Source organism: Astatotilapia calliptera, chromosome 16 (assembly GCF_964374335.1).
Source record: "Astatotilapia calliptera chromosome 16, fAstCal68.1, whole genome shotgun sequence".
Classification (NCBI taxonomy): Eukaryota; Metazoa; Chordata; class Actinopteri; order Cichliformes; family Cichlidae; genus Astatotilapia; species Astatotilapia calliptera.
The window spans coordinates 6,861,198-6,933,286 of record NC_137437.1 but is presented as its reverse complement, the minus strand read 5'-3'; the positions used below and the strand labels follow the sequence as shown (position 1 = coordinate 6,933,286).

Genomic DNA, 72,089 nt, shown 5'->3' with positions numbered 1-72,089 from the left:
CAACAACTTATTCGAACAAGGAACAACGCTTTCAAATCCGGGGACCAGGAGGCATACAGTGCTGCCAGGGCCAACCTGAGAAGAGGCATCAAGACTGCCAAGCAGCAGCACAGGAGGCGTATCGAGGCCAGGTTTGAGAACAACACAAACCCAAGGCAGGTCTGGGAGGGCATCAGGGCTATCACGGACTACAAAAGAAGAACACCATCACCCTCAGCCGACAGTTCTACTCTGGCTGAGGATCTAAATCTCTTTTATGCCCGTTTTGACAGGGAGAACACCGACCCTGTCCTGTCCCCTCTCCCCTCAACCGACCCTGCTCCAGTCCTGAGCACTCATGAGCTGAGGCGGGCCAGATGGAGTGCTGGGCCGGGTACTAAAAGACTGTGCTGCGGACCTGGCGGATGTCTTCACCTCTATATATAACACCTCGTTGTCCTGTTCACTGGTACCATCCTGTTTCAAAGCAGCAACCATCGTTCCCATCCCAAAACAGTCAAATGTCACATGTCTGAACGATTTCAGACCTGTGGCACTCACCCCCATTCCCGCCAAATGCCTGGAGAGACTGGTCATTAAACACATCAGAGCTGCTTTTCCACCATCCCTGGACTCGCACCAGTTTGCATACAGGGAGAACCGGTCAACCGAGGATGCGATCGCCACAGTGCTGCACACATTACTGAAGCACTTGGAACACAGGAACACCTATGCACGGCTCCTCTTTGTAGACTACAGCTCGGCTTTTAATACCATCCGGCCATACAAACTCCGTCCCAAACTCCACCAACTGGGACTTAACTCCTCTCTGTGCAACTGGATTGTGGACTTCCTCACTAACCGTAGACAGAGTGTCAGAGTGGGTAAGAACACCTCTTCCACCCTTGTGGTCAACACCGGTGCCCCTCAGGGGTGTGTTCTGAGCCCTCTGCTATACACTCTCTTCACCCATGACTGTATTTCCTCCTGCGCGTCCAATCTCATTGTTAAGTTTGCAGATGACACTACAGTGCTCGGACTTATATCCAACAATGATGAGACAAACTATAGGACAGAGGTGCAACAACTAGAGTCATGGTGCCACAACAATAACTTGGTCTTAAACACCAAAAAGACCAAGGAGATCATTGTAGATTTCCGGAAGAGGGGTCATAACAACCATCTGCCTCTCTTCATTGGCAGTGAGGCGGTGGAGAGGGTGAGCAGTTTTAAATTCTTGGGGGTAACTGTGACCGAGGACCTGTCCTGGGGCAACCATATCACCTCAGTTGTACGGAAGGCCCAACAGCGCCTCTACTACCTGAGGAGACTGCGGAGCGCACACATTCCCAGATCTCTGATGTTGAACTTCTACAACTGTGCCATCAGCAGCGTTCTGACGTATGGATTTCTAGTGTGGTTCCCCAGCTGCACCAAGGCCGATCAGCAAGCACTCCAGCGGGTGGTGAAAGAAGCTGGCAGAATTATTGGAACAAGTCTGCCAGAGATCAGTAATATCTTCCCCACTCGCTGTCTGAGGAGGGTGCACAGTATCCTGCGGGACCAACATCACCCTGCGCGCCACCTTTTCCATCTGCTGCCCTCAGGGAGAAGGTACAGGTCTATACAGGCCAGAACATCCAGACTGGCCAACAGCCTGTATCCACAGGCTGTGAGGCTCCTGAACTCTCTGCCCCCCTCTCACGGACAATAACCATATTCAACTTCTTAATAGCAATGAACTGGTCTGCATTGGTGCATCATATCTTTATTCTCTTCCCCCTCCTGCCCCCCCCCCCCTCTTTCTTAAATAGATAACTATCATATCTGATATCATATCTCACAGTACAATAATATTGAATGGGTTGCATTGTTGTATTTTGTCATGTTTCTCAGGTCTTTGTCTGAATTTCTACGAACATTATTGCTAAGGATTGTCTTATTGCATTGGAGTCACACTGGGTTAAATATGTACACTTGGGTTTTAAGGGCTATTTATTATTTTCTTCTTTTTTTGGGGGTTGTATGGAAGCCCAAAACGCAATTTCATTGTTCTTGACAATGACAATAAATAAATAAATACTAAATACTAAATACTTGTTTAATGAAAGTGAAACAAGATCAATATATTTATTTAACACTAGGAAGGCCCAGAGCCCAGCCATTTGGCTTTTCTACCTTTAAAACCCGGAGAGCAGCCAAATGGCTGGTAGGCTTTTAGCTAAGCTTTAGCTTCAGGCAAGTGGAAGCTAAATTGGCTAGTCATTCATATGTAAATTGGGTTGTTACCTGGGAATTCTGGAGGGAGGGGAGTGGGGGTGTGTGGATGAGGGGGTGGGGGAGCTGCTAAAAGCGGTGAGCTTCCTTTTGTTTCATCTTGATGCATTCTCAATCATCCAGGGAAACAAATCTCCAAAAGTCACCAACTTGGAGTGTTTCAGTTTGCCATCTTAGGGAGAAATCAACACACATGGGTGTATGTCCTTTGTTGCTGAGATTTATTGATAAAAACAGTACAAAAAATCAACCATTTGTACACATTTTTACAAATAATTATAAAAAGTGAGTGAGTACATTTCAACATTTTCAGCAATCACTCACAATCCTGGCACTGCCATGGTATCTGTAGTCTGCATTTACCACATGTGTATCTGTTGCAGTGAACACATCGCACAGTGGCATGATTGTTCTTGCAATTGTGTTTGACCTGACACATGGCTCTTTTTCCAGGGCTCGGTGTGGAGGGTTGTGTCAAAGGCAACTGTTCTTTTCTTGCCTTCTTCGCAGCTACATGAGAGTGAGCTAACTCCCTTGCAAGCTCCACCAGGAAGTCCACCCGTCTTTCCTTCGTCCCGGAGCATGCTTGATACAGCACATGTGCATTCAGTGCTGCCATGTCAATCATGTTATAAAACACGGCAACTGGCCAGCGCCGTGTTCCTCTGCGGACAGTGTACTCCCGAACCATCTGGTCCATCACATCCACGCCACACTTTGTTTTGTTGTAAAGGGTGACAGTGTTTGGCTTCCTTTTGGTAGTGTTATCAGTCTGAACCACGCCGTGCATGCTGCTAAGAATATAGACTGTCTTCTTCCGTTTGGCCGCATACGCCGTCAGCGTGGCAGCAGAGGTTGAAAACACCTAAGAAATAAGATAAATTGTTATTTCCATAGCACTTTTACACACAATGAAACACATAAACATAGAACCAGAAAAGACCTGCAACATACCTGAGTGGTGAATTCATTGCGATCTGTCTGTCTAGTGGATTGAGGAATTTCCCTGCGAATCTTGTTGACTGTGCCGAGGATGGTGGTTTTCCGTCTAAGAAGTTTTTGCGCAAGTGAAAGCGATGTGAAAAAATTGTCCGTGGTAACATTTCTGCCCTTGTCTAGGAATGGTTCCATCAGCCTCATTACTACATTTTCAGAAAGTCTCTCCCCAGTGGGACGACTGGGGTCCTTGCCAAGATATGGGAAGACATTGCAAATGTACTTGGATTTTAGGTCGCAAGCCACCCAAAACTTGATCCCAAACTTGTCCGGCTTACTTGCAATATACTGCAGGAAACTGCACCGAGTCTTTGATGGGAAAAGCTGTTCATCAACGGTGATATGTAGACCAGGGTTGTAGCACGTGATGCAGTTGGTGACAAATGATCCCCACAAACTGGAAATTGCAGCGAACTTATCAGTCTTTGCTCGATCACTGCGGGTGGACTTGTCATCAAAGCGTAGGTGTTGCATGATTTCTTTGAAGCGGTTTCGTGCCATAGTTCCAATTATCTGTGGGTTTCCCAGGTTTGCTGACCAGCAGTCATTTAGAGATGGAACCCTGGTAACCCCCCGCAAGATGACAATTGCAATAAATGCCATTAGTTCAGGGAGGTCCATGAACCAATGAACATGCTCCGTTTGCTGTGCATGTTGAACAGTCCATTCTTGAATGCTACGAAGCATGTCAAGAGTGATGAAACACAGGAAGCTCCGAAGGCGACTCGTGATATTTCTCCTGGCCTTAGCCGTTGGCTCTCCATCTGCAGCGTACGCTTCTATTGGGGTGAAAGGGAGACAGGTCCCCACCTGTTCTTCACGCCACACTGTGCCATCTTTCGCTGTCTCAGTCCCCAAACAAGCTCTCTTTTTAGGTGCAGAAGCAGTCTCCTCATCTGCAGTGTGAACAAATTCAAATTGTGAGCAATGGGAAGGTCCAGTATCTCCTCCTCTGTATCAGAATAATGTCTGAAATATCTTACTTACAAACTACATCCACTTACTTATTTGAAATGAAATAGGAAATAACATGAAATGCAACTAACCGGAAGACTGATCAGACAGCTCTGAGTCCGAATCCGGCTGAACTTGTAGGTCTTCTCCATCCGAGTCACAAGGGTCGACTTCCCTCAGGATCATTTCCAAGGCCTGCTGAGTGGTGAGTCTTCTCTGCATTTTCTTTCCTTGGAGAGGAGGTCCGTACACCACAGAATTCTTCAGGGCAATGAAGGATTAGGCTAAGTGTAGTGAGATTGTATCATATATATAGGGCTTGGCTTCCTGATCAATGCTCCACTACCAAAAGGAAGCCAAGCCCTGCCACCCTTTACAACAAAACAAGGTGTGATCACATTGATGCCACAATGGACGACTGATCAATGCTCCACTACCAAAAGGAAGCCAAGCCCTGCCACCCTTTACAACAAAACAAGGTGTGATCACATTGATGCCACAATGGACGACTGATCAATGCTCCACTACCAAAAGGAAGCCAAGCCCTGCCACCCTTTACAACAAAACAAGGTGTGATCACATTGATGCCACAATGGACGACTGATCAATGCTCCACTACCAAAAGGAAGCCAAGCCCTGCCACCCTTTACAACAAAACAAGGTGTGATCACATTGATGCCACAATGGACGACTGATCAATGCTCCACTACCTTTTTTTTTTTTTTTTTACTTTGATTTTTATTAGGTTATTTTATCATTGTGGACATACAGTAAAGAAAATAACAAACAGACATACAAATGGGTCTATAATTCTTGCAGTATTCTTTGTTTTTTCCTTCTTTGGGTAAGATTGTTATAATAGCTTCTCCCCATGATGGTGGAGCTATTCCCTGATTCAGAGTCCAGTTGAAGCAAGATAGAAGAAGTGGCTTGAGTTCTTCTTTGAAAACTTTGTAACTTTGTAGGTGTGATCACATTGATGCCACAATGGACGACTGATCAATGCTCCACTACCAAAAGGAAGCCAAGCCCTGCCACCCTTTACAACAAAACAAGGTGTGATCACATTGATGCCACAATGGACGACTGATCAATGCTCCACTACCAAAAGGAAGCCAAGCCCTGCCACCCTTTACAACAAAACAAGGTGTGATCACATTGATGCCACAATGGACGACTGATCAATGCTCCACTACCAAAAGGAAGCCAAGCCCTGCCACCCTTTACAACAAAACAAGGTGTGATCACATTGATGCCACAATGGACGACTGATCAATGCTCCACTACCTTTTTTTTTTTTTTTTTACTTTGATTTTTATTAGGTTATTTTATCATTGTGGACATACAGTAAAGAAAATAACAAACAGACATACAAATGGGTCTATAATTCTTGCAGTATTCTTTGTTTTTTCCTTCTTTGGGTAAGATTGTTATAATAGCTTCTCCCCATGATGGTGGAGCTATTCCCTGATTCAGAGTCCAGTTGAAGCAAGATAGAAGAAGTGGCTTGAGTTCTTCTTTGAAAACTTTGTAACTTTGTAGGTGTGATCACATTGATGCCACAATGGACGACTGATCAATGCTCCACTACCAAAAGGAAGCCAAGCCCTGCCACCCTTTACAACAAAACAAGGTGTGATCACATTGATGCCACAATGGACGACTGATCAATGCTCCACTACCAAAAGGAAGCCAAGCCCTGCCACCCTTTACAACAAAACAAGGTGTGATCACATTGATGCCACAATGGACGACTGATCAATGCTCCACTACCAAAAGGAAGCCAAGCCCTGCCACCCTTTACAACAAAACAAGGTGTGATCACATTGATGCCACAATGGACGACTGATCAATGCTCCACTACCTTTTTTTTTTTTTTTTTACTTTGATTTTTATTAGGTTATTTTATCATTGTGGACATACAGTAAAGAAAATAACAAACAGACATACAAATGGGTCTATAATTCTTGCAGTATTCTTTGTTTTTTCCTTCTTTGGGTAAGATTGTTATAATAGCTTCTCCCCATGATGGTGGAGCTATTCCCTGATTCAGAGTCCAGTTGAAGCAAGATAGAAGAAGTGGCTTGAGTTCTTCTTTGAAAACTTTGTAACTTTGTAGGTGTGATCACATTGATGCCACAATGGACGACTGATCAATGCTCCACTACCAAAAGGAAGCCAAGCCCTGCCACCCTTTACAACAAAACAAGGTGTGATCACATTGATGCCACAATGGACGACTGATCAATGCTCCACTACCAAAAGGAAGCCAAGCCCTGCCACCCTTTACAACAAAACAAGGTGTGATCACATTGATGCCACAATGGACGACTGATCAATGCTCCACTACCAAAAGGAAGCCAAGCCCTGCCACCCTTTACAACAAAACAAGGTGTGATCACATTGATGCCACAATGGACGACTGATCAATGCTCCACTACCAAAAGGAAGCCAAGCCCTGCCACCCTTTACAACAAAACAAGGTGTGATCACAGGGCTTGGCTTCCTTTTGGTAGTGGACAATTGATCAGGAAGCCAAGCCAAGGTAAATGCAGACTACAGATACCATGGCAGTGCCAGGATTGTGAGTGATTGCTGAAAATGTTGAAATGTACTCACTCACTTTTTATAATTATTTGTAAAAATGTGTACAAATGGTTGATTTTTTGTACTGTTTTTATCAATAAATCTCAGCAACAAAGGACATACACCCATGTGTGTTGATTTCTCCCTAAGATGGCAAACTGAAACACTCCAAGTTGGTGACTTTTGGAGATTTGTTTCCCTGGATGATTGAGAATGCATCAAGATGAAACAAAAGGAAGCTCACCGCTTTTAGCAGCTCCCCCACCCCCTCATCCACACACCCCCACTCCCCTCCCTCCAGAATTCCCAGGTAACAACCCAATTTACATATGAATGACTAGCCAATTTAGCTTCCACTTGCCTGAAGCTAAAGCTTAGCTAAAAGCCTACCAGCCATTTGGCTGCTCTCCGGGTTTTAAAGGTAGAAAGGTAGAAGCCTGGGCCTTCCTAGTGTTAAACAACAGAAAAAGGGACACAAATTTATATATTTGTTCTGGTTAAACAAGGGTTAAGTTTCTCCGAGGGTTGATGAGCTCTGATGAGAGCCTATTGTTATACTCTGCGGTGTCTGTGGCATCGGTGCTCTCATCGCATGCGATGGAGTAAAAATCAAAAGCACAGCTTTATCAGACAGTTGCAGTTATATGTTGGCTAACGAGTCTTCAATCCGTCGCACAACTGGATTTCTGGACATGCTGACGTTGTTGAAGTCCTGCACTTTTTCCGGGCACATTATTTCCGTGACTTTAACGAGGCCGTGTTTTATGAGGTCTCCATCTGAAAAAGGCTTGCCATGTCTTGCGATGGGTTGGGTGACCTCATAGCTGGCTATTGTAGCCTTTTCCTGGACAACCGCGGGCCAAGTTTGGACACCCCTCATCTACAACCTACAATTTCTTTGCCACCTCCATTCACCTTGCTAAGTTTAGTCTTTTTAATGTTAGACCACTTGATAATATAACTTATTTTTAAATTATTTAAATGAATAAACTCTGGAGAGGACTGCCTAGTTGGTGAACTATGCCCTCCCTTTATGATTGTTTTAATTGTCCCAGAGAAAGTGGCCAGGGTGAATTTTTGGCTGTGGCATTTATCAAATGTTCACTTTTTAAGATTGATGAAGTATGTATCTCTGAGGTTCTGGTTTTTGAACTAAAATGTGAAAAAGCTACTGTATGTACAGTTATGTAACAATCTATGTAAAAAATCTGTTATCCATGGGATAATAAAGGTTTATTCTATTCTATTCTATTCTATTCTACTATATTAGATATTTTTTATCAGGAAGGCCCAGATGGGTTGCCCACTGCCAAAGGGTGAGTCCCAGAGGACCAGAGGCAACAGGCAGTCAACACTGCTGGAGACTGGCTTTCCTAGCAGTTTCTTCATGGTTATTTGTTCGTGGGATTCCCAGGTACATCCAACTACATTTTTCCAGTACAAATTACATTCCGATGTTATTACTGTCAATGACTCAGGGGTTTCAGGCATATGTAGAACACGAGTGGGGACAGCGCATCTCCTTGGTAAATCCCGCACTTGATGGCGACTTGTGCTATAGGCTTGAAGTTCGCCACATCCCCATCAAATTTCTGATTCAGGCTCTTAGTGTCCTTTTTATCTTGTACAAATCTATGCGTTCCAAGATCTGTGTGTGGGGCATCGAGTCATAGGCTTTCTTGTCAATCCAGGTGATGCATAAGTTGCTGAGCCTGGTCTTGTAGTATTGGGTACCTTGTACCAGTAGCTGGTGTGTTGTTTCTCTGGAATTCCTGCTTATTCCCTTCTGTGTATTGAGCCATATGTCTGTTCATCTTAGCAGGGTCATGTGGTGTGGCGACCTCTCCCTCATGGTGGTGACCTCATGTGCTGCCAGACGATCATGGACTCTAGTTAGCTTCTTTAGCGTTTTAAGCACTATTTTCCTAAATCCAGCAACACACACTGTGTCAGTTTGTGAGAGCTGGGCTCCATCATGTAAATTAGCCTCTATAAATGAAGTGTTTCATGTCCACTTTAAAGGCCTGTGGTATGTAGCCCATATTTAAGACTGAGGTATACTTTAAGGTAGGACCTCTCTGAGCAGTACTGTTGGAATGGGGTCTATTAGCTGTAGTGATAGATGTACTGTGGTGTTACCAAGTGATAGCAACTCCAGGAAGAAGGAACATGAGAAGCTTTAGAAGTACCAAGGGCTGAGAGAGGAACGTGAGAAGATGTGGAGGGTGAAAGAAACAGTGTTTCACATAGTAATTTTAGGACTTGGGGTAGTGAAGGACATCCCAGATCTCTGTCCAGAAAAGTGCAGTCCAAATAACAGCAAGGATGCTGCACAGGACCCTTAAGCTCCTCAAGCTTATATTAGTAAATATATTAGACACCAGAGAACTTTGACTTCGGTTAACTTAACTACTAATAATGTAGGTATAGTTGTCTGTTGTTTACAAACCCTCAGATACAATGATATACTGGCTGCCATGAAGAGGACCAGATGATGGGGGAAAAAACTCACACACAAAAAAGAAAAGAAAAAACCACAACAAACTTCATTTGTTGTCATTTTCCAGTGCTCTGAATATATTTCTTTTAAGGATACTGTTGCGAGATCGATCAACTTTAGACCAGACAACAAACTACGGAGGCTCCGGAAAAGTGCAATCAAACGATGAGTTTTATTATCACAGGAGAACAACCAACCGTCAGCATATGGATTGTTTTGCTCTGACAAGAATACATTGGGTTCTGGTTTTATAGGACAAAATATCACACCTACGTCAATACAGTTCAAAAATACATGGTGACAGACGGGCAAAAGTTCAATTCGTGCAGACAAGGGTACATCACGTACATATAACCTTACACCGACATATAACTTCTCCTTTCTACATTACTTGCCTTTTAAGGTAATAACTTCAGGTCTTAGCATCTCTGAGAGCTAATAATGGACCCTCGTCATTAATTACTAAGTAGAGTACTTTAGCAGCCAGTCTCAAACTGAAGTAGAAGACGCTTAGGCCTTCACTCAAACCTGCTACTAGATTAATATGTGTATTGTAAGCATGCATGCAATTAACCTGCTATGTTCTCATCTCCCCTCAGCATGTATCATCTGGACACTCTCACCAGTGAAGCTTAAAACCTTCTAGAATGGAACATCAACTCTAACCAAGCACATTTATGCATTGTGTATAAAATGAACTCAACCTATAAAAATAGAAAGGTCAATGTGAAGACAGACATATTCAATGCAATATAAACCCTGTAGGAAATATTACTGATAAATGATACTGTGAAACATGTTATTAATACATTCTTCATAAGGCAGATTATATGGTAGCAATAAAAGAATCTCTGAATCCCAACATTACAAAGGTTCAACAATCTCACCAGCAGCACATCTTAACATAAACACCATTCCTTTGCCACAAAAAAGTCTTGGGTTGCTTTTGCACTTTGCTGTAGGTGATGTGTGAAGTTTTAAGGTAACACTAAAGTACTTCTAGAAAGAAACTGTATTAATACCAAAATAAAGCCAATTTCAGGAAAAAACAATGGTGAAAACACACTGTATTACAAGCATGTTGTTAGCTAGAAATTCTACACCCATGTGCTACTCTTATGTTTTATTAATTTGTCACTCTACAGTCTGATAACATGGCAAAAGAATACTTACATATACAAGGGGAAGGTTTCATTTAACAGCAGGATCCAAATCTGCATTATTATCAACAGCTATGTTTCTTTTTTTCTTTCTCTTTTTTTTTCTTTTTTTTTTCCTGTCCCGTTTGGTTCTTTTGCCATCAGAATTATTGTCTAAAGGCAAAGAAAGATGCCCAACGGATTTACTTTACCAAATGGACCATCCCAGCCTTGCCGTAATGGTCCATTTGATTCACCTTTTATTGTTTATTTTATTTTATTTTACTTGTTAAGTATGGGACAGACTTGACCGGGGAAAAGAAAAGGGACAATGAAAGAGGGAAAGAAAAACAGCAGGGAAGAGGGACGGGGATAAAGGGCAAAAAACAATAAAATAAGCAGACAAAAAATACATAGATCAATCACCTGGATCACCTGTTGAGAAAGAAAAAAGAGAAAATAAGCAGAAGAAAAAAAAAAGAGCAACATAATAAACAACATCACGATGATCTATGGGAATGTAACAGTAAATACTAAATATTAAACATTATTGTGCAGCACGTAAGATCGACAGCGCACAGTGTGCTTTGAAGTAGGAGCCAAAAAGGGTGTAGTTTGTATGTGTGATCACCCGTGTGTACACTTGTGAGCATGAGCGTGGTTGTTTTTAAAAGGTTCCTTCATGTAATGATCTGCTAGAGGGTGTGGGGAGCCACAGCCCCATCCTCCAGGGCATGAAGCAGGTATGGAGGAGATCAAGACTCCAGACATCCAGAGGCCCCCAGAACACAAGAGACCAAGGAAGACCAACAGAGGGGCAGCCGCGCCACTGTCCCAGAAAGAGCTGAGGAGAGTCCCGGATGAGGGTCACTCAGTATCCGCGGAGCAGAGGCCAGGGGGGATTGCAGTGACGCGCCCGTGAGCTCCGCCGGCAGCCAGCTGCATGTGCTACTCTTATATTTTTTATTATGTTTGACTAATTTGTCACTCTACAGTCTGATAACATGGCAAAAGAATACTTACATATACAAGGGGAAGGTTTCATTTAACAGCAGGACCCAAATCTGCATTATTATCAACAGCTATGTTTCTTTTCCTATCAGTGCCCACTTGAAGAGCTGCCTTCATTTTCTTTTTGTCTTTACTTTTTTCTATTGCAGATGATTTTGAAAAGTCTGTCAACATGTAGCTATAAATGTGACTGTTAGTGTAGAAGTCCTCACCAATTTATAAAAGAGGAGTTCATCACATCAATAAAATGTTGATTCTCACACAAAGTGAGAGATTGTTAAATAAATAAGTAAAAGTAAAATTGTTAAGTACAAAGAGATATAAATCAATATTTATAACTGAAGAATGCAATGGTTTTTAGATTTCATTGGACTGTCTTGAACAAAGTGGACATTGGCTGGGTGGCCAAGCCAGGAATGCATAGATAATCAAGCGTCTAAAACACTGTGCTGCCGAGCAGAATTTCAACAAGTTAGCATCTTGTCAGGACCATACTGTTTGTTAGTTAGAAGCATACCACTGCAACAGGCCAGACTTATTATTATTAGCCAAACCTGAAGCAGCTAACTTCAGTTTGGTTTCACCTCTAGGTTCAATTGAGGAACCATCCTGCATTGTCTGAAATGTCCAACTCAGGATGCAGCTAGGATAGATGTTTTCACTGTGAAAGAGAGGACATTTTTACCCATTTGTGAACATTTTCATCATGCATTCTAGATTAATTTAGTTACTGGTCTATTAAAAAACAAATTATCATGGTCCAGGTGAGTGCTGGGTTTTTACACAATGCTGGGATCCCCCTTCGGCAGAGACTCCAATCAGCCTTCACACCTGACTGCAATCAAGTCACCGGTATTTAAGTCCAGCATTCACAACAGACCTCTGCCAGATCTATACCTAACTCATTTTAGTGCTAGGCCGTCAAGCTCTCGTTAAATCCTTTAATGTTTTGTGGTTTTGCTCATGCAGTTGGATAGTGTAGTGGTAAGATTACACACCTTCGGAAAGGGAATCGCATGTTCGATTTCCACCCAGTATAAGGGTCCTGGCTAGACCTCCCATGCTAAAACCAAGCCCTGGAATGGCACGGCTACGTCTGCAGCTCAGACACAAATATTTTACTACATGTTGTACTTTTTATGTGACAAATAAAATTTGAATTTGATTTTTGATTTCATAGTATTTTCTCTCTGCCGTAGTTACCCACTTGGTCATCATGCTTTACAGCTATACTCACAACAATACTGAACAATACTCACCTCTGTTTGGACGCTGGTTTTCTGCTATCAGGTCAGACTCCCTTCATTGTGGCGCTCCACCTGCCTGCCTCCCTGCCAGCCTGTTGGATCACGTACATTCTGGACTCTCTCTGGATCACTGCTCACCCAGACCCCTTGGACTCCCTCCTCCCATAACGTCTTCACCTGCAACTTGTAAGCCATTACAACATCGTTTAACCAACTGGCCGTGATTCACTGGATTTCCACCCAGGATCCGTTCATGGACTTTTTGAATCTAGCCAAAGTTCATAGTTTAGGTTTCACGTTTCATAGTTTTGTCTCATAGTTCATAGTTCTCAACCTCACAGTTCATAGTTCATAGCCTTCAGAATTTCTTGCAAAATTACTATTCATTGTTATCAAATTAGTCACTGTAAATAAATGTATCCACGTCAATCTTTCCTCCGTCTGTGTCTGCACTTGAGTTCACACACAAAGCCTGGCCTTTTCGTCGTAACACACTCCATGTTTTCAAGCTTACACTCTTGTGCTTTTTTTTTCTGAGGTAGTTCTGGCATAGCTTGGACTTGGACTGTTTCGGGTCATTATCTTGCTATAGGATGAATCCCTGACCAACTTGGTGCATACCAGAGGGGATTGCATTGTGCTGCAGAATGCTGTGGTAGCCGTTTTGGTTCAGGGTGCCTTTCACTCTCTATAAGTCACCAACCACGAACAAAACAGCTCCAAATCATCACACTTCCTCCTCTATGTTTGGCAGTTGATGGTACACACTCTGGAACCATCCTTTCACTGACCCAATGGCATACAAAGACTTTGCATAATGAACAGAAGATTTAAAATTTTGATTACTCAGTCCAAAATACACTCTTCCAGCCTTCAGTTGTCACCACAAGGATATACAGCAATGACATCGGAATTTTGTTCGGACTGGATAAGTGTAGTTGGATGATAATGAAGCGAGGGAACGTAGTCAGAACTGAGGGGATGGAACTACCAGAAGGCAACATTGCAAACACTGAAGACAGCTACAAGTACCTGGAGATCCCACAGGCAAATGGGAACCATGAAGAGGCTGCTAGAAAAGCTGCAACCACCAAGTACATGCAGAGGGTCAGGCAAGTCCTGAGGAGTCAGTTGAATGGTAAGAACAAGATCTGGGCTATCAATACGTACGCCCTGCCCTTGATCAGGTACCCTGCTGGCATAATAAGTTGGCCAAAGGTGGAGATAGAAGCCAGTGACATCATGACCAGGAGACTCTGACCATGCATGGAGGGTTTCACCCCAAATCCAGCACCCTGAGGCTGTATGCTAAGCGAAAGGAAGGAGGTTGGGGACTGGTGTGTCAGCACAACAGTCCAGGATGAGGCAGCAAACATTGAAGAATACATCAGGAAGATGGCCCCAACCAACCACATGCTCAGTGAATACCTCGGGCAGCAGAAACCTGAGAAAGAGGAGGCACCATCATAGAGGGACAATAGGATAGAGGAAGTGGCTGACATCCAGAAATCCAACCAGTGGCTGGACAAAGCTGGACTAAAAGACAGCACAGAGGCACTAATCATAGCAGCACAGGAACAAGCTCTGAGCACAAGACTGATAGAGGCTGGGGTCTATCACACCGGGAAAGACCCCATGTGCAGGCTGTGTAAAGATGCCCCTAAGCAATCCAGCACATAACAGCAATGTGTACGATGCTAGCAGGCAGGGCATACGTGGAACACCATAACCAAGTGGTTGGCATGGTATACAGAAACATCTGTGCCGAATATGGCCTTGAAGTCCCAAGGTCAAAATGGGAGATGCCCCCTGGGGTGGTGGAGAACGACCGAGCTAAGTTCCTGTGGGACTTCAACATACAGACGGACAAAATGGTGGTGGCTAACCAGCCGGACATAGTGGTAGTTGTCAGGTTTATATTGTTGATTGTCATTTATGCTTAGAAATATTTAACCATATATGCTTAGAGGTGAGGGGATTGTGTAGTGATAGGATGTGTGATCCTTAGTAGTCTGCAAAGACTTTGTGTGCATTCCAGAGTGTTCTGGCATGCACACTCACATCTTAGGGTCATGGGAAGAGGTCGTCTCTTCTCTTGCTGATATATGGTATAGCAAACTCATTTATATCTGTTTTAGTATAAGTGTCTTTTGTTTAGCTGGACTGCTGGACTTATAGACCAGCAAGTTTAGGGAAGTCGTTTATGGGGTCACATCCCCCCCCCCCCCCCACGCACACACACATACATACCTACACACACACACACAGACGGTACTCTTTGTTCACATGTGAACCTATGTTAATGAGCCTATGCATATTCACGTAACCTTAATAAAAGAGCAGTGTTACGAGGGAGCAGAAAAGAGCAACTGGGGTCAAGCGAAGGAACAGCGTTTGTCCAGTTGGTCTTCCTCGTATACGAGAAACATAAAGGACTTTGCCTGCTTGTGTCTTGCTTTACCGTGTAGTAGAATCATCTGAACATTCCAGCAAATAGGTTTATGCTACAAACCTATCAGTGGTAGACAAGTAGAAGAAAACGGCCATAGTGATCGATGTAGCAGTTCCAAATGACGGCAACATCATGAAGAAGGAACACAAGGAACTTGAGAATTACTAAGGGCTCAGAGTAGAGCTGGAGAAGATGTGGAGGGTGAAGGTAACAGTGTCTGTATATATATATATATATATATATATATATATATATATATATATATATATATATATATATATATATATATATGCTTTATTTATAGGCTATAGATAAAACAATGTATGAAAAGTTGGACATTTGTAATGCATTTGTAATGCATAAGCTTGTCCTTGTTTTTTTAAAGTTTTTTTAATTATTATTATTTTATGATGATTATTATTATTATTTAGTATGGTAGTTATCCAAGTTTTATTTTACACTGAAAATGTACACAATGCATAAGACCACACCACCTAAAATGGAAACCAAATAAAAACTCCTGATGAAATAAGATATGAACCCGAGTGCAAAAAAGCCAGGATACATTTAACAATAAAATCTTGCTACCTTATTAAAATTCTATACTAGATTAATAGAAGTTGGCTGATCATTGTCATTGTTAGCTGCAACTTATGATCCATTAGCTCTAACTACTAAATCCTCAAGTAAAAGAGGCTGAACAATGATGTAACCGACTTTCACAGTTCAGCTCCCTCAAGGTTGAAGCAAACCAATAAAACTCTTCTTCAGTCCACATACATATGATTCACTATAAGCATTTGATTGATGAGTGTACTTGTATTTGAAGTTCTGATATCTTTAAAAGAATAATACCTAACACAGGTTGCATTTTAGTGCAATTTTGATTTTATGTCGTCATATAAACTGGTTATGCTGCTATATTTGTTTTGTAGTATTTTTATTTTTTTAATTCATGGATGAGGAGTTAAATACCACATATGTAACTCTAGATGGATACATTGAAGTTAACAAGTACAGATATGTTTATTTTTGTATTATCTTTACATTATACATTATAATAATATGCAGTAATTCTACCATCGTGTATGTGATCTGGATTCATAAAAACCTTCATGAGCCTATGTACATTTTCATTGCAGCTTTGCTACTTAACTGTCTCCTTTACAGCACAAATATTTATCCAAAACTTCTGATTGACTTTTTATATGAAAAACAAGTCATAACATATTCAGCCTGTCTCTTTCAGTTTTTTATGTTTTACACTTTAGGCAGTTCAGAGTTCTTTCTCTTGGCAGCCATGGCTTATGACAGATATGTGGCTATTTGTAAACCTCTTGAATATCCAACTATCATGAACAAAACCACTGTGATCATTTTCCTGGTCGTATCTTGGCTTATACCTGCTGTTCATATTGCAATCCAAGCAATAGCGAGTGCTGAAGCAACATTGTGTAACTTTAATTTAAAGGGAATATTTTGTAACAATGCAGTTTACACTCTTCACTGTCAAAGATCAAGATTAATTACCGTCTTTGGTGTGGTTGCATTACTAGATCTTGTAATACTTCCTATGATCTTCATAGTTTTCACATACACAACAATATTTATTGTTTCTTATCAAAGTTGTAAAGAAATTAGGAAGAAAGCTGCAGAGACCTGTTTACCCCATCTGTTAGTTTTAATCAGTATTTCCTGTTTAAGTATCTATGATGTAGGCATAGCTCGAGTGGAATCAGATTTTCCAAAAGTTGCTCGATTACTAATGACATTACAATTATTGCTCTATCATCCATTGTTTAATCCATTCATTTATGGGCTCAAAATGAAGGAAATTTCTAAACAGTTAAAAAGATTATTTTGTCATGCCACAATCATTACGTGTATTAATGCTAATGTGCCTTAATTGTTATGTAATCAGTTTGCTGAAGTTACTCAAAACGTTTTTCATTCAACATAATCAAAAAGTAAAACATAAAAATGTCATTTTTACTCATTTAATGAAAAATGTATGCAGTTGTTTTAACATAAACATATTCATTCTGCCATAGGTAAAATGATAGGTAATTAAATCAATTTTCAAATTAATGTCTTTAAACTTTTATATTTCTTCATTTTTACATTATTGCTAATTCTTATTTACGATATGCTAGTGGAACATGGGTGGGTTCAGAATCTTCCCCATAATATCAAATATGGTATCAAGAATTTCCCTGGTTAATATGTATCAAGTTTGAAATTGTAGTATTATAACAACCCAATTAGTCATCATAGCTGTTATTTTATCAGACCGATTACCTTACCGTAATTATCTTAGAGATTCATATGATATTTTAATGTGTAGAGAGAGATAATGAAAATTTATTTTTCCTTAGTGTATTGATCACCTGTTCTGACAATAACACATATATAACAGGCTTATTTGAACCATAGTGGGACAGAGACTCATCACAGCAAGACCACCCTAGAACATAATAATCTGCAAAACATATCCCTCTTTGGGTATGACTGTTATTGCTTTACTGCTTTCAAGGAGTAGATGCTGTGTATGTTCTGTCACGGTTCTGGGTCAGTTTGACCCAGTATTTTGAGTTGTTATGTTTTTGGTGTGTTTTTGCATTTTGGATTCTTTTCTTATTATGATGATAATGATGATTATGACTCTATGTTTCGGTTATTCTTGTTTAGGGATTAGTTCGTAGGTTTTTGTGTTCTCATGTTTATTGCAGGTTTAGTTCAGTGTCTAGTCTGTCTCTCTGTGTCGTGTCTGCGTGTTTGTTTAGTGGTGTTTTGTTTCCTGTTTTACTCTGAAGGTTCATGTTCCCGTCTTATGTCAGTGTTTCTAGCTTTGTTCCTCCTGTCTCATTAGGTCTTATTCCTCCCAGCTGTGTTCCCCTTCTGTCTCTAATTCCTTGATGACTGCCTCAGTGTATTTAAGCCCAGTGTGTCTTTGTGTCAGTGTCAGATCGTCTGTTATCCTCACCTCGTATTTTCGTAGTTTCCCTTATTGTGACACTGTGTTTCATAGCCTGCTTAGTTACTCTGTGTTTATAGTTTTGTCCATAGTTCCTTCACAGAGTGTCTTAGCCTTTTTAGTTTACACAGTGTTCTCTGTCTTCTTAGTTTTCCCAGTTTCAGTGTTCCCTAGTGTTTTTGTTATGCCTTCAGCCACAATAAAGGCTTGCCTTATTTTGGAAACCTAGTTCTGTCTCCACTGTGTCTGCTCTTGGGTCTACCTCATTCTTCACACCGGCGCGCCCCGCCATGACATGTTCCAAGGAAGAACCGAGGTCATAAACCATCAACACTTTATATGGAAATGATAAGTTGTGCTACAAGTTATGAGAGTTGTGTGTCTGTGTACCTGACTGTATAAGGGAAGCCCAGCTCTGCTTCCGCTTTAGAGATGCTGGCTTGACTTTGGCTGACTGGACTCTCTCTCTTGCTGCAAAGTGAATAAAACTCACTTCAAAGACACTCATCAAGTGTTTGTATTTTATTTTTAAAAAACTTCCACGACAAGATATAGGTGAATATTCATATCTGTGCATTCCCAGGTGCTGCCAGCTAAATCTAAGTTTTATCACTCCCACTTTTCCATTCAAGCAATCTCCACCACCAGCATCTTGGCTCCGAGGGGTCCTGCTGAAGAATATCTGAATATAATAACCTTTTTGTGTTGACTGTCAAGTTTACTTTATTTATATAGCACAATAATTAACAGAAGTTGACCAAAAGAAAAAAGAACACTTACATTTACATTCCAAGTCTTAAAGAAACCCAGTTCCTAAATATATGGCAAGCTGACTTGTCTGTTTTATTGTGTTAACTATTTCTTGTGGAAGTGATTTAGTTGTCATTAAAATGTGCTCAGAATGTTCAAATTGATGATGATTTATTTGATAAATCAAGACACACGGCTCTCTGCCATATAAGTTAAAAGTATCAAAATCAGTACTCAGTATCAGTAATGCTGAACCTGTATTTACTTTGCAGTGTTGCAGACCACTAGGAGCCAAGCTTCTCATTTGACTGTCATGAAACGTCTGTGTGCTGGCAGGAGAGGACCCAAACACAAACTCATGGAAAACGGGACTTAACTCAAAATACAGCTTTATTACTGAATGGGGGAAAAGGCGATACAAGACAATGCTAAACTAAACTGGGAAATTCTAATGCTAATCTAATCTAATTACTCAGGGAAACACGGGGAGAGACACGCAGCCATGAGGGAGGACCAAACTGAGAGAGACGTTGACCTAAATACACAGAGGGATGACAGGGACATGAGGACACGCACTGCCAATACGAATAACCATAACGAGACAGGGGAAGCTAGACTAAACGGAATGAACATGAAAACATGGGACCTTTACAATAAAAAAGGAAACATGATGTGTAAGTGGAGGAGAAGCAGGCTAGATGGAGCACGGGAAAACGAGGGAGAGCACAGACATGGCGGGCTCTGGAAACATGATGGATTAAAACACAAGGATGGGAAACAAGGCACAAGGACTCACACAACTAAATAAACACAGATGCACAAGGGGAGACAGAGGGCAAAGACACAAGGGGAAATCTAATAAACCTGTCATGATTCGGCTGTGTGGCAGGCAGGAATGGACCCAAACGCAAACTCAGGGGGACAGAACTTAAACTCAAAAGCACAGCTTTATTGCTGGGAAAACAGATCATACCAACAATACAAAACTAAACTAAACTGGGAAAAACTAATTATAATGTGCACCAGGAGATACAGGGAGAATCACACAGCTATGAGGGAGAACGCAACACAGAACTGAGGGAGACGCGGACATAAATACACAGAGGGTCAACGAGGAAAGTAGTAGCACATGGGGAACACAGCTGACACTGATAATCATAGCAAGACATGGCAGGAGTAACACAACACTGACTCATGCTGACGGGAGACTGTCAAAGTAAAACAGGAAGTACACAGGGGTGCAGACAGGGGGGCAGGAGAGAACACGGAGAGAGCACAGACATAACGGGCTGGGGAAAACATGGGATAAAACATAAGGAGGAGAAACAAGGCATCGGGACTCACAGATGCGTGGACACACATGGAGTAAGGTCACGAGGGGAAATCTCATAAACAAAACTGAACAACCTAGGAATCACAGAATAAATAAAGAACAGAATACAAAAACACAAAAAAACTAAGAACGCTGGGTCAAAAGGACACAGGACCATGACAAAACCATAGTGAACAGAATAACCTAGGAACCAAATAATACAGAATGATCAAAAATATATGAAAACTAAAAAAAACTGGATCAAAAGACCCAGGACCATGACATTAACCCTCTGGGGTCCAGGGTATAATTGGCCACTTTTCACTACTTTTGATTTCATCTCAATATTTCTATGGCATTATTTTAGTGCCTCTATTCTGAGCACACCTAAAAAAAAATTGCAAGCGCAAATGTTGCATGTTGAGGAGAAAATTATTTTGCCAAACAAAATTCATTTCTGTGTGCAAGAAATATATTTTAGTGTTTGCGATTGTCATTACACACAATAACAGCATTTTGTCCAAAACTCAAATGAGGCAGTGGCAGAGGAATGCAGAATGGCGGAGTTTAAAATATTAGTCTTTCTGAATCATGAAATAAACTGATGTTGCCGTATAAACTTCAAATATCTGCTCAGTTTATCAAGACATCACATATTTGCCAGAGTGCTCTAACTTTTTCGGAGATGCCTGCTACCCACCAGCTGACCCCAAAGCTGGACTGGAATCGGGCATACTGGGAATTTGCCCGTTGGGCCAATGGTAATTTTATGTTTTTATGTTTGTTTGTTTGTTTGTTTTTGTAATGGTATAAACAATGAAAGGTGGTGGATTTGCCAATTGGTCATGATGGACTCTGGGCTGGACCAATTACAATACATCCGTATTGAGATGAAAAGGAACGCAATTTGTCCTGTACTTCTGCTAGAATGAAAAACAGAAAAGCTGGAGTTCTGTGTCTTTACGCTGCACAGCTGCCTCTTCTTCTTTCATTCTCCCCCCTCCTACTCCTGTTGCTACTTCAATCATGAAACTAGTCAATGATCAGCTGATCAGCTTTTTTCTTTTGTTTGTTTATCGCCCACTTTGCACCAGAAAGAGGAAACCAGCGGATGTCGCTCTAAACAACAGCAGCACATTTAAGCAGCTGTTGTTAGAATTAATTTAATATTACTTTCTAGTATCAGCTGATGTTTACTGGAGCCACAGCTGTAAAAGCTGCTTGTCATGATATGGGTTTGGATATCTGGTGAGAGGGAAACACGAAGGTGAAATCAAGAGATGTCCTTAAGTGGTCATCTGATGTAAACTGTTTAGAACTCATACATATATACCAACAAGACAGTGTACATCACTGTCACAAAAGCGTTTGTTTTCATCCAAAGGCTTTATGGTTTTTCCTATAATACCTTGTGGCCACTCTCTAGTCAAAATGCCCGGACCGATTTTTTGTCCCAGTCAAGCTGACCAGGTGGTCAAGGTGCGGACTCACGGTCTCTTGCTTCTACAGCCGAACAGAGCAGGTGGGCTAAAACTTTGTTATCGGTAAGCTGAAGAAATTAATCTCTAACAAGTTAAAATACCATCAGACTTTATGCTGCTTCCTGCTTAATTTTTTGATGTCAATCAGTTGTTTTACAATACAGTGGAACCTGGACTTACGAATACCCCATTTAACGGAAAATTCAAGTTACGACGGCACTTAACAGCAAAATGCCCGTGTAACGAAAACCGCTGGCTCTGATTGGCTGATCCTAGAATGCCTACAATGCCCACAATGCCTTCCAAATCATGTGACAACCCCCTTGGCTTTCGTACTTGAGCTTCGCTGTTCCACTTGAACGACGTATTGTTGTTGCAGTTAGCAGTTAGCAATTAGCCTATAGCCTATCGTTCACTCAAAAAGCGCGATGGGTGCTTCGACTAATTTCGTAAGTCGGGGTTCAACTGTACTCAGTATTGAATACTTGGAGGTAATTTTTTGTGTATTTCCACTTGTACTAGTAGGCCTATGATACAAGCGGGATTAAGCACATCTATTCTAATACTCCTATTCGTGGACTGAGTCCTTGTGTTTACATGTTATTTAAAATTAGCACTTTGTTCGGTTTCTGATAAGCGTTTGTGTATTGCTCCAACAATGACTTTATATCTGATGGATCTAATGAATGTTTACCATGAAAAGTGAATTATATGGTGACTATAATTCCTGAATGTTTGAAGCCTTGTAGATAATCTTTAACATTGCTGCAGGTTACAACTAAATTTTGAAGACTGATACTTTCAACTTTGAAACTTGATATCTTAATGTTGTTCAACATGACTGAACTGATAATGATTGAATTGATGATAGCTGATCGGAATAGTAGTTACTGCAGTGTGACACTACTTTAGTTTAATTTGTGAGAGTTATTCCTAAATTGTTCGTGACATATGTTGGACCATTGTTTATAGGTCAGGTTTTTATATGGGACAAATCCAAAGACCAGGTCAGCGATTCCAGAACCCAGAGTGTTCCGGTGTTCACTGGACGGCGAGACAACCCAAGATCCTAGGAGACGATATACATACACACGCACAATCATTTGCACATTGATCGACTACAATCCTCTACTGTACAAGTAGTACGGTAGGACAAACAATCACACACACACACTCCTCATCGGACGGACTCTATTGCAATACACCCGTTTGCCATGGGCCCCACCGTTACCATTTGGACTTAAAAAAGACTAATTCTTTACTTGTGCACAATTTTATTTTATTCTATTTTTTTGCTACTTTGGGGGAATTTTTTATTTTTGAAGATCTGTTAAAACCTGTTGTAATTCTGTGTTGTTAAAAAAATAGTTGCTGGTCCGTTTGTGTATCCACCATGCTTCATCTGTGTGTTCTCCCTGCTGTCATCCGTCGTCATTCTCCACTGATCATCCTCCTTCATGATCATGTCCTGGTTTGTGTTCACTAGTTTAGTTGTTCTCAGTTTAGATAGCCTTCTGTTCCTTTTGCCGTTTGCCCATTTTTATTTTGTGTTTAATAAACCACCTTCACACCTTTAGTGCCTGCGTTTGGATCCTCCTTTTCTTTCTTCCACACGGCTCACTCAACTCGCCGTGACAGTACGGACCAGCCAGATATGGATCCAGCGGCATTCAACCCACCCAGCGAGCTTCAGGAGGCCGTTATCGACTCCGCTTCAAGGTTAATCAATCTGTGGGTAGAGCATGAGGAAGGAGCGTTTCTCTATGCTGTGGAAGACAAGCTGCAACAACTTATTTCCGGTTACCCCTGGTTATTGGGCTCACTGCACCCGCTCGTACAGAATTTTGTTCTTCACAAGCTTCACCTTCACCCTCCCGCCGCTACCGCTCGCCCACTCGCTTCGATGGAGGACGTGCCGTCCGACCCGCCGGACAAGGAGTTTCCCGGCCCGTCGGAGCCGTCTCCAAGGAGGAAGCAACGTTTGCGCCGCCGGCGCGGCACTCCACGGCCAGATGGTTTTGCTGGATACTACAGACATTTTGTCCAGGGATATTCAGCCATTGTCAAGCCGTTGCATGATCTCACTGCTGGTTATTCACCTTCCCAGAGGAAACTGAGACGAACTGTAAAGTCAGAGAATTACCTCAACCCCAAAGAGCCATTTGGAAGACAATGGACGCAAATGTGTCAACAAGCTTTTGAGTCCATTATTGACAAACTTACTTCTGCCCCAGTTCTGGCATTTGCTGATCCCAGAAAACCATACACACTCCACACTGATGCCAGTGCCACAGGTCTTGGTGCGGTGCTGTATCAAGAGCAGGATGGAAAAAACAGAGTTGTAGCATATGCCAGCAGAGGTCTTTCCCGGAGTGAGTCAAAGTATCCCGCCCACAAATTGGAGTTTCTTGCTTTGAAATGGGCGGTGACTGAAAAATTCCATGACTATCTTTATGGTGCTCAGTTTACAGTTGTGACAGACAGCAACCAGTGCCATTAACATACCTCTTATCATCAGCAAAACTTGACGCTACCGGTTACAGGTGGCTTTCAGCTTTGTCCACTTTCACCTTCAAATTAATCTACAGAGCAGGAAAGCAGAACTCGGATGCTGATGGTTTGTCTCGCCGACCTCATGGTGAACTGTCTGATGATCCTCTGTCACAGAAAGAACGTGAGCGAATCTGGAGATTTGCATGGCAACATCTCAATGAACCAGATTATGTCTCTATTGACCACCATACCGTCAAAGCAGTTTGTGACCGTCATCTGGTGTACAGTTCAAGCACTGATCCTGATCTTGCTCTGGTGTTATCCATGTCTGTCAATGTCAACAGTCTGCCTGACAGTTTCACGGACGACATCCAGTTCACCTCCATGGTACTCCCCCGAATCTCAACAGCTGACCTTGCAGCCAAACAACGCCTCAACCCTGTCATTCGGCATGTCATAGCTCAGGTTGAGCGAGGAGAGTCACCACCGCCATTCCTGAGGGAAGAACTTCCCGATTTACCTCTATTACTGCGAGAAGTAAATAAACTGGAGCTCTATAACACCCTTCTCGTCAGGAATAGACAAGTGGGAAGTGACTTCACATACCAGCTAGTGCTACCCGAGGAATATCGACCAGTTGTACTACACCACCTACATGATCAAATGGGTCACATGGGAATTGACAGAACACTAGACTTGGTCCGTTCCCGGTTTTATTGGCCTAAGATGACGAGTGATGTGGTCAATAAAATAAGACACTGCGAAAGATGCGTGAGACGCAAATCTCCATCTGAACGAGCCGCACCTCTGGTCAATATCAGAACCTCTCAACCCATGGAACTGGTGTGTATGGATTTTCTCTCTGTGGAACCAGATCGTGGAGTCAAAGACATACTTGTCATAACTGAACATTTCACAAAATATGCCATTGCTGTGCCAACACCAAACCAGAAAGCCAGGACTGTTGCCAAATGTTTATGGGACAACTTTCTTGTGCATTATGGTATCCCAGAACGCTTGCACAGTGACCAAGGCCCTGACTTTGAATCCAGAATCATCCGAGAGCTTTGTGAAATGGCTGGGATCCACAAAATAAGAACCACTCCATACCATCCAAGAAGCAATCCTGTTGAACGGTTTAACCGAACATTACTGGATATGATAGGAACACTCACAGCTCAACAGAAATCTCATTGGAAAGATTTCGTAAAACCCCTGGTGCATGCATGCAATTGCACAAGAAATGATGTTACAGGTTTCTCACCATATGAGCTTATGTTTGGCCGCCAACCTCGCTTAGCGGTGGACTTGGCCTTTGGACTACCCCTTGCCAAAGAAGGATCAACATCCCACACACAATATGCGGAAAAACTAAAGTCCCACCTAGAAGAAAGTTACAAGCTGGCCATCGAAAACTCAGAAAAGGTGATGAAACGTAACAAAAACAGATTTGATAAAAATGTCACTGCGTCACAGCTGAATGTTGGAGACAGAGTTCTTGTGAGGAAAGTGCGGCTAAGAGGCAAACACAAGCTTGCAGATAAATGGGAGTCATCTGTGTACATTGTAGTGAAGAAAGCCGGCACTCTTCCTGTGTATACAGTTCGACCCGAAGGCCAAGACAAGCCCCTGAGAACTTTACATCGAGACCTCCTACTGCCCTGTGGGTATTTACCACCTTCTGAAAAGGAAATGGTTACTAAGCAGAAGAGAAAAATGCCTGTCTTACCCCTGTCTCCTGTACGTGCTGATGCTAATGGCAATGACGAAGAGGAACTCATCTCATACCTACCTGTTCCTTTCTCTGCTGAACCTGTCACCTTCACAACAACCATTGACTTACCCAATACTCCGCAACCTGTTCCACTTATCAACCAGCCCGATGTCCCTGTAGTATTGGCTACAGAGGTAGAGAACGCTATTCTCTCAGAGGAACCTGTACCTGTTGAAGAGGAACAAGTTATTGCTAACGGAACTTTGGAAGCTGGCTTTGAGCCAGTTGATCTTGCAGAAACTTCTCATGATGAAGAAAGTCTGTCTTCTGATTCAGAAGCATCCAGAAATAACTTGTCACAACACTCACCTACTGAATCAGAGCCTCTGATTCCTGAGGCAGAACCACCCTTGAGGCATTCAACCCGCCCCAGGAATGCTCCTGATCGGCTGCAGTACATAAAGCCTGGTAAGCCTCTGTTAAAGAGCGTTCAGACCTTTCTGCATGGGTTAAGTTCTGTCTTCTCCTCGCTCTTCAAGACGATGAAGAAGAGGAGACGATGCCTTCACACCTCAGCAACCAGTCATTCGCTGCCAGCCTAGTCCATGTACGAGGACGTCCATGAGATTAGGGGGGGGAGAGTGTAACCACGGTAACTTCTGACCCCACTTCTGCCAGTCCCTTTATTGTGGCGGGAATAAACCCTGTATAAGTTCCGGGTAAATCAGCTGCATGTTCCCTGCTCTTCTAGCTGCTGTTGTCCCTGTGGTTGGCGTACTTGTCAGATATCGACAAATTTTACACTACAGACCAGTTGACAGCGTGCAATAACCCGGCCGATTCATTCATCTTTACACTACCTCACAATCGACTCAACGGTGAGTTATTTGTTTGTTTTGTTTTGTCACAATTAATGAAAATGCAGAGCCGCGATCGCACATCCTAAAACGCCGGTAAGCTAATGCTAGGCTAGCGACAGTAAGTGCAATTACTAGTTTTATTTATTGAATATTGTTGCTTTTGTTTATTCCATTATGGCCGAATGTTGACTTAACGTATCTAGAGTTGAACGAGTGATTTGAATTTTGTAGTTTTGTCCGTTTTGGATGTTTTTTGTTACTTTTCTGATGAAATGCCAAAACGGCCTATGAGATTTTGCATTGAGTTAAATTCCACTGAGATTATTGAATCTGTTGCGCAACACCTGTGATTAAATGAGTTTTGTAAATATATTTGATTAACTTTGGATAATGTTTATTAGCTTTATTGCTGATATACTTTGATGGGACCCATGAGAATGTTTTTCTATAATAGTATTTTGAATGAAATTCATTATAAGAGATGATTGTTTATTGATTGTTGTATGAAACATGGCATTAATTACTTGTCTTTGTTATTTATGGATTTATGTATTTTGTCACGGCAGTAGAATGCTGTTTCATTTTCTTCTGTGATAATTTATGTTTTTGACCTTGTTTAGGTCAGGTTTTTTTTTTCTCCCGCGATCAGCCCTGATCAGCGCGGGATGGCGAGCCACCCGACCACCGCTACGTTGCAGTAGGAATTGTAAACCTATGGACTGAATTAAACTGTTGACACATGACCTATCACAGGTCCATGGAACTAAACTAAATCTCATACTGGATCACACCTCATCCCACCTCCTTTTGGAACCTAATAAGCTGTTTTGTATTGTCAACATTATTTTTGTTTGTGATATATATGCATATTTTTTTAGCTTTTTGTACATCTGTCTATACATTTCTCAAAAATATATATATTTTGAGCTCTACTTTGGTTTCCTGTGCTTTATTCACACACTCAGGCTCCATAGTCGAAACTAATTCTGATAGCTCATTGTCTATGAAGCTGCAGTCAGGTGCCCTGGTCCTTTAACCGCGTTACATGGGACATATAAGCAGCCGGCTGTGGTGAGTGAAAGGGACACTTTTTTTGCTGCGTCAGGTTCTGTGACTGTGTTTTCTGGAGCTATTTTTTGTGTGTCTTCTGAAGATAACAATGATTTTTCCGTCGCACCCATCGCCACTGTTCCAAAGACTGCCTTTGCTGAGCCCGCATTCAGGGTTAATGACTGTGTTCACGCTATTGTTTCTAAACCTGGAGTTACTGAGTTTAGCACTACGAGTTTAGGGAATGACTATGTTAGGGGAGCCTTTTCGTCTGCATCGGTTCCTTACGGTAAAGCAATAAACTTCCCTGAAACAGTTTTTCCTGACCATATCCCCCCATCCCCACCTTCACCACAATTCAATGTGGGGTCTGTAACACAGTTAGCAGTACAGTTATTAGTTCAGTCAGCAGCCCAGCTGCCCTCAGTTCAGTATGCAGCCCAGCTGCCCTCAGTTCAGTCAGCAGCCCAGCTACCCTCAGTTCAGTCAGCAGCCCAGCTGCCCTCAGTTCAGTCAGCCACTCCATCACCTGTTACACCTCCGCTACCATCATCTTCGCTACCTGTAGTTCAGTTGCCACTAGTTCAGCAGCCCACCCACTCGTTCATCCAGTCACCATCCTCACCATCTCATTACGAGCAGGGAACACACTTCATCATTACATCTGCTGGTTCTTTTACAGTTTCTTTTACAGAGACAGTTACTCCCTCTAGGGTCTCACCAGAGGCTGGGTGTCAGTCACCAGCCAACTCTGGACCCCTAGAGGTCAAGACGCCAGTGCCAGCAGCTCCACCGGACAACTCACCTAAATAGTCTCGGCTCTCAGCACCCCTGAGAATTCAAGTGAGTTCACCCATCCGCCTCCGTCCTCTGCTGAGTATGTTGGGGAACACTTTCAGCTCTTCAAGGACTGCAACCCACTGTTGCTGCCTGAGTCTAACCACTGTGCTGCTCAGTCCCAGCCAGTGTCCGCACTGCCAGAGGTTTCCGTACCTGCTGCTTCAGTGTCTGTCTCCACTGGAGGGCCTGAGAAGCCCTTCCAGCCTCAAGTGTCGTCTGCTGGAGGGCCCGAGGAGCCCGTCCAGCCTCATGCCACGTCTGCTGGAGGGCCCGAGGAGCCCGTCCAGCCTCATGCCACGTCTGCTGGGGGGCCCAAGAAGCCCGTCCAGCTTCATGCCTTGTCTGCTGGGGGGCCAGAGGAGCCCGTCCAGCCTCAAGTGTCGTCTGCTGGAGGGCCCGAGGAGTCTGTCTAGCCTCATGCCACGTCTGCTGGAGGACCCGAGAAGCCCGTCCAGCCTCATGCCTTGTCTGCTGGGGGGCCCGAGAAGCCCGTCCAGCTTCATGCTTTGTCTGCTGGGGGGCCAGAGGAGCCCGTCCAGCCTCAAGTGTCGTCTGCTGGAGGGCCCGAGGAGTCTGTCTAGCCTCATGCCACGTCTGCTGGAGGACCCGAGAAGCCCGTCCAGCCTCATGCCTTGTCTGCTGGGGGTCCTGGAGGACCCAGCAAGCACATCCTCGCATCAGCTGGAGGGTCCGGGGAAGTTTGTTCAGCCGTCACCTGCTGAATCATCCCCTGCGACTTCTACACCGTCACCGGCAGCATCCACATCTCCGCCTGCAGCATCACCGTCAACTGCAGCATCACCGTCAACTGCAACATTACCGTCAAGTGCAGCATCACCGTCTGCAGCATCACCATCGTCAGATTCCGCAGCCATCCCGCTGCCGTCAGGTTCCGCAGCCGTCCCGCTGCCGTCAGGTCCAGCCTCTGTGTCTTCATCCAGCCTCGCCTTTCCTGGTCCAGCTTCAGCCTCGCCTTCGCCTGGTCCAGCTTCAGCCTCGCCTTCGCCTGGTCCAGCTTCAGCCTCACCTTTGCCTGGTCCAGCTACAGCCTCGCCTTTGCCTGATCCAGCTTCAGCGTCTGGTCCTGCCTCGTCTGGTCCTGCGGATGCCACACCGTCATCAGTTCCAGCTCGTCCTGTTCCGCTTCACCTCTGCCGGCCGCTTTCCCGGTCTCTAGCTGAGCGTCATGGCCGTCGAGGCCAGCCTCCTGAGACAGTTTGTTGCCGTCACTGGTATCGTGGCCAGCCTCCTGAGACAGTTCGTTGCCGCCGCTGGCATCGCAGCTGACCTCCGGACCTGCTCTGTTTCCACCACTGCCTTCCGCGTGGCCGGCTTCCTGATTTGTTTTGTCTGCGCCGCCCCCATTGCCGTGTGCACGGTCGGCCCCAAGAACTGTTTGCCCGTCGCCGACGTTGCTGTCCGCACGGCCGGCCCCCTGAACTGTTTTGGCTCTTGTGCTGTCCCTCCCTCTCTGTCTTTCACTCAATAGACACGCACACCACCACCATCAACTTTGCTAAATTGCTAATGAAAAACGTTGATCAGGCAGCTGTGATTGAGTAGCAATGTCCATCCAACTATATTCACGGTTGTTGTGGTCATGATGATATTGTGAGGCCACACTGAAAAGGCTCGGATGAGCTTGCCAAAGTTCTACAAGTTGTGCCTCCATCACTTGTGTCCAGATCACACGCTGCACTGCTGTGCTGCCCCATCTTTTCACTTTCATTACTGTGTTTGCACGTGCGCAGTGTGAGAGGCTGCGTTGACACCCTCACAACGGCCAACAGGATTTCAAACAGGTTTGATTTTCTTATGACCAAACGACTGATGATCGGGAGCTGGTCGTGAGGTGTTAATCGCTTCTCGTTACCCCACGTATACTATACGATGCACAACACATGATGAAGGCGAAACTCGGGCCGATCACCAAAATGGTTGCACGACTGAAAAATCGTCTCAAAATGAGCCAAAAATCGCACAGTGTATGCCCAGCTTTAGGGAGATTAGCCTTGATGTAGCCAAAAGCCCTCTGTCATTTCTGGTAAGCCAACAAGTCCGACGTTATTCCTGCGACCCCTGTGCTCCAGATCTGTGAGCTTTGTAGCGAGTTGGTCAAGTTGTTTCTTTAGATTGATAGTCAATCGTCTGTCCTCTCGTGCAGCTGCTTGCACTGAATCCACTCGGTCTTGAGTACACTTAGCCACTGTAGCCACTCTCTCGAGTTTGCCGCTAACATCATTTACCACTTCATTGGTCTTTTGAAGCTCTGTGCATAAGTCGTGTAAAGCAGGGACTGAGACAGAGTCCATAGCTTCTCTGACTGCCGAGGCAACTATTGCATTGAGGGACTTTTGTTGTTATTGAAGTGCTAGCTTTAAGCCATTAGCAATAACCTTGTTGAGGTCATCCTTAGTAACGGAGGATTCTTTAAACTTCTTTAAGGGAGAATGAACAATCTCCTTTTTCCATGAGTCTCTGGTTAATGAAGTGTCCATAGTAGGATAGGCCTCAAAATAACTAACTTCTATGACAGGATGCGTGAAAAACTGTGACTATGTGAGCAGAGCTAGAAACTATGCTGGCGAAGGGTCACGTCACAAACTTAATTTCTTAATTGCTGAAAATGCATGACAATTTCTGTCCAGTCATACTTGTCCAATAATTTGAACATCACAATCAAAAAACAGGACATGCTCAGATGAAAATGGTTTTGCAGATTTGCAGTCATCAAGTGAAATTTTTTTAAGGTATGGGTAAAAAATTCCTAGCAGTAACATGCTTGTTGACAATAGATTTTAACCATAAGAAATTTTTTAAAAAGCACTTCGTCATGGTTAAAGTGCTGTATGAATATGTTATATATTCACAATATGTTATTTTGTGAATAAGACTTCTTGTGGAAAGTGCTTTGACTGCATAGAAGGGTGCTATAAAAGTACTAGTCCATTTATGCTTTGTTAAGGTTTTTAACTATATTACGTTTATAAATAATGAGTTATGGAAAGTTCAAAAGAATTTTCATTTAAAAAAACCTATTTTTTTTAAGTATTGTAAACTTCATGTAGTTGATGGAGGTGATTTTACAATTGGTCATGCTAATTTTAATTACCTTATTTAGCTGCATAAATATATATAACTGAGAAAACAGTTATATATATATATATATATATATATATATATGAGGACGACGGGCATGCAGTTGAGCGTCCCTGAGACGGTTTCTGACAGTTTGTGCAGAAATTGTTTGGTTGTGCAAACCAATTGTTCCAGCAGCTGTCTGGGTGGCTGGTCTCAGACGATCTTGGAGGTGAACCTGCTGGATGTGGAGGTCCTGGGCTGGTGTGGTTACACGAGGTCTGCGGTTGTGAGGCCGGTTGGATGTGCTGCCATATTCTCTGAAACGCCTGTGGAGACGGCTTATGGTTGAGAAATGAACATTCAATGCACGGGCGACAGATCTGGTTGACATTCCTGCTGTCAGCATGCCAATTGCACGCTCCCTCATTGCTTGTGGCATCTGTGGCATTTTGCTGTGAGACAAAACTGCACATTCCAGGGTGGCCTTTTGTTGTGGGCAGTCTGAGGTACACCTGTGCACTACTCATGATGTCAGATCAGCATCCTGATGTGGCACACCTGTGAGGTGGGATGGATTATCTCAATATAGCAGATGTGCCCACTACCACACATTTGGACTGATTTGTGACCACTGTTTGGGAGGGATGGTTATATTGTGTATCTGGAATGAATTTTAGGTCTCTACGTCCATCCCATGGGGAATGGGAGCAGTAACAAAGGTGTTGCGTTTATATTTTTGTTGAGTGTATATATATATATATATACATGGTCGCCCTTAAATATATATAACTGAGAAAACAGTAAAAAATATTTAAGGGCGACCGTGGCTCAGGGGGTTGGGAAGCGCAACTGTAAGGATAGGTTGCCGGTTCGATCCCTGGGCTCTCTGTCCTGGTCGTTGTGTCCTTGGGCAAGACACTTTACCCTACTGGTGTTGGCCAGAGGGGCCGGTGGCGCGATATGGCAGCCTCGCTTCTGTCAGTCTGCCCCAGGGCAGCTGTGGCTACAACTGTAGCTGCCTCCACCAGTGTGTGAATGTGAGAGTGAATGAATAGTGGAATTGTAATACGCTTTGGGTGCCTTGAAAAGCGCTATATAAATCCAATCCATTATTATTATTATTAAAACAGAAGACACTGTGATGAATATTCATATGCTTGTCAGCATCAAAGAGAGACTTCTACTAATTGATTCATTCTACTAAATTATTTTTATGTGAATATACAATAGTAAATACTAATCTATGACAATATAGAAGGGAAAATGTGAAATGCAGGCATATGAGATGTTTAGAATTTAAACATTACCAGAAACAGTTTAAGAAATTGTTCGTCTTGTTTTTTATGACCATTTTGTTGTCATTAATAGAAGAACAGAAATGAACATTTACATAAATGTCATGACATTTCTATAAATTTGATCTCTTTTCCTCTGTCTAGTATGTAAAATCAGAGAAAAGGTACTCCATTATCTAGTTTGCATTACAATTTAAAATTATATGCCATACATTTGATAATAGGGCAGTAATACCAGTGTTATTAAACTTGACAACAATATTTTGATATGTTTGAAAATTTCATTCATTTTGAGTCCATATATGATTGGATTTAAAAGAGGATGGAATAAAATTGACTGAAACGTCAATGTCAAACGAAGAGTTTTTGATAGATCAGAATCCAGTCGAACTATAATTATATCAAGGAAAATAAAACAGGAAAAGTTGATTAACACCAGCAGGTGGGGTAAACATGTCTTTACAGCTTTTTTCCTCACTTCTCTACAACAATGATATGATATTCTAATAATCCTGATGTATGTAAAAAGTATGAAAAGCAAAGGTAGAAGGGCAATGTTTATCAACATGACCATACCATATATAGATATTGCGACCGAGGGCACACACTGAAGCTTGTAAAGTGAATTGTTACAAAAAATTCCTGTCAGGGTAAAGCTACAGAGTTTGACATTTGAATACAACACACCCAGCACTGAGGTTTCAAAAGCAGGTATAAGCCAAGCTAAAATCAGACATACATAAATAGTTATTCTATTCATAATAACTGGATATTGCAGGGGTTTACATATAGACACATACCTGTCATATGCCATTGCTGCCAACAGTAAAAACTCTGACCCAGCTGAGGTGTAATATAAAAATCCTTGGAAAAGACAGAGTGGATATGATATCATCTGTTTTTCAGACAAAACATCAGATAAGAGCTTTGGATAGATAATCATGCTGTAAAGAACAGAGTTGATTAACAAAGCTGCAATAAAAATGTACATTGGCTCGTGAAGGTTTTTGTGAGTCCAAATAAGGCACACTATAGTGGAATTAAAGCAGAGAATCAGAATATATAACGTGGATATAACTACAAAATAAAGATACCTGTATTTGTGCAATTCTGCAAACCCACCAAAAGTTACCAATGTTAGATTTAATTCAACATCCATTGACAAAAACAAAAACGTTACTGAGTATGGAACTATATTACATAAATGGTATTCAAGAATAACAAATGAAAATGCAACTGTTACTGTATTGGAATAATATATTTTCAGCACTACACTAAGAAGGTAAGTGACTGACTATATGGCTTTGTTTTATTAGAAATCTTCCATCCTCTATGGGACTCATTAGGTTCTCCACTAACATGTAAACAACTTCAGGAAATCTGACCTATAAACATCTGATCTGATGTTTATATCACTGTGCAATTCATTGAATTTGCCCATGCATTGTTTTTAAATCATTGAACTAGTATAGGCTTACTATATACGCAAAAAATTCGAGTGTATGAAAAAAGGCTAAAGAAACCTCTTGAAAAGGAAACATTTTCTTTTTCTGTTTTCCATATGTGAATGGACATATCTCTCTGGGTTTCCGGACAGAGATCTCGGATGTTGTATTGGTATCAGATCATTTCCCCGAGTGCCCCGATTAACATAGAAACCACTGTTGCCGTGACCCTCTACATTTTATCAAGTTATATGACTATATAACACTTTAGTTAATATAAAGCATAGAATTTAGGCACTTCAGGTAACTTCATTCTAACACTTGGGTTTCTGCTGCCTGAGGTATTCACTAAGCACACAGTCTGTCGGGGCATTTCCCTGATGTATTCGTGAATGTATGTTGTCTCATCCTGGACTATGATAATGCATGGTCAGGAGCCTTCTTGTCTTGATGTCACTGGCTTTTGCCAGCCTTTTATGCCAGCAGGATACCTGATCACAGGCAGGGTGTAGGTGTTTATAGCCCAGATCTTGTTCTTATCATTCATATGACTTCTCAGGATGTGCCTGAACCTCTGCAGGTACTTAGTGGTTGCAGCTTTCCGAGTGACCTCTTTGTGGTTCCCATTTGTCTGCGTGATCCCCAGGTACTTGTGGCTGTCCTTGATGCTTGCAATGTTGGCTTTTGGTAGTTCGATCCCCTCAGTTCTGACTACCTTCATACTGCAACAACATGGGAATAGAGCAGCTGTGATAGAATACAACATAAATGAATCAATGGTACAGAAGTGGAGGAAGCAAGAAGAATGAGTTTAATAAAGTTTGATTTATCTGACTGCTTTGTTTCGCCTAATGTGCCTTATAATCCCGTGCACCTTGTGGTCCGAAAAATATGTATTTGACTTTTTTATTTGGCACACTGCAGTTTAATGTTGCAAAGCGCCTCTTTTGAACTTCAGTGGATATTACATACATGGTTATGCTGAGGATATGTCAGCCCATTTCTACTGGAAATGCCTTTTGGTTAAACTTTCAGCAAGAAATTTGCACTGTTAAATGTTTATATGGTTTTAATGCACATAAAAAACAGCTGCTTATTTAACTGAAAATAAATGGATGGGGGGTTTTTTTGTGCTAGTAAAGTTGTGGAGTTGTATTTTGTCTCGCAGAAATTATATTGTCAGTTATATCAATATCGCAAATTTTCAAATATATATCGTGATATATTTTTTTGGCCATATGAATGAATTAATGAATGAATGAATGAATGAATGAATGTCTTTCATATCACCCTGCTCTACTTGTACTCACTACAGCCTGTACATACTTATAGTTATAGCATATTCATAACATACCTTCATACCGTGTACACTATAACATACCATAATAGACCCATTTCTGTAATATACTTACATATCTATATTTTTGCTAATATATATTTGTAATATATCTATATCATGGCTAAAGCACTTCTGGATGGATGCAAACTGCATTTCGTTGCCTTGTACCTGTAACATGTGCAATGACAATAAAGTTGAATTCTATTCTATTCTAATATTATTTCAAATAATTCTTTTTTAATAACTATTGTATCAGTTCTACTACACAGCAAAATATTAACACACAACTTGACACATGTAGAATTTTTTTCATAGTATACTAATGAAAAAATATACAACTATATAGGAACATAGTGAAGACCAATTATTTAAGACAATAAAGAGAGGTTAGTTTATTTTGGAGGCAAGCTCCATTTATTAAGTAAATTTTAAAAAGGCAGGAATGCACTTTAGAGGTTTGTGGGTTGCTCTTAAAAGAGCCGTTCTGGGGAAGTCACTGGGACGTCAAATAGGATATTCTTTTGGCTGCCAAGACACTGCTCCCTATGCCGAGAAGTGGGCCATGAACTTCTCCCTCACCATCAGGACCTTTCGAGTATCACTAGAAATATTATAAACAGTCATCTCCATACCACAGTTTGCTAACAGTAAACACCGACGACATTCACAGATAGAATAGAATAGAATAGAATACTTTTATTTGTCAATTTCTTCAAATGTACTTGCCATACAAAGGAATTGAAATTACGTTTCACACTGTCCCATGCGTAGACATTGACAACAATAAGGTGCAGATGCACAACAAAAACAGCCCTAACAATAAAGTAATAAATAGTAATATAATAATATAAATAGTGCTAAAAGAAATACTAAAAATATATATATAGTTGCAGGTGTGTGCAATTGCAATGCAAGTCAGGAATGTTTTCAGTTCTTGGTTCAGAGAGTGTTTCTTTGTTGGAGAGTGTGCGTGGGTGAGGGGGAGTAGAGTCCGATCTGTCTTCCTATACTTCTGCCAATCTGGTGATTCTGCTGGCTGGGAGTCGGGAGGGAAGAGAGATCAGCAGTCTCACAGCCTGGTGGATGAAGCTGTTGGTGAGCCTGGTAGTGCGGGAGTGGCACACCATATCCATGTTATCAGTGTATAAACTGATAGTTTAACATATATTAGCATAGGTATCAATAAAGGACTACTGTATTAAACACTTTTACCAGGCATATGGACAGGCGCTCTGCAGGTGGGATTGAGCACCTGTAGTTGGTGTCCAGGCGGGTGATGCTTGGACTGACGCGGGACAGCAGCTCCTCAAATTGGGCAAGGGTAAGACAGTGGTACCGCTGAAAGCGGCCATCATCCAGACAGAGCTCCTGAAGCAAATGGTGAAACTCACCAAACTGCTCACGCTTCTGGAGGACCTGATGGTCCCAGGTACGGCGAGGACGTCCTTTACGCCGCTGCTCTGCTCTCTACAGTTAATAGAGAAGGGAGACTCTCTTTTCAAACACTAGATCAACAGCTGCCATCTTGCAAACATACCATCTGGCACTACTTCCTCCCACATTTAGAATAGAATAGAATAGAATAGAATAGAATAGAATAGCCTTTATTGTCATTGTACAGAGTACAACGAAATTGGAGTGCCACTCCCTTGGTGCAAGTTTCAATAATAAATATAAATGTAAAATATAAAAAGTACAAAAAAAACAACCGTAAGTACTCAAACAATAGTATGTACAATATATACAGGATAGCAGCATTAATATAATGACAGTATGAATAGCAGCATAATATAATGACAGTGACGGTATGGAATAGGTTCAATTGTTTTTGTGCTTATTTACTACGGTGATAGCTCTGGGAAAGAAGCTATCCCTGAATCTGTTTGTCCTGGTTTTATGTGACCTGTACCGTCGGCCTGACGGTAATAGTTCAAACAGTTGGTTGCTGGGGTGAGAGTGGTCCTTGATGATATTGCCAGCTCTGCTGAGGTACCGAGAGTTTGCAGTGACCTCCAGGCTGGGCAGAGAGCAGCCAGTGATCTTCTGGGCTGTGTTGATGACCCTCTGCAGTACTTTCCTGTCTGCAGCTGAGCACCCTGCATACCATGTTGTTATGCCGTACGTTAGGATGCTCTCTATGGTGGCTCTGTAAAATGTCACCAGCAGCCTCTCCTCCAGGTTGTTCCTCCTGAGCACTCTCAGAAAGTGGAGACGCTGCTGGGCCTTTTTAACCACCGCTGTAGTATTTGCAGTCCAGGAGAGGTCATCAGATATCTGCACGCCCAGAAACCTCATGGAGTGTACCCTCTCCACACAGCTCCCGTGAATGTAAAGTGGGGCCGGGTCTGCTCTGCCCTTCCTGAAGTCCAAGATAAGTTCTTTAGTTTTCGTGGTGTTCAGTTGGAGGTTGTTAACTGAACACCACTCAGTCAGTCTGTTGACCTCATCTCTGTAGTCCGACTCATCCCCCCTTGAGATGAGTCCAACCACTGTGGTGTCATCCGCGAACTTTATGATGGTGTTTGAGAGATGGGTAGGGGAGCAGTCGGATGTGTAGAGCGTAAACAGGAGGGGACTCAAAACACATCCTTGTGGAGACCCGGTGCTGAGTGTGATGGTGCTGGACCGGTGGGGGCCGAGTCTGACAGACTGTGGTCTATTTGTCAGGAAGTCCTTGATCCAGAGGCAGATGGGGGTGGAGAGTCCCAGGTGAGACAGTTTCTGGACCAGGATCTCTGGGATGATATGATTGAATGCTGAGCTGAAGTCCAGAAAGAGCATTCTCACATAGCTTCCTCGGTGCTCCAGGTGACTCAGCGCAGTGTGGAGCGCTATGGTGATAGCGTCCTCGGTGGAACGATTTGTCCTGTAGGCAAATTGGTGGGGGTCCAGAGTGGGAGGCAGACCGGCCCTGATGTGCTGACAGACCAGTCTCTCAAAGCACTTCATCACTACAGGCGTAAGTGCAACAGGCCTGTAGTCATTTGGGCTGGCCACGGCTGTCTTCTTGGCGATGGGGATGATGGTGGAGGTTTTGAGGCAGGGCGGGACGGTGTTTGATGACAAGGAAAGGTTGAAGATTTTAGTGAAGACTCCGGTCAGTTCGTCAGCACATGCTCTGAGAACCTTTCCATGTATTCCATCAGGACCTGCCGCCTTCCTGGGATTCACTGACCTTAGAACACACCTCACTTGGTGCTCCCTAAGTGTTAGTGTGCCAGTGCTGGGGGCGGGTGGAAGTGGTGTGGCAGCTGAGGGCTTGGTCGTCTCAAAGCGGGCGAAGAAACGGTTTAGATCCTCAGCCAGTGAGGCATCAGTCCTAGATGTTGCCTGGTTATTGCTTCTGTAGTTGGTAATGTGATTGATCCCCTGCCACATTTTTCTGGGGTCGTTGTCAGCAAAGTCATCTTCAATCCTCCTCCTATAGGCAGCCTTAGCTTTCCTGATGCCTCTACTCAGGTCTGCCCTGGCCGCCCTATACGCAGCCCTGTCCCCTGACTTGAAGGCAGTGTTGCGGCTTTTTAGGAGGGATTGCACTTCGCTATTCATCCAGGGTTTTTGATTTGGAAACACCCTGACCCTTTTGTTGACGGTGACATTGTCAACACAGTTCCTGATGTACGAGAGTACAGTGTCCGTGTACTCCTGGAGGTTGTGGCTGGAGAATAAATCCCATACAGTTGTTGAGAAGCAGTCCTGCAGTTGAGAAAGGGCTCCTTCAGGCCAGGTTTTTATTGTCTTTGTCTGGGGCTTTGTTTTTCTCAGCAGGGGGGTGTAGGTGGGGGTGAGGGACATGCAGAGGTGGTCAGATCCAGCCAGGTGGGGGAGGGGTGTCGCTCTGAAAGCATGCCTGATGTTTGAATAGACATGGTCCAAAGTGTGTTCTCCTCTCGTAGCAAAGTCCACGAACTGGACAAATTTAGGAAGCACAGTCTTTAGGCACGCTTTGTTAAAGTCGCCGGCGACAATAAAAACCCAATCGGGGTGGGCAAGCTGTTGTTTGTTTATGGTGTTGAGCAAGAGGCTGAGAGCTGTGCTAACGTTAGCATCCGGCGGTATATAAACAGCTATCACAATAACTACTGTAAACTCCCTCGGGATGTAAAAAGGTCTGCACGAGACTGCCAGAACCTCCAAATCAGGAGAACAGTGTGTGTGAATGATCCTGCTGTTACAACACCACTCGTTATGCACGTAAACACATAGCCCCCCTCCTCTGCTTTTACCTGAGTTGCTGTTTCTGTCATGCCGGTGTAGCGTGCGGCCTGCTAACTCGACTGCAGCGTCGGGAATCAGCGGGTGAAGCCACGTCTCCGTAATAAGAATAATTTCCGCTTCACGCGTGTGAAAATTGCATATTTTTAAGTGCGACCAGTTTGCGTTGGACGCGCTTCGAGGTGCGAATGTGAACGTGACCAGCTTGGGGCTTCTGGCGCTTTTTAGTCGTGTCTATCGCGTTCGGTGTGAACGCACCCTTATACTGCCTTCCCTTCACTGGCTTCCCGTTAATTCCAGAATTAAATTCAAAATCCTACTCCTCATATACAAGGTCTTGAATAATCAGTTCCCATCATGTTTTAATGACTTTATAGTACCATATCACCCCATTAGAGCACTTTGCTCTTGCACTGCAGGCTTCTTTTTCCCAGAGTATTATAAAGTAGAATGGGAGGCAGAGCCTTCTGTTTTCAGGCTCCTCTTCTATGGAACCAGCTTCCAGTTTGGATTTTGGGGACAGACATTATCCCAACTTTTAAGATTAGTCTTAAAACTTTTCTTTTTGCTAAAGCATATAGTTGGGGATGGATCAGGTGACCCTGAATTGTCCCTTGGTTATGCTGGAATAGGTGTAGGCAGCTGGAGGATGATGCATTGAGTATTTCTTGTTCAGTCATTTTTTTCACTCACTGTGTGTAGATAGATAGATCTCTCTGCATTGAATCATTACGTCTTATTAATCTCTGGCTCTCTTCAGCATGGCTTTTGACCTATCTTCCTCATCTCACCCCCACTGGTTGCAACAGGTGGCCGCACCTCTCTGAGCCTAGTTTTGCTGGAGGTTTCTTCATGTTAAAAGGGAGTTTTTCCTTCCCACTGTTGCCAAAGTGCTCGCTTATAGCGGCTCATATGATTGTTGGGTTTCTGTCTTCACACTCAGGCAACGGTCGTTGGGATTTGTATAAAAAACATTGAATTGAAACCAATATGAACTGTTAAAATGTATCCCAGTTTCTGTTCATTCACCCTAGTTATCCAGTTCTTGCTCACCATATGTTTTACACACATATAAATGAACAAAAGATTACTATACATTGTACAATAACTTGTCATTTTATCCAATTTCGACTTTTTTCTATCACTCACATTTACATTAAATCAGAGAATGAACCTGTTGTATATCAAGAAAGTCATTTCCTTTATACACTCACACCCAACAGTCCGGTTTGCTGTCCTCGTGGAGACATCTCATTGACATATTGCTTTCTTTCGCAACTTACCCTAACCCAGTGATTCGCAAACTGTGGTAAGTGTACCAGTGGTGGTACTTGGGCTCCCTCTAGTGGTACCCGGGAAGTCCAGATTTTGTGTGTGTGTGGGTGTGTGTGTGTGTCTGTATGTATACATATATATGTATAGATGTAATTGGCATGTGATAGATATATTGATTTGCTGTAGTAAATTACAGATTTTGGTCCCCACAAAGTAAAAACCAGTACACACACACACAAACACACACAAAAGGCCAGCAGAATTTGACTCTATTTACTAAATCATTTTCATAACAGCGATTAATAATCTGTGATAAAGGGAAATGAAGGAAAAACCTGAAATCCAAGCATGTTTAGACTTTAAATATTACCAGCATCAGTCTAAAAAGTTAAATATCTTTGCTTTATGACCATTACATATGTCAGCACTAAGAGAATAGACTTGAACACTTACATAAATGCCATAAATAATAGTGCAGTGATTTCAGTGTTATTTAACTAGACACAATAATATCTTGAGATGTTTAGAAATTTCATTCATTTTGAGTCCATATATAATTGGATTTAAAAGAGGATGAAATAAAATCAACTCAAAGGTCAATATCAAACGGAGAGTTTTTGATAAGTCTGTTTCCAGTCGAACTATAATTATATCAAAGGAAATAAAACAAGAAAAGTGAATTAAAACCAGCAAGTGGGGTAAACATGTCTTTACAGCTTTTTTTCTCACTTCTCTACACCTTTGGTAAGATATTTTAAGAATCTTGATGTATGAAAAAAGTATGAAAAGCAAAGGTAGAAGGGCAATGTTTATCAACATGACCACACCATATATAGATATTGCTACTGACGGCACACACTGAAGCTTGTAAACTGAATTATTACAAAAAATTCCTGTCAGAGTAAAGCTACAGAGTTTGACATTAGAATACAACACACCTAACATCAAGGCTTCAAAAGCAGGTATAAGCCAAGCTAAAATCAGACATACATATATAGTTATTCTATTCATAATAACTGGATATTGCAGGGGTTTACATATAGACACATACCTGTCATATGCCATTGCTGCCAACAGTAAAAATTCTGAACCAACCGAGGTGTAATATGATAAACCTTGGAAAAGACAGAGTGGATATGATATCATCTGTTTTTCAGACAAAACATCAGATAAGAGCTTTGGATAGATAATCATGCTGTAAAGAACAGAGTTGATTAACAAAGCTGCAATAAAAATGTACATTGGCTCGTGAAGGTTTTTGTGAGTCCAGATAAGGAAAACTATAGTGGAATTAAAGCAGAGTATCAGAATATAAAGTGTAAATATGATCACAAAATAAAGATATCTGTATTTGTGCAATTCTGCAAACCCACCTAGAGTTAGCAATGTTACATTTAATTCAATATCCATTTAATGAACAAAAATGTTATTTACTATACAACTAGATGACATAAATGGTATTCATTAAAAATCAAATGAAAAGACAAGTCTTAATGTATTGTAGTAATGCTTTTCCAGCACCGAACTAAGAAGTAATTGGCTCTGTGGCTTTGTTTTATCAGACAATTTCCCATTCTCAATGGGACTCATTAAGTTCTTCAAGAACATGTAAACAATTTCACCAAACTTTATCAGTTGATATTTTTGTCTGTGTGATCTATCATCGTACAGCATACCTCATAGAGAGGTGAGTAGACTTAGTAGTGTAGATAAAATAATAATAAAATATCATTATTATTATTATTATTTGTGTATAACTTTCTATAACCAAAGTGCTTGCTGGTACAGGAGAAGCACTTCTAGTATATATTCTGAGCCCAGGCCATGAAGGACAGGTAATTAGTAAAATCTTAAAATCAATTCTAATGCAATATGTAAATTTTTCTTAGTCTTTAGAAGATGTCTAGCTGCTGTATTTTGCACGATCTACAGTCAATTTAATGCTTTCTGAATGATACCTGTTAGAAGACCATTACATTACTGTATTTTTTGGATTATAAAGGTGCACTTTAAACCCTTGATTATGTTGAATGATGAATTGAAGGCAAAAAAATACTGAATGCAATTCTAACAAGCTTGAAAGTCAATATGTGTTCAACACAGCTTAAACTCTTTTGAGCAAATTTTACTGAATGTCTTTAAATAGTCTTCAGGAATAGTTCTCCAGGCTTCTTGAAGGGTATCCTAAACCATTAATGTTGAGGTCCTGGTGCTGTAGACATCAGTCCATAACTGACAGTGTTCTGCAGTGTTGTTGTTTTTTTCGTTGTTGTTGTTTTTTAATTCCAGGTTATTGAAAGCCATTGCTAATTAGATATTTTCTAAATTATATCACATGGTGGATCAAACTCTGACATAACTTATGAAAGTGACCAACATTATTAGAGACAAGGAAACAGAAGCAGGGCTACAGAGTAGGGCTGAACGATTATGGAAAATAATCTAATTGCGATTTTTTTGCCCCAATATTGCGATTGCGATGCGATATGCGATTATTTTTTAAGGTCTTTGTCTTCTGTATTTTAAACAAAGACAAGCAATACATCATATAGTATGGCCAATACTATATTACATTAATTTTAAACTGTTCTTTCCTGGAAGACAGACCTCTGTTATGATGACATGAGGTGATGCATGAATTGATGACTGACATTTTTATTTAACTTCTTCAATCACAACAATATATTTGAACATACACAATAGTTTATTTTTAGCTTACAAACATCTGAGCATAAAGTGCTGACAAGGAACCCTGGTGTAAACATTAAAATGAAAGTCAGTACAATGTGCAGATTGCAGAAATATACATAAAAAAAATCAGTGGCTTTACCACACTCAGTTTTTCGACATCTGTGAACTACTAGACAGTCATTCAATTAAAAAATAATATTAAATAAATAAAACTATCCATCCATCCATCCATTTTCATCCGCTTTGTCCGGGGCCGGGTCGCGGGGGCAGCAGCCTAAGCAAAGAGGCCCAGACCTCCCTCTCCCCAGCCACCTCCTCCAGCTTATCCAGGGGAATACCAAGGCGTTCCCAGGCCAGCCGAGAGATATAATCTCTCCAGCGTGTCCTGGGTCTGCCCGGGGGCCTCCTCCCGGTGGGACATGCCTGGAACACCTCACCCAGGAGGCGCCCAGGGGGCATCCTTGTCAGATGCCCGAACCACCTCAGCTGGCTCCTTTCGATGTGGAGCAGCAGCTGCTCTACTCTGAGCCCCTCCCGGATGGCCGAACTTCTCACCCTATCTCTAAGGGAGAGGCCAGCCACCCTTCGGAGGAAGCTCATTTCTGCCGCTTGTATCCGCGATCTCGTTCTTTCGGTCACTACCCACAGCTCGTGGCCATAGGTGAGGGTAGGGACTTAGATCGACCGGTAAATTGACCGGTAAATAAAACTAATAAATAAAAAATACACACATCTTACTGATCTCTGCAGTCAGTAACATTACACATAAAGTGCAAACATAATAGCAATTGTATAAACACACACACAAACACACCTTTAAAATTTAAAGGTGTGGAATTGGACGGTCTAGCCTTCTGATTATTAAACTCCGCTGTCTCGGTGGAGTTTAATAAACTCGGCCGTCTGCTTCTTGCTATCTAAAATATAACCAGACACTGATGTAAATTCTCGACTGTCTCATACTTCTGTTTAATAAGTTTTCTGTTTGACGTTTAGTCAGCTGTGTGAAAACCAAGGAGGAACCCACCCGGGGGATTAATAAAGTTTTATTTTATCTAATCTAATAACTTTAATCTCAGCCAAACCGATTTACTCACGAACAAACAAAACACTGAAAAAAGCCCAACAATAACATTTTTAGGTTGTCTAAGTGACTTATATATTACGTTTAACCCGAGCAGCGAAACTCCGCGGTGATCTGAAAATGATGTGCCGGGAGTTGTGCCGTTCTCGGCCGCATCAGTAACCCTCGAGCTCCCGGCTAGCTGTCGAGCTGGTGGGTAACAGACGCCTCTGAAAACGTCGAAGCACTTTTGCAAATATGGGATATCTTGATAAACCGAGCAGATATTTGATGTTTACACAACTACTTTCTCGCCTGAAAATATGTTAAAAGTTTATTTTGTGACCCAGAAAGATTAGTATGAGTAATTTTAAAACTTAGTAGTGGCCGCCATTGCTGGAAACTGGAGTTTGGCTGGGCCGCGCTATGAATTCTGGGATATGGTAGTAATTTGGACAGCCTTCGGCGCGTCGCTGTGACGTAATCGGTCTACAAATGCGGCCTCAGAAATTCTCTGATGATACAGTCATTGATGGATGTCTGAGGGGAACGATCTAGAGTATAGGAAGATCATCACCGACTTCATCATCTGGTGTGAATTCAACCAACCACCATCCATCGCACCAGTGAACATCCATAGTTTGGATATTGATGTGGTCGACACATACAAATTCCTGGGTGATCCAACATATCACCCTAATTTAATTTAGCCTTCTGTTTATTTTACTTTATACCTCGTGTATTTATATTTATTCAGTCGGATCTGTTTCCAGCCCTTTTTAAACTACTTTAAACCACTTTGATCTCTAATTTTCACTTGGTGAGGGATTATTATGTTCTTCCTAGTCTGAACTGCTCTCTTCACCTGAGCTACTATCCTGTTCTGAGTCACTGTCTTCTTTGTTTCTTACAGTCACGTGCAAAATGTCCCTTTTTTCCACACTCCCAGCATGCAGCGCTAAAATTACTGTTTGGTGTGTATCTAAGTCTGCCTTTACCTCTTGCTCTTCCAATATGCATTCCTCTCCCTTTCTTTTGGATTATTCCTGCTCCAGCTTATTGTTTTTCTAAACATTTCTCATCAGGTGTTAATTTTACTTGTTTATTTCCCATTTTCAAAGATTTTGCTGGGCCGTCACTGGCACGCTTGACTTCAGAGTGGTTGCTGATACTCCCTTCTACTTCACTTCTAAAAAATGAAGCGGTATCAGTTTTATGAGATAAAACTCAACCGTTGTCCTTTGTCACCAGTACGTGAGCCTCAAGCAAAGAAAACAAAAAATGGAAGTAGTTCAGCAGCATATTGTGCTGTAAAATCAACTTACTTCCAGACAAATACACATAGACATTTGCGCCCTTCTACAATTTGTTACGAAGTAATTACGACTACCTCTAAAACCTAAGTCTAATTTGGTTCGTTACGGCGTAATTGCGGCTACTTCTAACCTATTTTACGCGTTTCATTAAACCTTTGCGGTGGTTTTATATACCAAAATAATGTTTCTCACCCTCAGATGTCTCACTGGTGGTTCGGATCGTCAGACTGAATCCCACCGCCGTGGACCAGACTATAAACACCTGCCCGGACCCGAATTCACATCCCTGGGCTTTCTTCCTCGTCTAAGCGGAAAACCTTTTGGTGGCAGTGGTTATTATTATATTCACATGCTTCCATCTTCCATCAGTGGTCAGTGACAACTCGTACTTTTCGACTCTCCTTCTTCTCCCTCCTCGCGCTCACAGAAACATAACGGGTATTGCAGTCCATTCTCCCTGCAGCACAGACTACACTGCCCATGAGGCTACTTTCTTCTGCAACACTCTGCCTATTGCCTTCATAATAAATTATTTTGAATAATAATTTTTAAAAATATTTCTTCAAGTCATTAGGCGGCCGCAAGTACAGGTGACATGGGGCGCGAGATTCAGACACAGGCATTAGAGCCTCTTAATGCGTGCTTTCTTTGGGTTTCCACTGGCGTGGAATTACCAAAAATAGAGAGGGCATAGCCTAATATATGAAACAGGGAAAGACCGCCGTGTAATCCATTTATTTCAATAAGGTAACTGTATTCTGAATACCACCTTTTAAAACGGTAACTGTAATGGAATACAGTTACTCGTATTTTGTATCTTAAATATGTAACGCCCGTACAATTATTCCATTACGCCCCATCACTGCCGGCAGGGTGCAGGTGTTGAGTGGCCAGATGTTGTTCTTCCCATTCAACTGACTATTCAAAACTTGCTCTAGCTTGAAGTTGGCCTTTAGTGTTGTTCTGTCATGGTTGGCTGTGTGGCAGGCAGGCAGGAGTGGTGAACCCAAAATGCAGGACTCTTAGGAAACGAGGTTTAAACTGAAAATGCGGCTTTATTGCTGGAACAAAACTTCAACATAAAATAAAACTCACAAAAGCAAACAAAACTCTAACTGAGGTGCAGGAGGCCTGGAAGTCATGAACACACAGCAAGTTGAGGGTACGACAAGACAGGGAGCACAGGAAAACACAGGGCTTAAATACACAGGGGAGTAATTAGGAAATGGACAACAGGAGGGAGACACAGCTGGGAGAAATTAGGCTAACGAGACAGGAGAGAGGTAAAACTAAACACATTGACATGAGACATGAACTTTCAGAATAAAACAGGAAACTAACAGACACAGAGAACCAGACAGGACACTGAACTTGGCAGGCAGACTCACGAGCAGACACAGTGACACCATGGACAGACAGAGGGAACACAGGCAGGCATGAAACAAACACACTAACACATAGCAAACCTAAACAAAAGACAAGGCAGAATAAACAAGAATATAGAAGAATATAAAGAAACACAAAACACCGAGTCCTCAGACTCAGGACCATGACATGTTCGCCACATCCCCACTGAATTGAAGGCTCTTAGCATTCTATGCATTCCATTGAGTCAACGGCTTTCATTTTCATTTTTCTCCTTGTGTGATTAAGTCTTACCTGTAGGCCATTCTGTGGATACAGTGATGTTAAGGATCTCTGCCTGTAAAATCTCCTCAAACACATGCATAGCAAAGTAGAATATTACCAAGCTCTCAGAGCTTCGCGATTAATAATCAATACTCTTTTGATGTATTTGTTTCGCAACTACTTTCTTCTCCTTTCCCCGTTTGCCACTGATGAACTGATAACACTATCGGAGTTATTACTGTACAACTGTGACATTTAAGAAATCAAAATATTCATATTTTCATTCATTCTTGTGTGTGTGTGTGTGTGTGTGTGTGTGTGTGTGTGTGTGTGTGTGTGTGTGTGTGTGTGTGTGTGTGTGTGTGTGTGTACATGCGCACTCGCATATGCCTTAGAAGAATGAAAAAAGGTACTTCAAACTGTATGATGCAATTTACTTCATAATATCAACATGGCCCCTTAACACTAGGAAGGCCCAGGCTTCTACCTTTCTACCTTTAAAACCCGGAGAGCAGCCAAATGGCTGGTAGGCTTTTAGCTAAGCTTTAGCTTCAGGCAAGTGGAAGCTAAATTGGCTAGTCATTCATATGTAAATTGGGTTGTTACCTGGGAATTCTGGAGGGAGGGGAGTGGGGGTGTGTGGATGAGGGGGTGGGGGAGCTGCTAAAAGCGGTGAGCTTCCTTTTGTTTCATCTTGATGCATTCTCAATCATCCAGGGAAACAAATCTCCAAAAGTCACCAACTTGGAGTGTTTCAGTTTGCCATCTTAGGGAGAAATCAACACACATGGGTGTATGTCCTTTGTTGCTGAGATTTATTGATAAAAACAGTACAAAAAATCAACCATTTGTACACATTTTTACAAATAATTATAAAAAGTGAGTGAGTACATTTCAACATTTTCAGCAATCACTCACAATCCTGGCACTGCCATGGTATCTGTAGTCTGCATTTACCTTGGCTTGGCTTCCTGATCAATTGTCCACTACCAAAAGGAAGCCAAGCCCTGTGATCACACCTTGTTTTGTTGTAAAGGGTGGCAGGGCTTGGCTTCCTTTTGGTAGTGGAGCATTGATCAGTCGTCCATTGTGGCATCAATGTGATCACACCTTGTTTTGTTGTAAAGGGTGGCAGGGCTTGGCTTCCTTTTGGTAGTGGAGCATTGATCAGTCGTCCATTGTGGCATCAATGTGATCACACCTTGTTTTGTTGTAAAGGGTGGCAGGGCTTGGCTTCCTTTTGGTAGTGGAGCATTGATCAGTCGTCCATTGTGGCATCAATGTGATCACACCTTGTTTTGTTGTAAAGGGTGGCAGGGCTTGGCTTCCTTTTGGTAGTGGAGCATTGATCAGTCGTCCATTGTGGCATCAATGTGATCACACCTACAAAGTTACAAAGTTTTCAAAGAAGAACTCAAGCCACTTCTTCTATCTTGCTTCAACTGGACTCTGAATCAGGGAATAGCTCCACCATCATGGGGAGAAGCTATTATAACAATCTTACCCAAAGAAGGAAAAAACAAAGAATACTGCAAGAATTATAGACCCATTTGTATGTCTGTTTGTTATTTTCTTTACTGTATGTCCACAATGATAAAATAACCTAATAAAAATCAAAGTAAAAAAAAAAAAAAAAGGTAGTGGAGCATTGATCAGTCGTCCATTGTGGCATCAATGTGATCACACCTTGTTTTGTTGTAAAGGGTGGCAGGGCTTGGCTTCCTTTTGGTAGTGGAGCATTGATCAGTCGTCCATTGTGGCATCAATGTGATCACACCTTGTTTTGTTGTAAAGGGTGGCAGGGCTTGGCTTCCTTTTGGTAGTGGAGCATTGATCAGTCGTCCATTGTGGCATCAATGTGATCACACCTTGTTTTGTTGTAAAGGGTGGCAGGGCTTGGCTTCCTTTTGGTAGTGGAGCATTGATCAGTCGTCCATTGTGGCATCAATGTGATCACACCTACAAAGTTACAAAGTTTTCAAAGAAGAACTCAAGCCACTTCTTCTATCTTGCTTCAACTGGACTCTGAATCAGGGAATAGCTCCACCATCATGGGGAGAAGCTATTATAACAATCTTACCCAAAGAAGGAAAAAACAAAGAATACTGCAAGAATTATAGACCCATTTGTATGTCTGTTTGTTATTTTCTTTACTGTATGTCCACAATGATAAAATAACCTAATAAAAATCAAAGTAAAAAAAAAAAAAAAAAGGTAGTGGAGCATTGATCAGTCGTCCATTGTGGCATCAATGTGATCACACCTTGTTTTGTTGTAAAGGGTGGCAGGGCTTGGCTTCCTTTTGGTAGTGGAGCATTGATCAGTCGTCCATTGTGGCATCAATGTGATCACACCTTGTTTTGTTGTAAAGGGTGGCAGGGCTTGGCTTCCTTTTGGTAGTGGAGCATTGATCAGTCGTCCATTGTGGCATCAATGTGATCACACCTTGTTTTGTTGTAAAGGGTGGCAGGGCTTGGCTTCCTTTTGGTAGTGGAGCATTGATCAGTCGTCCATTGTGGCATCAATGTGATCACACCTACAAAGTTACAAAGTTTTCAAAGAAGAACTCAAGCCACTTCTTCTATCTTGCTTCAACTGGACTCTGAATCAGGGAATAGCTCCACCATCATGGGGAGAAGCTATTATAACAATCTTACCCAAAGAAGGAAAAAACAAAGAATACTGCAAGAATTATAGACCCATTTGTATGTCTGTTTGTTATTTTCTTTACTGTATGTCCACAATGATAAAATAACCTAATAAAAATCAAAGTAAAAAAAAAAAAAAAAGGTAGTGGAGCATTGATCAGTCGTCCATTGTGGCATCAATGTGATCACACCTTGTTTTGTTGTAAAGGGTGGCAGGGCTTGGCTTCCTTTTGGTAGTGGAGCATTGATCAGTCGTCCATTGTGGCATCAATGTGATCACACCTTGTTTTGTTGTAAAGGGTGGCAGGGCTTGGCTTCCTTTTGGTAGTGGAGCATTGATCAGTCGTCCATTGTGGCATCAATGTGATCACACCTTGTTTTGTTGTAAAGGGTGGCAGGGCTTGGCTTCCTTTTGGTAGTGGAGCATTGATCAGTCGTCCATTGTGGCATCAATGTGATCACACCTTGTTTTGTTGTAAAGGGTGGCAGGGCTTGGCTTCCTTTTGGTAGTGGAGCATTGATCAGGAAGCCAAGCCCTATATATATGATACAATCTCACTACACTTAGCCTAATCCTTCATTGCCCTGAAGAATTCTGTGGTGTACGGACCTCCTCTCCAAGGAAAGAAAATGCAGAGAAGACTCACCACTCAGCAGGCCTTGGAAATGATCCTGAGGGAAGTCGACCCTTGTGACTCGGATGGAGAAGACCTACAAGTTCAGCCGGATTCGGACTCAGAGCTGTCTGATCAGTCTTCCGGTTAGTTGCATTTCATGTTATTTCCTATTTCATTTCAAATAAGTAAGTGGATGTAGTTTGTAAGTAAGATATTTCAGACATTATTCTGATACAGAGGAGGAGATACTGGACCTTCCCATTGCTCACAATTTGAATTTGTTCACACTGCAGATGAGGAGACTGCTTCTGCACCTAAAAAGAGAGCTTGTTTGGGGACTGAGACAGCGAAAGATGGCACAGTGTGGCGTGAAGAACAGGTGGGGACCTGTCTCCCTTTCACCCCAATAGAAGCGTACGCTGCAGATGGAGAGCCAACGGCTAAGGCCAGGAGAAATATCACGAGTCGCCTTCGGAGCTTCCTGTGTTTCATCACTCTTGACATGCTTCGTAGCATTCAAGAATGGACTGTTCAACATGCACAGCAAACGGAGCATGTTCATTGGTTCATGGACCTCCCTGAACTAATGGCATTTATTGCAATTGTCATCTTGCGGGGGGTTACCAGGGTTCCATCTCTAAATGACTGCTGGTCAGCAAACCTGGGAAACCCACAGATAATTGGAACTATGGCACGAAACCGCTTCAAAGAAATCATGCAACACCTACGCTTTGATGACAAGTCCACCCGCAGTGATCGAGCAAAGACTGATAAGTTCGCTGCAATTTCCAGTTTGTGGGGATCATTTGTCACCAACTGCATCACGTGCTACAACCCTGGTCTACATATCACCGTTGATGAACAGCTTTTCCCATCAAAGACTCGGTGCAGTTTCCTGCAGTATATTGCAAGTAAGCCGGACAAGTTTGGGATCAAGTTTTGGGTGGCTTGCGACCTAAAATCCAAGTACATTTGCAATGTCTTCCCATATCTTGGCAAGGACCCCAGTCGTCCCACTGGGGAGAGACTTTCTGAAAATGTAGTAATGAGGCTGATGGAACCATTCCTAGACAAGGGCAGAAATGTTACCACGGACAATTTTTTCACATCGCTTTCACTTGCGCAAAAACTTCTTAGACGGAAAACCACCATCCTCGGCACAGTCAACAAGATTCGCAGGGAAATTCCTCAATCCACTAGACAGACAGATCGCAATGAATTCACCACTCAGGTATGTTGCAGGTCTTTTCTGGTTCTATGTTTATGTGTTTCATTGTGTGTAAAAGTGCTATGGAAATAACAATTTATCTTATTTCTTAGGTGTTTTCAACCTCTGCTGCCACGCTGACGGCGTATGCGGCCAAACGGAAGAAGACAGTCTATATTCTTAGCAGCATGCACGGCGTGGTTCAGACTGATAACACTACCAAAAGGAAGCCAAACACTGTCACCCTTTACAACAAAACAAAGTGTGGCGTGGATGTGATGGACCAGATGGTTCGGGAGTACACTGTCCGCAGAGGAACACGGCGCTGGCCAGTTGCCGTGTTTTATAACATGATTGACATGGCAGCACTGAATGCACATGTGCTGTATCAAGCATGCTCCGGGACGAAGGAAAGACGGGTGGACTTCCTGGTGGAGCTTGCAAGGGAGTTAGCTCACTCTCATGTAGCTGCGAAGAAGGCAAGAAAAGAACAGTTGCCTTTGACACAACCCTCCACACCGAGCCCTGGAAAAAGAGCCATGTGTCAGGTCAAACACAATTGCAAGAACAATCATGCCACTGTGCGATGTGTTCACTGCAACAGATACACATGTGGTAAATGCAGACTACAGATACCATGGCAGTGCCAGGATTGTGAGTGATTGCTGAAAATGTTGAAATGTACTCACTCACTTTTTATAATTATTTGTAAAAATGTGTACAAATGGTTGATTTTTTGTACTGTTTTTATCAATAAATCTCAGCAACAAAGGACATACACCCATGTGTGTTGATTTCTCCCTAAGATGGCAAACTGAAACACTCCAAGTTGGTGACTTTTGGAGATTTGTTTCCCTGGATGATTGAGAATGCATCAAGATGAAACAAAAGGAAGCTCACCGCTTTTAGCAGCTCCCCCACCCCCTCATCCACACACCCCCACTCCCCTCCCTCCAGAATTCCCAGGTAACAACCCAATTTACATATGAATGACTAGCCAATTTAGCTTCCACTTGCCTGAAGCTAAAGCTTAGCTAAAAGCCTACCAGCCATTTGGCTGCTCTCCGGGTTTTAAAGGTAGAAAAGCCAAATGGCTGGGCTCTGGGCCTTCCTAGTGTTAAGGCGAATTCATGACTTTAACATTTGGCTACACAAAGCTGCCCCCTGGTGAGTAAGGAGCCGGCTCGCGTTGTTCACTTCAAAGAGTTGGCTCTAAGAGCCATTTTTGTGCCATTTCGTTCGCGACCGACACGTCACTAATTTGTATTCAGCCAATCTTGATATCTGATCACTCAGATCACTGCAGCGTTGACCTGCCCCACACTAAGACTAGGGCCTCAACATAGTCAAAATGAACATACTGTCATGTCTTAATTTCCTTTTATTCATGTTGCCACTTCTCCCTCCTCTGTCTTGCTTTAAGAATATACACTCTGTGGTGTCTAAATTTATTTGGAATGGGAAAAGGCCATCAACATTGCTACAGTTTTACTACTGGTCATTCAAAATCAGGGTGCTTAGGGGGTTGTTACTACCAGAGATGGGCAGTAACGCGTTACTGTAATCCGATAACTTTTTTCAAGTAACGAGTAAAGTAAGGGATTACTATTGCAAAAACGGTAATTAGATTACCGTTACTTTCCCATAGGAACGCTGCGTTACTGCGTTACTAAAACCGTGATTTTTTTGCGAGAATGTCTCATGACAGTGACGTAAGCGAGTGGACGTTCGTGACAACAGCTGTGTGCAGATCAATGGATAATATATCGAGTGTGGGAGAGAGTATGAGCATGCAGCGTTTAAAGCGTGGAAGTACTGACCTTACTTTAAGTTTGATTCCATAAAAAGTGACAAAAACATTAGTGTCCGTTGTGCGTGGGAAGAAAACTTCTTTTTACAGCGAAAAAAACCTCTAAACTTCCAAGCAAGCACCAAGTGCGCTACGACGTAATGGGAAACTCACAGAGAAACTCGCGGATTCTTCCACTGACCGCTGCGGCACACCTGCACCAGGGTAAACCTCCGCCTACCCTACTCCTGCTTTACAGGTGAAAATAGAGCAACAGGACCGCTGAGTCTCTGACTTTATTTATTTTCTGCTGTGTTTTACTTGCATCTATTTGAAAGAGTGAGTGTAAACACACAAAAATATTTTATGTGCTGGAATGTGCAGAAAATAGGTTTAAATATTAAACAAATTTCTTCCAGTCAGAGAATGTTGCATATAATTAAATTTTTGCTTGATGCATAAAGTTAAAAGATTAAAACTAATAAAACAAGTTTTAAAAAGAGACTTTTCCATTTGATTACATTTTGTATGATGGATTATGTAGAAAAAGTAGAATTGGACTGAAAGATCTATCGCTTTATCACCTATTCAGGTTGTAAATCGTGTTTTTAAAAAGTAACTAAGTAATTAATTACTTTTGAAAATAAGTAATCAGTAAAGTAATGGGATTACTGTTTTGGGGAAGTAATCAGTAATTAGTTACTGATTACTTTTTTCAAGTAACATGACCAACACTGGTGAGGAGTAATCCGAAGCGAACACAGCAGCCGCCCTGCACAGCGCTACCCTTCCAGCGCGTCACACAGACCCGCCGTGTTCCCCCGCAGGAAACAAGCATCGAAGGCGTTTGGAAAGGGAGGGGGATAAGTGTGTGTGTGTGCGTGTCCATAGTTCGCCCTGCCAGGCTAAGTAAACAGTCTACCAGCCAACCCAGGTGGCCTTGTATGGAGTGGGAAGGAACAGACTAAACACAGTCGTTATCAGGGTGTTTTTGTTCGGCTCCAGCCTTGCAGCTGGCGCCAAAGGGGCTATCCGCATGAAGTGATGGTGCTTTTTACTTTAGTGCGAACAGCTCATATGAATTTCAAAGCAGTTCTACAGTCCAACACTGGTCTCTCGATCTCCTGTTGGAGAGCCGCGAGCTTCGCCATACTTGCGTTCTTTGATGTTGTCATTTCTTGTGCTCATGATGTTGGTTTTGATATCTGTTGAGAGGGAAACATGAAGATGAAACCAGAAGATGTCCTTAAGTTGTCATGTGATGTAAACTGTTTAGAACTCATACATATACACCAACAAGACAGTGTACATCACTGTCACAACAGCATTTGTTGTCATCCAAAGGTTTTATGGTTTTTCCTATAATACCTTGTGGCCACTCTCTATATGCTAGTTAGATCGTTAACCAAGTCATTAACATGTGAAAAGCTGTAAATGGTTAAAACAGCTGAAAATAAGTTTATGAGAGATAATTGTAAGCAGACTTTATGCTGCTTCCTGCTTAATTTTTTGATGTCAATCATTTGTTTTACAATACAGTGGAACCCCGACTTAGGAATACCCCATTTAACGAAAAATTCAAGTTACGACGGCACTTAACGGCAATATTTCTGCCCGTGTTATGGCAAAATGCCCGTGTAACAAAATCCACTGTCTCTGATTGGCTGAGCCCAGAATGCCTACAATGCCCACAATGCCTTCCAAATCATGTGACAACCCCCTTGGCTTTCGTACTTGAGCTTCGCTGTTCCACTTGAACGACGTATTGTTGTTGCAGTTAGCAATTAGCCTATAGCCTACCATTCACTCAAAAGGCGCGATGGGTGCTTCGACTTACGAAAATTTTCGACTTCTGAAAGACCCTCGGGAACGAATTAATTTCGTAAGTCGGGGTTCAACTGTACTCAGTATTGAATACTTGGAGGTAATTTTTAGTGTATTTCCACTTGTACTAGTAGGCCTATGATACAAGCGGGATTAAGCACATCTATTCTAATACTCCTATTCGTGGACTGAGTCCTTGTGTTTACATGTTATTGAAATTATTTGCACTTTGTTCGGTTTCTGATAAGCGTTTGTGTATTGCTCCAACAATGACTTTATATCTGATGGATCTAATGAATGTTTACCATGAAAAGTGAATTATATGGTGACTATAATTCCTGAATGTTTGAAGCCCTGTAGATCATCTTTAACATTGCTGCAGGTTACAACTTCAGGTCTCAAAGTCAAATGAACACTGCAGCATCACTGAGAGTTAAAAACTGTATAAATTATTTCACCTTTAATAAAATGGGTGTTCTGTTTTACAAAGTGTAACAATTACATTTAACATCCAGGTATTCATGAAAACAGAATTTAGTAAATTTAACAGAGTTAGAAATTAGCATTGAATTTACACATTACACTATACAATACACTATATTATGTTTATAAATAATGAGTTATGGAAAGTTCAAAAGAATTTTTCATTAAAAAAAACTATATATATATATATATATATATATATATATATATATAACTGAGAAAACAGAAGACACTGTGATGAATATTCACATGCTTGTCAGCATCAAAGAGAGACTTCTACTAATTGATTCATTCTACTAAATTATTTTTATGTGAATATACAATAGTAAATAATAATCTATGACAATATAGAAGGGGAAATGTGAAATGCAGGCATATGAGATGTTTAGAATTTAAACATTACCAGAAACAGTTTAAGAAATTGTTTGTCTTTGTTTTATGACCATTATGTTGTCATCAATAGAAGAACAGAAATGAACATTTAAATAAATGTCATGACATTTCTATAAATTTGATCTCTTTTCCTCTGTCTAGTATGTAAAATCGGAGAAAAGGTACTCCATTGTCTAGTTTGCATTACAATTTAAAATTATATGCCATACATTTGATAATAGGGCAGTAATACCAGTGTTATTAAACTTGACAACAATATTTTGATATGTTTGAAAATTTCATTCATTTTGAGTCCATATATGATTGGATTTAAAAGAGGATGGAATACAATTGACTGAAACGTCAATGTCAAACGAAGAGTTTTGGATAGATCAGAATCCAGTCGAACTATAATTATATCAAAGAAAATAAAACAGGAAAAGTTGGTTAACACCAGCAGGTGGGGTAAACATGTCTTTACAGCTTTTTTCCTCACTTCTCTACAACAATGGTAAGATATTCTAAGAATCCTGATGTATGTAAAAAGTATGAAAAGCAAAGGTAGAAGGGCAATGCTTATCAACATGACCACACCATATATAGATATTGCGACCGAGGGCACACACTGAAGCTTGTAAAGTGAATTATTACAAAAAATTCCTGTCAGAGAAAAGCTACAGAGTTTGACATTCGAATACAACACACCCATCACTGAGGTTTCAAAAGCAGGTATAAGCCAAGCTAAAATCAGACATACATAAATAGTTATTCTATTCATAATAACTGGATATTGCAGGGGTTTACATATAGACACATACCTGTCATATGCCATTGCTGCCAACAGTAAAAAGTCTGAACCAACCGAGGTGTAATATGATAAACCTTGGAAAAGACAGAGTGGATATGATATCATCTGTTTTTCAGACAAAACATCAGATAAGAGCTTTGGATAGATAATCATGCTGTAAAGAACAGAGTTGATTAACAAAGCTGCAATAAAAATGTACATTGGCTCGTGAAGGTTTTTGTGAGTCCAGATAAGGAAAACTATAGTGGAATTAAAGCAGAGTATCAGAATATAAAGTGTAAATATGATCACAAAATAAAGATATCTGTATTTGTGCAATTCTGCAAACCCACCTAGAGTTAGCAATGTTACATTTAATTCAATATCCATTTAATGAACAAAAATGTTATTTACTATACAACTAGATGACATAAATGGTATTCATTAAAAATCAAATGAAAAGACAAGTCTTAATGTATTGTAGTAATGCTTTTCCAGCACCGAACTAAGAAGTAATTGGCTCTGTGGCTTTGTTTTATCAGACAATTTCCCATTCTCAATGGGACTCATTAAGTTCTTCAAGAACATGTAAACAATTTCACCAAACTTTATCAGTTGATATTTTTGTCTGTGTGATCTATCATCGTACAGCATACCTCATAGAGAGGTGAGTAGACTTAGTAGTGTAGATAAAATAATAATAAAATATCATTATTATTATTATTATTTGTGTATAACTTTCTATAACCAAAGTGCTTGCTGGTACAGGAGAAGCACTTCTAGTATATATTCTGAGCCCAGGCCATGAAGGACAGGTAATTAGTAAAATCTTAAAATCAATTCTAATGCAATATGTAAATTTTTCTTAGTCTTTAGAAGATGTCTAGCTGCTGTATTTTGCACGATTTACAGTCAATTTAATGCTTTCTGAATGATACCTGTTAGAAGACCATTACATTACTGTATTTTTTGGATTATAAAGGTGCACTTTAAACCCTTGATTATGTTGAATGATGAATTGAAGGCAAAAAAATACTGAATGCAATTCTAACAAGCTTGAAAGTCAATATGTGTTCAACACAGCTTAAACTCTTTTGAGCAAATTTTACTGAATGTCTTTAAATAGTCTTCAGGAATAGTTCTCCAGGCTTCTTGAAGGGTATCCTAAACCATTAATGTTGAGGTCCTGGTGCTGTAGACATCAGTCCATAACTGACAGTGTTCTGCAGTGTTGTTGTTTTTTTCGTTGTTGTTGTTTTTTAATTCCAGGTTATTGAAAGCCATTGCTAATTAGATATTTTCTAAATTATATCACATGGTGGATCAAACTCTGACATAACTTATGAAAGTGACCAACATTATTAGAGACAAGGAAACAGAAGCAGGGCTACAGAGTAGGGCTGAACGATTATGGAAAATAATCTAATTGCGATTTTTTTGCCCCAATATTGCGATTGCGATGCGATATGCGATTATTTTTTAAGGTCTTTGTCTTCTGTATTTTAAACAAAGACAAGCAATACATCATATAGTATGGCCAATACTATATTACATTAATTTTAAACTGTTCTTTCCTGGAAGACAGACCTCTGTTATGATGACATGAGGTGATGCATGAATTGATGACTGACATTTTTATTTAACTTCTTCAATCACAACAGTATATTTGAACATACACAATAGTTTATTTTTAGCTTACAAACATCTGAGCATAAAGTGCTGACAAGGAACCCTGGTGTAAACATTAAAATGAAAGTCAGTACAATGTGCAGATTGCAGAAATATACATAAAAAAAATCAGTGGCTTTACCACACTCAGTTTTTCGACATCTGTGAACTACTAGACAGTCATTCAATTAAAAAATAATATTAAATAAATAAAACTATCCATCCATCCATCCATTTTCATCCGCTTTGTCCGGGGCCGGGTTGCGGGGGCAGCAGCCTAAGCAAAGAGGCCCAGACCTCCCTCTCCCCAGCCACCTCCTCCAGCTTATCCAGGGGAATACCAAGGCGTTCCCAGGCCAGCCGAGAGATATAATCTCTCCAGCGTGTCCTGGGTCTGCCCGGGGGCCTCCTCCCGGTGGGACATGCCTGGAACACCTCACCCAGGAGGCGCCCAGGGGGCATCCTTGTCAGATGCCCGAACCACCTCAGCTGGCTCCTTTCGATGTGGAGCAGCAGCTGCTCTACTCTGAGCCCCTCCCGGATGGCCGAACTTCTCACCCTATCTCTAAGGGAGAGGCCAGCCACCCTTCGGAGGAAGCTCATTTCTGCCGCTTGTATCCGCGATCTCGTTCTTTCGGTCACTACCCACAGCTCGTGGCCATAGGTGAGGGTAGGGACGTAGATCGTCCGGTAAATTGACCGGTAAATAAAACTAATAAATAAAAAATACACACATCTTACTGATCTCTGCAGTCAGTAACATTACACATAAAGTGCAAACATAATAGCAATTGTATAAACACACACACAAACACGCCTTTAAAGTTTAAAGGCGTGAAATTGGACGGTCTAGTTCTGATTAGCGTCACCGCTGTCTCGGTGGAGTTTAATAAACTCGGCCGTCTGCTTCTTGCTATCTAAAATATAACCAGACACTGATGTAAATTCTCGACTGTCTCATACTTCTGTTTAATAAGTTTTCTGTTTGACGTTTAGTCAGCTGTGTGAAAACCAAGGAGGAACCCACCCGGGGGATTAATAAAGTTTTATTTTATCTAATCTAATAACTTTAATCTCAGCCAAACCGATTTACTCACGAACAAACAAAACACTGAAAAAAGCCCAACAATAACATTTTTAGGTTGTCTAAGTGACTTATATATTACGTTTAACCCGAGCAGCGAAACTCCGCGGTGATCTGAAAATGATGTGCCGGGAGTTGTGCCGTTCTCGGCCGCATCAGTAACCCTCGAGCTCCCGGCTAGCTGTCGAGCTGGTGGGTAGCAGACGCCTCTGAAAACGTCGAAGCACTTTTGCAAATATGGGATATCTTGATAAACCGAGCAGATATTTGATGTTTACACAACTACTTTCTCGCCTGAAAATATGTTAAAAGTTTATTTTGTGACCCAGAAAGATTAGTATGAGTAATTTTAAAACTTAGTAGCGGCCGCCATTGCTGGAAACTGGAGTTTGGCTGGGCCGCGCTATGAATTCTGGGATATGGTAGTAATTTGGACAGCCTTCGGCGCGTCGCTGTGACGTAATCGGTCTACAAATGCGGCCTCAGGAGGATGCAGCCCATGAATTTGGACATGTCCAGAGTATAATCGCAGCCTTTGCGGTTAGAAAATTGCACTTGATCATGTCGCGATATTATCGCAAATGCGATATATCGTTCAGCCCTACTACAGAGTCAGAATACAAACAGACTAAAGAAGTCTCTCCAGAAAAAAAAGAACCACTGCCCAGTATTTACATCATACCCTGAAGTATACCTTGAAGAACCTGGAGAGGTTAATTCTCAAACATCTCACAACTCTGGTGAGTAAACTGCTGGATCCCCTGCTGGTCACTTACTATCCTAGTATTGGGGTGAATGATGCAGTCATGTACCTCCTGCACAGATCACTGTCACACCTGGAGAGTACTGGAAGCACTGTGAGATTCATGTTTTTTTTTCTCCCTTCCTAACGGCCACCTCCAGAAATTCTCTGATGATACAGTCATTGATGGATGTCTGAGGGGAACGATCTAGAGTATAGGAAGATCATCACCGACTTCATCATCTGGTGTGAATTCAACCAACCACCATCCATCGCACCAGTGAACATCCATAGTTTGGATATTGATGTGGTCGACACATACAAATTCCTGGGTGATCCAACATATCACCCTAATTTAATTTAGCCTTCTGTTTATTTTACTTTATACCTCGTGTATTTATATTTATTCAGTCGGATCTGTTTCCAGCCCTTTTTAAACTACTTTAAACCACTTTGATCTCTAATTTTCACTTGGTGAGGGATTATTATGTTCTTCCTAGTCTGAACTGCTCTCTTCACCTGAGCTACTATCCTGTTCTGAGTCACTGTCTTCTTTGTTTCTTACAGTCACGTGCAAAATGTCCCTTTTTTCCACACTCCCAGCATGCAGCGCTAAAATTACTGTTTGGTGTGTATCTAAGTCTGCCTTTACCTCTTGCTCTTCCAATATGCATTCCTCTCCCTTTCTTTTGGATTATTCCTGCTCCAGCTTATTGTTTTTCTAAACATTTCTCATCAGGTGTTAATTTTACTTGTTTATTTCCCATTTTCAAAGATTTTGCTGGGCCGTCACTGGCACGCTTGACTTCAGAGTGGTTGCTGATACTCCCTTCTACTTCACTTCTAAAAAATGAAGCGGTATCAGTTTTATGAGATAAAACTCAACCGTTGTCCTTTGTCACCAGTACGTGAGCCTCAAGCAAAGAAAACAAAAAATGGAAGTAGTTCAGCAGCATATTGTGCTGTAAAATCAACTTACTTCCAGACAAATACACATAGACATTTGCGCCCTTCTACAATTTGTTACGAAGTAATTACGACTACCTCTAAAACCTAAGTCTAATTTGGTTCGTTACGGCGTAATTGCGGCTACTTCTAACCTATTTTACGCGTTTCATTAAACCTTTGCGGTGGTTTTATATACCAAAATAATGTTTCTCACCCTCAGATGTCTCACTGGTGGTTCGGATCGTCAGACTGAATCCCACCGCCGTGGACCAGACTATAAACACCTGCCCGGACCCGAATTCACATCCCTGGGCTTTCTTCCTCGTCTAAGCGGAAAACCTTTTGGTGGCAGTGGTTATTATTATATTCACATGCTTCCATCTTCCATCAGTGGTCAGTGACAACTCGTACTTTTCGACTCTCCTTCTTCTCCCTCCTCGCGCTCACAGAAACATAACGGGTATTGCAGTCCATTCTCCCTGCAGCACAGACTACACTGCCCATGAGGCTACTTTCTTCTGCAACACTCTGCCTATTGCCTTCATAATAAATTATTTTGAATAATAATTTTTAAAAATATTTCTTCAAGTCATTAGGCGGCCGCAAGTACAGGTGACATGGGGCGCGAGATTCAGACACAGGCATTAGAGCCTCTTAATGCGTGCTTTCTTTGGGTTTCCACTGGCGTGGAATTACCAAAAATAGAGAGGGCATAGCCTAATATATGAAACAGGGAAAGACCGCCGTGTAATCCATTTATTTCAATAAGGTAACTGTATTCTGAATACCACCTTTTAAAACGGTAACTGTAATGGAATACAGTTACTCGTATTTTGTATCTTAAATATGTAACGCCCGTACAATTATTCCATTACGCCCCATCACTGCCGGCAGGGTGCAGGTGTTGAGTGGCCAGATGTTGTTCTTCCCATTCAACTGACTATTCAAAACTTGCTCTAGCTTGAAGTTGGCCTTTAGTGTTGTTCTGTCATGGTTGGCTGTGTGGCAGGCAGGCAGGAGTGGTGAACCCAAAATGCAGGACTCTTAGGAAACGAGGTTTAAACTGAAAATGCGGCTTTATTGCTGGAACAAAACTTCAACATAAAATAAAACTCACAAAAGCAAACAAAACTCTAACTGAGGTGCAGGAGGCCTGGAAGTCATGAACACACAGCAAGTTGAGGGTACGACAAGACAGGGAGCACAGGAAAACACAGGGCTTAAATACACAGGGGAGTAATTAGGAAATGGACAACAGGAGGGAGACACAGCTGGGAGAAATTAGGCTAACGAGACAGCAGAGAGGTAAAACTAAACACATTGACATGAGACATGAACTTTCAGAATAAAACAGGAAACTAACAGACACAGAGAACCAGACAGGACACTGAACTTGGCAGGCAGACTCACGAGCAGACACAGTGACACCATGGACAGACAGAGGGAACACAGGCAGGCATGAAACAAACACACTAACACATAGCAAACCTAAACAAAAGACAAGGCAGAATAAACAAGAATATAGAAGAATATAAAGAAACACAAAACACCGAGTCCTCAGACTCAGGACCATGACATGTTCGCCACATCCCCACTGAATTGAAGGCTCTTAGCATTCTATGCATTCCATTGAGTCAACGGCTTTCATTTTCATTTTTCTCCTTGTGTGATTAAGTCTTACCTGTAGGCCATTCTGTGGATACAGTGATGTTAAGGATCTCTGCCTGTAAAATCTCCTCAAACACATGCATAGCAAAGTAGAATATTACCAAGCTCTCAGAGCTTCGCGATTAATAATCAATACTCTTTTGATGTATTTGTTTCGCAACTACTTTCTTCTCCTTTCCCCGTTTGCCACTGATGAACTGATAACACTATCGGAGTTATTACTGTACAACTGTGACATTTAAGAAATCAAAATATTCATATTTTCATTCATTCTTGTGTGTGTGTGTGTGTGTGTGTGTGTGTGTGTGTGTGTGTGTGTGTGTGTGTGTGTGTGTGTGTGTGTGTGTGTGTACATGCGCACTCGCATATGCCTTAGAAGAATGAAAAAAGGTACTTCAAACTGTATGATGCAATTTACTTCATAATATCAACATGGCCCCTTAAGGCGAATTCATGACTTTAACATTTGGCTACACAAAGCTGCCCCCTGGTGAGTAAGGAGCCGGCTCGCGTTGTTCACTTCAAAGAGTTGGCTCTAAGAGCCATTTTTGTGCCATTTCGTTCGCGACCGACACGTCACTAATTTGTATTCAGCCAATCTTGATATCTGATCACTCAGATCACTGCAGCGTTGACCTGCCCCACACTAAGACTAGGGCCTCAACATAGTCAAAATGAACATACTGTCATGTCTTAATTTCCTTTTATTCATGTTGCCACTTCTCCCTCCTCTGTCTTGCTTTAAGAATATACACTCTGTGGTGTCTAAATTTATTTGGAATGGGAAAAGGCCATCAACATTGCTACAGTTTTACTACTGGTCATTCAAAATCAGGGTGCTTAGGGGGTTGTTACTACCAGAGATGGGCAGTAACGCGTTACTGTAATCCGATAACTTTTTTCAAGTAACGAGTAAAGTAAGGGATTACTATTGCAAAAACGGTAATTAGATTACCGTTACTTTCCCGTAGGAATGCTGCGTTACTGCGTTACTAAAACCGTGATTTTTTTGCGAGAATGTCTCATGACAGTGACGTAAGCGAGTGGACGTTCGTGACAACAGCTGTGTGCAGATCAATGGATAATATATCGAGTGTGGGAGAGAGTATGAGCATGCAGCGTTTAAAGCGTGGAAGTACTGACCTTACTTTAAGTTTGATTCCATAAAAAGTGACAAAAACATTAGTGTCCGTTGTGCGTGGGAAGAAAACTTCTTTTTACAGCGAAAAAAACCTCTAAACTTCCAAGCAAGCACCAAGTGCGCTACGACGTAATGGGAAACTCACAGAGAAACTCGCGGATTCTTCCACTGACCGCTGCGGCACACCTGCACCAGGGTAAACCTCCGCCTACCCTACTCCTGCTTTACAGGTGAAAATAGAGCAACAGGACCGCTGAGTCTCTGACTTTATTTATTTTCTGCTGTGTTTTACTTGCATCTATTTGAAAGAGTGAGTGTAAACACACAAAAATATTTTATGTGCTGGAATGTGCAGAAAATAGGTTTAAATATTAAACAAATTTCTTCCAGTCAGAGAATGTTGCATATAATTAAATTTTTGCTTGATGCATAAAGTTAAAAGATTAAAACTAATAAAACAAGTTTTAAAAAGAGACTTTTCCATTTGATTACATTTTGTATGATGGATTATGTAGAAAAAGTAGAATTGGACTGAAAGATCTATCGCTTTATCACCTATTCAGGTTGTAAATCGTGTTTTTAAAAAGTAACTAAGTAATTAATTACTTTTGAAAATAAGTAATCAGTAAAGTAATGGGATTACTGTTTTGGGGAAGTAATCAGTAATTAGTTACTGATTACTTTTTTCAAGTAACATGACCAACACTGGTGAGGAGTAATCCGAAGCGAACACAGCAGCCGCCCTGCACAGCGCTACCCTTCCAGCGCGTCACACAGACCCGCCGTGTTCCCCCGCAGGAAACAAGCATCGAAGGCGTTTGGAAAGGGAGGGGGATAAGTGTGTGTGTGTGCGTGTCCATAGTTCGCCCTGCCAGGCTAAGTAAACAGTCTACCAGCCAACCCAGGTGGCCTTGTATGGAGTGGGAAGGAACAGACTAAACACAGTCGTTATCAGGGTGTTTTTGTTCGGCTCCAGCCTTGCAGCTGGCGCCAAAGGGGCTATCCGCATGAAGTGATGGTGCTTTTTACTTTAGTGCGAACAGCTCATATGAATTTCAAAGCAGTTCTACAGTCCAACACTGGTCTCTCAATCTCCTGTTGGAGAGCCGCGAGCTTCGCCATACTTGCGTTCTTTGATGTTGTCATTTCTTGTGCTCATGATGTTGGTTTTGATATCTGTTGAGAGGGAAACATGAAGATGAAACCAGAAGATGTCCTTAAGTTGTCATGTGATGTAAACTGTTTAGAACTCATACATATATACCAACAAGACAGTGTACATCACTGTCACAACAGCATTTGTTGTCATCCAAAGGTTTTATGGTTTTTCCTATAATACCTTGTGGCCACTCTCTAGTCAAAATGCCCTGACCGATTTTTTGTCCCAGTCCAGCTGACCAGGTGGTCAAGGTGCGGCCTCATGGTCTCTTGCTTCTACAGCCGAACAGAGCAGGCGGGCTAAAACTTTGTTATCGGTAAGCTGAAGAAATTAATCTCTAACGAGTTAAAATGCCATCCAAACTGATAATGTTCACAAAGTATAATTTTGTACTTGTCGTAGAGGACAGAGTGAAACCAGAAGGTTTACTGAGTTGTGGCTTCATGTAAATGCTGAGCATCCACTCGACGGCGGTAAGCTAAATGTGGCTAATCAGACACGTGATGTGCGGAGTGTGGGTACAGTTGTTGGGTGTCTCTGAAACGCACTGTTGATATGCTAGTTAGATCGTTAACCAAGTCATTAACATGTGAAAAGCTGTAAATGGTTAAAACAGCTGAAAATAAGTTTATGAGAGATAATTGTAAGCAGACTTTATGCTGCTTCCTGCTTAATTTTTTGATGTCAATCATTTGTTTTACAATACAGTGGAACCCCGACTTAGGAATACCCCATTTAACGAAAAATTCAAGTTACGACGGCACTTAACGGCAATATTTCTGCCCGTGTTATGGCAAAATGCCCGTGTAACAAAATCCACTGTCTCTGATTGGCTGAGCCCAGAATGCCTACAATGCCCACAATGCCTTCCAAATCATGTGACAACCCCCTTGGCTTTCGTACTTGAGCTTCGCTGTTCCACTTGAACGACGTATTGTTGTTGCAGTTAGCAATTAGCCTATAGCCTACCATTCACTCAAAAGGCGCGATGGGTGCTTCGACTTACGAAAATTTTCGACTTCTGAAAGACCCTCGGGAACGAATTAATTTCGTAAGTCGGGGTTCAACTGTACTCAGTATTGAATACTTGGAGGTAATTTTTAGTGTATTTCCACTTGTACTAGTAGGCCTATGATACAAGCGGGATTAAGCACATCTATTCTAATACTCCTATTCGTGGACTGAGTCCTTGTGTTTACATGTTATTGAAATTATTTGCACTTTGTTCGGTTTCTGATAAGCGTTTGTGTATTGCTCCAACAATGACTTTATATCTGATGGATCTAATGAATGTTTACCATGAAAAGTGAATTATATGGTGACTATAATTCCTGAATGTTTGAAGCCCTGTAGATCATCTTTAACATTGCTGCAGGTTACAACTTCAGGTCTCAAAGTCAAATGAACACTGCAGCATCACTGAGAGTTAAAAACTGTATAAATTATTTCACCTTTAATAAAATGGGTGTTCTGTTTTACAAAGTGTAACAATTACATTTAACATCCAGGTATTCATGAAAACAGAATTTAGTAAATTTAACAGAGTTAGAAATTAGCATTGAATTTACACATTACACTATACAATACACTATATTATGTTTATAAATAATGAGTTATGGAAAGTTCAAAAGAATTTTTCATTAAAAAAAACTATATATATATATATATATATATATATATATATATAACTGAGAAAACAGAAGACACTGTGATGAATATTCACATGCTTGTCAGCATCAAAGAGAGACTTCTACTAATTGATTCATTCTACTAAATTATTTTTATGTGAATATACAATAGTAAATAATAATCTATGACAATATAGAAGGGGAAATGTGAAATGCAGGCATATGAGATGTTTAGAATTTAAACATTACCAGAAACAGTTTAAGAAATTGTTTGTCTTTGTTTTATGACCATTATGTTGTCATCAATAGAAGAACAGAAATGAACATTTACATAAATGTCATGACATTTCTATAAATTTGATCTCTTTTCCTCTGTCTAGTATGTAAAATCGGAGAAAAGGTACTCCATTGTCTAGTTTGCATTACAATTTAAAATTATATGCCATACATTTGATAATAGGGCAGTAATACCAGTGTTATTAAACTTGACAACAATATTTTGATATGTTTGAAAATTTCATTCATTTTGAGTCCATATATGATTGGATTTAAAAGAGGATGGAATACAATTGACTGAAACGTCAATGTCAAACGAAGAGTTTTGGATAGATCAGAATCCAGTCGAACTATAATTATATCAAAGAAAATAAAACAGGAAAAGTTGGTTAACACCAGCAGGTGGGGTAAACATGTCTTTACAGCTTTTTTCCTCACTTCTCTACAACAATGGTAAGATATTCTAATAATCCTGATGTATGTAAAAAGTATGAAAAGCAAAGGTAGAAGGGCAATTCTTATCAACATGATCACACCATATATAGATATTGCGACCGAGGGCACACACTGAAGCTTGTAAAGTGAATTATTACAAAAAATTCCTGTCAGAGAAAAGCTACAGAGTTTGACATTCGAATACAACACACCCATCACTGAGGTTTCAAAAGCAGGTATAAGCCAAGCTAAAATCAGACATACATATATAGTTATTCTATTCATAATAACTGGATATTGCAGGGGTTTACATATAGACACATACCTGTCATATGCCATTGCTGCCAACAGTAAAAATTCTGAACCAACCAAGGTGTAATATGATAAACCTTGGAAAAGACAGAGTGGATATGACATCATCTGTTTTTCAGACAAAACATCAGATAAGAGCTTTGGATAGATAATCATGCTGTAAAGAACAGAGTTGATTAACAAAGCTGCAATAAAAATGTACATTGGCTCGTGAAGGTTTTTGTGAGTCCAGATAAGGAAAACTATAGTGGAATTAAAGCAGAGTATCAGAATATAAAGTGTAAATATGATCACAAAATAAAGATACCTGTATTTGTGCAATTCTGCAAACCCACCTAGAGTTAACAATGTTACATTTAATTCAACATCCATTCAATTAACAAAAATGTTATTTACTATACAACTAGATGACATAAATGGTATTCATTAAAAAACAAATGAAAAGACAAGTCTTAATGTATTTGTTACAACCCACTCTGTTAGGCGTCAGGGGAGGAGTAACATAAACAAGCCCCCCACACAAACTGAGTAAAGTAAAAAGTTTTAATTTCAAACTTTAAACAGAAAACCGACAGGGCTGTTCAACAGACCACTGGGCATATAATTATTACATAAAGAACAAACGAAACAGTCACGCGTAAAAGCTAAGGGTTAACTAAAGCAGGCTGGCAGCACACAAAATAAAAGCTATGGGTAACTAAGGCAAGCCAGCATCACAAAACTCTAATGAAACTAAGTTCAGCTGTATATCAGGTTTAAACAAAGAGCAACACAGCAAAGAGGTTTAACAAACAAGATTCACATGCAGAGCAGACGAGAAGGACACTGCATATTCACTTCAGAGCAGCAGTTCCCCCTAGTGTGAAGGATCTTCAGCCTTTTATACTCCCAGGTGCAGACAATCAGCCAGTCAATTGGTCATGGAGGGGTCATGGGATCGCCAGGCAGCAAATCGTCCGCGAGGTCTGGCACACTGATCTGCATAAAAGAAGGCTGGCACAGGACTCCCAGCAGCCAGTCATCCACGAGTCCTGGCACACTTAGATTTGCATAAGCACAAAAGGGTAGTCTCACTCTCTCCAAGGCCCAGGGCCGTAACACCACTCCCCTTAAAATACAAGACTACGTTTTGTATATACAGATTTCAATATTCATGACAGACAACAAAACAAGTCATACTCACAACCGGGAGAGGCCATCAGCTAGTACATTTTCTGATCCTTTTATATGCCAAATCTCCAAATTGTACTCTTGCAGCAGCAAGCATCGCCAAATAAACAGGGGTACTCATGGACCAAATTAGCTATGTCTTCTTGTTGCTCGGAATGATTTTAACACTTCAGAGTAAGGCAAGCGGGGCTTAGAACCACTGGAGTCATTCAGTTTTAAACCATCAGCCTCGTCTGTGCTTTCTACCTCTGAGTGACTGAAGACGGCCACAGGAGCACAGCTCCCAGTGGGTTTTGGTTAGGGTCGGGAGTGGTATAACTTTAACATGATTATATGGCAAACACAGGTTTTGCGTCTTCGATTCGGCGTGCTGATTATGTAATCAGTTTCTCCTACTTGTTCGTGTACCTCATAAGGCCCCTCATACTCAGCAGAAAGAGATGATCCGGGGACAGGGAAGAGGACAAGTACTTCATCTCCTGTCTGGAATTGTCGTTTGACAGCAGCCTTATCATAAGCGTGTTTCATTTTTCCTTGTGAAACAGTGAGGTGCTGCTTAGCCAGAGAATTAGCCTGACTCAAACGCTCACAGAAATCCTGCACATACTTGGTCACTCCCACTCTAGGGCTCCCTTCCTGGATCAAATTTCTCTTTCATTGATTTAAGCGGGCCACGAGGCGTGTGGCCAAACACTAGTTCAGAGGGACTGAACCCGAGTGACTCTTGGACAGCTTCGCGAGCAGCAAACAACACAAAGGGAATCCCTTCATCCCAATCCACTTTGGCCTCTAAGCAATACTTGCGGAGCATGGCTTTTAAGGTTTGATGCCACCGCTCTAAAGCTCCTTGGGATTCTGGGTGATAGGCAGAAGACACAACCTGTTTGATTTGTAGGTTTTTAGCTACTTGCTTGAATAATTTAGATTGAAAGTTAGAACCTTGATCTTTTATGACAACTTTAGGCAGTCCGAATGTAGAAAAAACTTAGTAAGGGCTCTCACAACAGACCTTGCCGTAATTTGTGCAGTGGAATAGCCTCAGGGAAACGTGTAGCAGCACACATAATGGTGAGTAAATATTGGTTTCCTGACGTTGTTCTTGGTAGTGGACCTACTTAGTCTACTATGACGTGATCAAATGGTTGATCGACTACTTGGATGGGACATAATGGTGCAGGGGGTATAACCTGATTTGGTTTACCCTCAAGTTGACACATATGGCAACTACGGCAGAAAGCAGCCACATCACGTTTCATGCCAGGCCAGAAGAAGTGTTTTAATAGTAACTGATACGTTTTTTTGATGCCTAAATGTCCTGACCACTGGCTTTCACGAGCAAGCGCCAGGATCTTTGACCGATACAGCGTGGGTATGACAATCTGCTTAACCTTACTCCAGTCCACACTCCTAGCACCCAATGGAAACCATTGACGTATTAGCACAGCTTGTTCTATGAAAAAGGCTTGTTGCTCATTCTTAGCTTGCTCAGCACTTACCACATGCTTAAAACATCGCTGCAACGATTCATCAGCCAACTGGGCCGCCGACAGATTTTCTCTGGTTAAAGGCAGTGGTATTTCTTTTACAGATGGACTAGGCTCCTCAGGGTTTACCAAGTCTGGGGAAGACAAAACATTGTTGTCGTCAGGTAACGTGGCACCCTCCTCAGAAAATGAGGACATCAACACAGAATCAGCGAGGGTAACGTCACCATCTTTACGGGCTTGGGCACGAGTAACCACACAGGCTGGGTACAGCTTTGGGGTCACAGAAATATCTGGGGCATTAGAACTGAAGGGCTTATCCAGCACCTCCAGACTAGGACGCACTAATTCGCCCGTAATATCATTTCCTAGCAACATGGCCACCCCCTCTATTGGTAAGGACGGACATACTGCGACAGGGAAAAATCCCGTAACGAGTTCTGATTTGATATAGACCTGGTGAACGGGTCTGGGAGCATAACCCATCTCTATTCCACGCAGCACAACATTAAAGCCGCACGCACTGTCTGCTGAGAAAGGTAAAGCACTAGAAAGGATTAAGGTCTGAGACCCTTCGGTGTCTCTCAGTATGCGCTTCGAGTAATGAACCGTTTTTCAATACAAGCCTCAGTGCTTCAGAAAGCTTCATTTGGCCATCACTACCGACAGGGCTGTTCAACAGA

The 72,089-nt window shown here is 41.7% G+C and overlaps 5 protein-coding genes across 5 annotated transcripts; 1 reads left to right on the top strand and 4 right to left on the bottom strand.

Moving 5' to 3' along the window:
• The first annotated feature begins 15,983 nt into the window (after positions 1 to 15,983).
• On the top strand, positions 15,984 to 17,047 carry LOC113007336 (olfactory receptor 13C2-like). Its single transcript, XM_026143781.2, has one exon. It carries the CDS (start codon positions 16,097 to 16,099, stop codon positions 17,045 to 17,047), a length of 951 nt encoding a protein of 316 aa, XP_025999566.2. The 5' UTR covers positions 15,984 to 16,096.
• A 12,307-nt stretch (positions 17,048 to 29,354) lies between these two features.
• Positions 29,355 to 34,159, bottom strand: LOC113007337 (olfactory receptor 6N2-like). The gene is made up of 3 exons (XM_080291027.1): positions 33,246 to 34,159; positions 29,676 to 30,096; positions 29,355 to 29,588 (listed from the first exon to the last, which is right to left on the bottom strand). The coding sequence occupies exons 1-3, from the start codon at positions 34,148 to 34,150 to the stop codon at positions 29,355 to 29,357; spliced, it is 1,560 nt and encodes a 519-aa protein (XP_080147153.1). The 5' UTR covers positions 34,151 to 34,159.
• Positions 34,160 to 41,754: 7,595 nt separating this feature from the next.
• Positions 41,755 to 42,675, bottom strand: LOC113008107 (olfactory receptor 6N2-like). The gene has a single exon (XM_026145267.2). The coding sequence runs from the start codon at positions 42,673 to 42,675 to the stop codon at positions 41,755 to 41,757; it is 921 nt and encodes a 306-aa protein (XP_026001052.2).
• A 14,441-nt stretch (positions 42,676 to 57,116) lies between these two features.
• LOC113007338 (olfactory receptor 6N2-like) lies at positions 57,117 to 58,081 on the bottom strand. The gene has a single exon (XM_026143783.2). It carries the CDS (start codon positions 58,079 to 58,081, stop codon positions 57,122 to 57,124), a length of 960 nt encoding a protein of 319 aa, XP_025999568.2. The 3' UTR covers positions 57,117 to 57,121.
• Positions 58,082 to 68,118: 10,037 nt separating this feature from the next.
• On the bottom strand, positions 68,119 to 70,394 carry LOC145421205 (olfactory receptor 6N2-like). Its single transcript, XM_080291162.1, has one exon. The coding sequence runs from the start codon at positions 69,122 to 69,124 to the stop codon at positions 68,165 to 68,167; it is 960 nt and encodes a 319-aa protein (XP_080147288.1). The 5' UTR covers positions 69,125 to 70,394; the 3' UTR covers positions 68,119 to 68,164.
• Between the last annotated feature and the right edge of the window lie 1,695 nt (positions 70,395 to 72,089).

Coding starts and splice junctions, on each gene's coding strand:
- LOC113007336 (XM_026143781.2), top strand. CDS start 16,097: ATGGATGAGGAGTTAAATACCACATATGTAACTCTAGATGGATACATT.
- LOC113007337 (XM_080291027.1), bottom strand. CDS start 34,150: ATGGATGTTGAATTAAATCTAACATTGGTAACTTTTGGTGGGTTTGCA. Junction 30,097..33,245: donor AAACATATCAAAATATTGTT/GTCAAGTTTAAT, acceptor GTGTCTATTGAG/TGAAAGACAGAGAGGGAGGG. Junction 29,589..29,675: donor AGACGCTGAAGCTGGATCAG/GCAAAGGCGAGG, acceptor GACCAGGCGAAG/GCGAGGCTGAAGCTGGACCA.
- LOC113008107 (XM_026145267.2), bottom strand. CDS start 42,675: ATGGATATTGAATTAAATGTAACATTGCTAACTCTAGGTGGGTTTGCA.
- LOC113007338 (XM_026143783.2), bottom strand. CDS start 58,081: ATGGATATTGAATTAAATGTAACATTGCTAACTCTAGGTGGGTTTGCA.
- LOC145421205 (XM_080291162.1), bottom strand. CDS start 69,124: ATGGATGTTGAATTAAATGTAACATTGTTAACTCTAGGTGGGTTTGCA.